Source organism: Lissotriton helveticus, chromosome 5_1 (assembly GCF_964261635.1).
Source record: "Lissotriton helveticus chromosome 5_1, aLisHel1.1, whole genome shotgun sequence".
Lineage (NCBI taxonomy): Eukaryota > Metazoa > Chordata > Amphibia > Caudata > Salamandridae > Lissotriton > Lissotriton helveticus.
The window spans coordinates 1,366,097,215-1,366,169,303 of NC_136065.1; the positions used below are offsets into that span (position 1 = coordinate 1,366,097,215).

Here is a 72,089-nt window from a genome sequence, read left to right on the forward strand (position 1 = left end):
CATCAGATAGAGAACACAATCTCGTCTTGGAAAGGGTTTTATCTGCTTTTAAGGATGTTGGAATTACCCTCAGGAAAGAAAAATGTAGATTCCAAGTAAATCAATTAGACTACCTTGGTCACTGTATCACCAAGGATGGTATCCAACCCAAAGAGTCACTCATTTCTGCCATTAGAGACACTGTTCCTCCTAAGGATAAAGATACTCTCAAGTCATTTCTTAGACTCTGCGAGTATTATTCTCGTTTCATCCAAGGTTATTCTTTGATTGTTCAGCCTTTGAGGGAGTTGTTGCGCCAGGGGAAGGCTTTCATTTGGTCTGATGAGGTTCAGAGAGCTTTCTCTGAAATCAAAGTATTGATTACTTCTGCACCCATTCTGTCTCCTTTTACTCCAGGGCAACCTTGTTGTGTGTCTGTTGATGCCAGTCAATTGGGCATAGGTGCAGTCTTATCTCAGCATTTTGATAACAAAGAACATACCATTGCATATGCTTCACGGTCTTTGCTCTCCTCAGAAAAGAATTACAGTACTATAGAGAAGGAGGCTTTAGGTTGCACTTGGGCAGTGGAGAAATGTAAGACTTTTCTTTGGGGGACTCATTTTTTGATTTTTACTGATCACAATCCTCTCATTTTTATGTTAAACGGTAATGGTACTGGAAAGGCTTCAGCTAGGCTTGTTAGGATTCTCAATAAGTTACATGAGTATAATTTTGACATCAAGTACTTACCTGGTGGTAAAAATGCTAGGGCAGATTGCCTGTCAAGGATGCCTATTGAAGGGGCATCATCCTCTGTAGAAGATGAAGTGGAGTGTGTGGTAGCGCTTATTGATGATATTTCACATGAGGATTCCCCATTATCTAAAGACTCATGGATTTCTGAACTTGCTGAAGATACTCTTCTGCAAAGTGTTATGTCTTATGTCAGATCTGGTTGGCCTCATGAGAGAAATATCTCTTCAAATGTTAAACCCTTTGCTCGTGTCTCTAATGAAGTATCTATTGTCTCTGGGTTTTTATTTCGCCATGATTCATTGGTTCCTCCATCTAAGCTGAGATTTTTGTTGTTCAAAAAGAGCCATGAGGGACATATGGGTGTGTCTGCGACCATTAGAAATTTAAAACAATTTTATTGGTGGCCAGGTCTTGATTCTCAAGTCAAAATGTGGATCTCTGATTGTAGCACTTGTCTCATTTCGGACAAACATTGGAGAACTTTTGAGCCTAACATTCATATGGTCCCACTACCTGATTCAACTTGGGAAAAGGTTGCTTTGGATTTTGCAGGGCCATTTGAACTTCTTCCTGCCAATATGAGACATCTGCTAGTTTTAATTTATTACTTTTCAAAATGGGTGTATTTTCGTTTTGTTTCAGTTCCAGATACCACTGCTGTTCTCAAATTTTTAAGGAACATTTTTGATGTTGAAGGCCCACCTAAACTTATAGTCACAGACAATGGCACTCAGTTCAAATCTCATCAAATGTTGAACTTTGTTCAAAATTTACAAATCAAGCATCTTACTGTTGCGCTTTATTCTCCTTCGTCAAATGGTCTTGTTGAACGTATTAATAGATTTTTAAAAGAAGGAGTTCAAACTGCTTTATCTGCTGGTTTTCAAGTGGAGGATTTCTTGAGGTGAAAACTTTGGGCTTATCATAATACTCCTCACAGCACTACAGGAGTCTCCCACTTCAAAATGCTACGCAACAGAGTAGCTATTTCTAACCTTTGTCCCCGTTGGGTAAATGAGATGACTAGTAACAATATTCCTATGGGAAGTGATTTAGTTAAAATTAAAGAGCTTGTCAAGTCTAAACATGATTCTGGTTCTTTGTATCATCATGATACTAGAAATACTAAGGATATTTTGTTTTCTGTTGGAGATTGGGTTTTGGTCAAAAAACCTATCAGGGTCAAAAAAAGGTGAATCTAAATTCACCTTGCCTGTCAAGGTCATTCAAGTGTCTAAAAATGCGGTTTTGTTAAAGGGGAAGGGGTGGTGGAATAGGAGATGTTTGGTTAAAGTTACTAATGATAAAGCATCCAAGATCATTTCTACTAAAAGCAAAAGTGTTCGTGATTATGATTTGGATAGCTCAAAAACTCTGGTATGGATTTCTGTGTTGATAAACCTTCTTTACCTAATGTTGACAGGAATTATGATAATGTTATTCCTTCTGCTGTTGTTCAAGGTTCATCTACATGTTTTAACTCTCCAATTCAGAGTTCTCCTACAGGTTGTAATTCTCCATTGGCTGCGCAATCCTCATCTGATATTTGCCTTTTACCCATTGTCTCCCATAGGTGACATCGCAATGTTTCTGTTCCTCAGAGATACAAGGATTATTATTTGATGTGAATATATTATTTATGTGTTGGATTTATCTTTTATTATTAATGCTTTGTTCTTTCATTTGTTAATAAAGGGGATGATGTTAAGATTGTAAGTTGCTCTTTCCCTTTAAAGATGGCTTGCAACTTACACGTCATTCCTGCATTATCTCGAGCGTGTCCTCACGCTCTGTATTTATTTGAGATGTTTATCTTTCTGCCTATCTCGTGAATGCTTCCATGTTTATTGTTATATAAATGTGCCCTCGCTGCCTTGTCTTGGTCGTTGCTTTCTTCAACTGCTTCTGGGACAGTTACGACCAAGACGCTGCAGCTGTCGGTTGTGGGCTTCTTATCTCGAACCTATTATCCTGAATAAACACTTATAACTTAAGTGCTACATTTCCTGTGTACATTCCTGTACTTCTACAATCTGACAGGCGCTCCTTTTAGATTCAAGGCGCTACACTCTGGAGCCCGCTCCAAAGATACCTCAAACGTGAGGAGAAAAGCCACCTCTTCTGGCAGCTACCCCAGACATCCTGATATCGCGCCCGGTCCTAAAGCCCTGGTACAGTACTGGCTACTTCGATTCAGCGAGTTGCTCTTTTACAAGCTCATTGATTCCAATTGCTTAGCGCTAGAAAGTGCTTTGGCAGCGCCACAGAAAAACTCTTAAAATAAATAGAGGGGGGGGCGTGGCTACGCAAGCGGCGATGGCGGTTGCAGCTTGAGAGAGCTCCCGCCGGCCCGCCATTGATCCGACGACTTATCCTGGTCCCCGAGCCCTTGACCCACAGCCAAAACGGGGCTAGGACTACCGGAGGTGCCAGTGACCGTCCAGTGTGTCCAGTAGAGATCCTGCGCTTCCAAGCGGCGCTGGGCGGCTGAGTGCGAGGTGCGGCCTGGTGGACGGCGGAGCAGCCGGGGCCTCGATTTTTGAGCTGCCGGGAGGCGGGCTGCGGTCGGGAGACGGCGGCGGCGCCCCGCCTGCCCTGGGGCGGAGAGACTGCTGACAAATCGTCCCTCCAGGGCCTGACTGAGCCTGGGGGCAGTGTGGACGCTGCGGACTGCCCGGAGCGGCGGGGGCGGCCTGGTGGCCCGGGCGCAGCCGGGACCTCGATTTTCGCGGCCTGGTGTCTGAGGCCGGCAGCGTAGAGGGGAGACGGGCGCCCTGGAGAGCCCTATCGGTGGCGATTGTGCCGAAGCGACTACACAGCATTCCGGCGGCAACTGTGAGTAGTGGGGGCCCCACCCATTCCCCCCCCCCCGGGCCCACGGACCAGAAGGGACAGCTTCGCGGTGGCGCGTGACGCATTGAGTCCACGCTCCGACTAGACGAGCAATACCGGCCACGGCGAGCCATGATCACTGGTGGCTGGTGTGGGGGCAGTGACTGAGGTCCGCACGGCGCTACGTCCATCCGTAAGCCGGCCCGAAGTGCCCTGCCTAGGATTCCCAGGGGCCAGCGGCAGCCAGGTGGCCCTACTACCTCTGCCACCATGACCAGGGGGGGTAACAACTCTGCTAAGCAAGTCACCATTGATAAATTCACCGGGCCTAGTGGGGGCCCCGGGCCGTCAGGGGGTGGCCCGCCTGGAGGAGGACCGGATAACGCGGCCCTTATGGCGGCCATAACCCAGTCACGAGACATGCTGGACGCCAAGATAGGGGCCGTTGGCGCAGATGTAACATTATTGCGCCAGGACCTGAGGAACGCAGTGGCGCGGATCACGGAGACAGAATCCAGGGTGTCAGTAGTGGAGGATGATGTGAGCAACCTTAAAAAGAGGATGGCGGCGATGGAATCAGCGCAGCGGATTACGGCGCTCCGTGTGGAGGATGCAGAAGGGCGGGCGCGCCGTAACAACCTCCGCTTCCTTGGATTTCCAGAGAGCTGTGGGACGGGTGGCATGGAACAGTTCCTTACACAGTGGCTAGAATCATGGATGCCCCCGGGGACGCTGTCTGCATGCTTCATTATTGAAAGGGCGCACCGTGCCCTGACACAGAAACCACCCGAGGGTGAGCGACCTAGGGCGGTGATCGCACGGCTGTTGAACTACCATGACAGGGTCGCCATCTTGAGGGAAGCTAGAAATAAAGAAACCATCTTATGTGAGAATCAGAAGATCTTGATCTTCCCTGACTACACCAAACTCGTCCAACAGCAGCGCCACTCCTTCATGGCAGCCAAGGCGAAGTTGAGGGGCCTTAAGCTACAGTATTCCCTGCTGTACCCGGCGCGCTTGAGAGTGATCTTCCAGTCACGGACGCTATTCTTTGATACGCCGGAAGACGTGTTCAGGTGGACCGATGAAACGGTACAGGTCAGACCGAATCCGCAACCAGGGCTCAATCCGGGCTCCCCTGAGGGCTCGCCTCGGCCACAGCGAGACCGATCGTCTAGACATAGCCGAACCAAACGCTCCAAATCACGCAAGCGAGCGGCCTCGGCCGATGGCACGCAACACACTGCTAGAACCGAGGACTCCGAACAATCTAGCACAGATCATTGAAGTCTTCGGGGCCTCGGCTCCGTGCTCTGCTACTAATGCTGCGAGTCCCAGATGGACGCACCTGGTCGCCTGAGACCTGCTACATTGATGGCTGTATCGCGGCCTTGTAACAGTACTGCTACTGTCTACTGAGAGTGGATGAGACTGTGGGGGGGGGGGGTTTCGGGGACTGCATAATGGTGGCTGCCACTCTCCCGTTGTGAGAGGGACACCGAGGGGAGGGGGTGAGTTCGCTGTTCCTTGTTGGGATGTTGGGATCCATTGGTATGAGTGGGCCTGAGCCCGCTGTTTCGGTCTCGGGACTGCTCATACCGCGACAGATACTTCATGGTTCATTGAGGTATAGGGTGGGGGGAGGCGGGGGACGGGCGGTCAGGGTTGTGGCTGCTAAGTTGGGGTTTGGGATTGTTGGGGACTGTGGGGCCGGGGGGTGGGTGATGTTCTCTGGGGTAGATAGTACAGTGCATGTGTGTGTTGCTATAATGATTCATGTGGCGCGTGGTGGGTGGCGCTGGAGCGGGGGGCTTATGTGGTGGACTCCGAAAGACTATGGCTGATTCGATTCATCGGACTCCTGAGGACTCTATGCGAGTGGTCACGTGGAATGTCAGGGGGTTGCTAGACAAAATCAAGCGTGGGGCAGTTTTGCGATGGGGTAAGAGGGCAGCGGCTGATGTGTTATTACTCCAAGAAACTCATATGATGGGCACGAAGGCACTGGGCCTGCAGAGGTTTGGCTACCAACAAGTTTTCCATGCCGGGTTTACTCGGGGATCCAGGGGAGTGGCCATATTGATTCACCGTAGGATACCATATATTCATGAGAAACAATGGATAGATCCACAGGGTCGCTACTTGTTTGTGAAAGGCAAGGTGGGCACGGAATCTATAGTGTTTGGGTGTGTGTACGCCCCCCCTCCCCTGCAATGGGCCCTGGCTGAGAGGCTGTTCTCTGTGTGGGACGATATATCCGAGTCGATGGCAGTGATTGGGGGAGATTGGAATGACGTAATGGATGTGTGCATGGATCGCCGGAGGCGCCTGGAAACGACTGAATCTCCTTCCCCTTCCCCTCCACCCACTAGACTGCATGCAATGAGTGAGGGGCTGGGCTGGGTGGATACTTGGCGACATATGCATCCTGCGACCCGTGAATATACCTACTTATCGGCGGTGCATGGATCATTCTCGCGCATAGATTGTGTGTTTTTACCTCGGGAATGCCTGAGTAGGGTGAAGAGCGCGGCCATTTTGCCGAGAGGCCTATCCGACCATTCCCCAGTCTCAGTTAACGTAGACCTCATGCGGACACGGCAGCCATTCCGGTGGAGGATGTCCTCGTGGCATCTGCTACAGCCAGCCTATACTAAACATTTGCGAGAAACCATAGCTCATTACTGGCGGGAGAACCTGATAGAGGGGGCGGACGTGGAGGTGGTATGGGAAGCGATGAAGCCTACCGTGCGTGGTGTAGATATCGCGTGGTGCTCGGAGGCCCGTAGGCGGCGCCGGGAACAAACTGCAGTGGCGGCTGAGCGGGTGGAGGCCCTAGAACAGGAATGCCGAGAGGGTGGAGATGAGATCGGGCTCAGGCTGCTTTCACAAGCACAGCAATCGTATGCGTCCCTCTTGATGGATGAAGCCAGACAGGCGTGGCTGGCCACCAGAAGTAGGGTGTATCAGTGGGGAGACAAGTCGTGCTCCATGCTCCACCGCTTGTGCCAACACAACTTTCAACCCCTTGTGCTGCCGGGCATCATGGACGGTAATGGGGAGGTCCTGACTGACCCTAGCGAGTTGGCAGCAAGCTTCGCCTCCTACTTTGAAGCCCAATACGCCTCTTGTGACCGATTGCCTGAGGGTGCCTTAGACCGGTTTTTCGCAGACTTACCGCCCGTACGGGTATCGGACGAGACCAAGGAGCTCCTCGATACACCCCTGTGGGGTGTGGGGGTGTGCGGGCCGGAATAACAGGCTGGGAGGCCGGAGATAGTGTGCTATGATTAGCAAGTGGTTTATTGATACACAGAACTGTTTAGTCCTTGGCCTCGGTGGGTAGGTCGGGCTTCCGAGTGAGGGGTTCCGGTGAGGAGAATCCAGGTAGGTCTTCTGCTGCACGGCTGGGTTCTCCTTCCTGGTGACGGGAGTTGGGGTGTCCCTCGGAGATAAGGAAAGAGACACAGGGCAGTTAGTTCCAAATGGCCACGGAACTCACGAGGATGACACCGACACCGGGAGTGTTAGGGCGGAAATAGGCCGTGAGGGAGGGCGGAAGGACGGGGAAGATGGGAATGAGAGAGACGGGGTGATGGGACAGAGTGTCGATAGTGAGGGGGGGGTTGGGTGGAAGATACTATACAGTGCAAGGGGGTGTACAATATACAGTGGGGTGCACGTGAACCTATGTACAAGAATTACACTATTTAAACTAATTACACATGGAGGGGAAACACGGAGAAATGTTAACCGTTTACTCACGTGCCCCGCCGTAACTCTCATCCGAGTTACGGCCGCTTTCCAGCCACCTCCTGAGGATGCCACCAATCCTCGCACCAAACGTCTTCCTCTTCTTCTTTCTCTCTCCTCGTCCTCTCTGCTACCGTCGTCGCTCCGGATCCGTCGCGTCTCGCCGACTCCTGCCACGAGTCCACCGCTGGGGATCTCTCCTCCTCCGGGACGCCGGCTTTTCTAGCGTCTGCGCTGATTCCAGAGGAACACCTTCCGGGGTCAGATGGGGCCACTTCCGGTCCTTCAGTGTCCGTTGTACTTCCGGGGTCAGGCCAGGCCGCTTCCGGTCCGCTGTACTCCGGTGTTGCTGTTGGCGCCTGCAGGGAAACAGACAGAGGGGTAGCCGGTTTTGGCTGTGGGTTAGTGTTATCGCCCGTATGGGCGGTCCTACAGGAGCGCTGCACCCGGGAGGTAAGGCCTGCCCCTTCACATCCCCTTTCCCTAGGATTGATTCTTGTACGGGAGGGGGAAGACGGATACCGGGAGAGGAAGTCAGCGTTACCCTGCTCTAGCCCTTTTCGATGCAGAGTTCGAAAGCAAAAGGGTTGGAGTGAGAGGAACCACCTGAGCACTCGATCATTGTTACCCCGGTTACGTGCCATCCATTCTAGAGGCGCGTGATCCGTATACAGGATGAACTCCCGTCCCTCCAGGTAATACCGGAGACTTTCTATCGCCCATTTAATGGCGAGTGCCTCTTTCTCAACCACTGAATACTTGGTTTCTCGGGGAAACAACTTCCTGCTCAGATACAGGACAGGTCTTTCAGCTCCCTCTGCATCTTTTTGGGACAGGACCGCCCCCAACCCCAGATCTGACGCGTCGGTCTGTAATATAAAGGGCTGGGTATAGTCAGGACTCATCAGTACTGGCTCTGTCGTTAAGGCCTTTTTGAGCAGATGAAAGGCCTGTATCAAAAAGGGAGTTGGCTGTTTGAGGATCTCTTCCGTTTTCGTTGTTTTTTTCAACAGGTCGGTCAGGGGGGCTGCTGTATGGGAGAAGTTGGGTATAAACCTCCTGTAATATCCCAACATACCCAGGAAAGCACGGAGGTCTTTACGGGTTTGGGGGAAAGGAATGGCTTGGATGGTCCTGACCTTACTGCCTTGTGGACGGATATGCCCCTCCCCCAGCAAGTACCCTAAATACTTCACGCTCTGGGCGGCTAGTGTTGTTTTAGAGGGGTTAATGGTGAAGCCGGAGGCACCTAGGGAGGTGACGATCGACCGTACATGAGATAGATGCTGCTCCCAGGTGTCACTGTAGATGACTATGTCATCGAGGTAAGCACCGGAGTATTGTGAGTGGGGTTGTAGGACCTGATTCATGGCCCTTTGGAAGGTCGCTGGGGCCCCATGAAGACCGAAGGGCATAACTTTAAACTGAAACAGGCCGTCCGGAGTGGAAAAGGCTGTCTTGTGTTTGTCCTCTGCTCTCAAGGGGATCTGCCAATATCCCTTGCAGAGGTCAAGGGTACTTATATATTTAGCCCTGCCGATGCGTTCGACCATCTCGTCTACACGAGGAAGAGGATATGAGTCGAAGGCTGAGATTTTGTTCACCTCCCTGAAATCAATACAAAATCTGGTGGAGCCATCGGGTTTTGGCACTAAGACGATGGGCGAATTCCAGTTGCTGCAGGAAGGTTCGATGATGCCCATTTTTAGCATTTGATTGGTTTCCTCTTTTATGACAGCTCTTCGGGCTTCTGGGACACGGTAGGGTCGCTGTCTGACTAGTTTCCCGGGTTCCGTGTGGATGGCATGTTCCACTACCGAAGTGTGCCCCGGCAGGGAAGAAAACACCTTTTGTACTGAAGACAAGGTCCGGCACAGGTCCTGTTTCTTGCACTCAGAGAGCTCGACATCAAAACAGCTCTCAAACGGGAGGGGGCCCACACCAGACAAGACGGGTTGAGGTCCCTCCCATTTCTTCAGGAGGTTAACGTGGTATATCTGGACGGACCCTCTTGCGGCGTCTGTCTGGACTTCATAGGTAACCGGAGTCACTTGTCGGGTTACAGTGAATGGACCCTGCCACTGTCCAAGCAACTTATGGTCCGAGGAGGGTAGGAGCAACAGTACTAAATCCCCGGGTATAAAAGACCGGGGTTTGGTTCCCTTATTGTATTGCTGCTTTTGAGACGTTTGGGCGGCCAGCAGGTTCTGTCTCACGATTTCTCTGATCTCCCCTAAATGGGTTTTTAAGTTGTTGACGTATTCGGGGAGAGGACGGGTCCGATCGGGCTCGGCTTCCCAGGCCTCACGGGCCATGTCCAAAAGAGTCCGGGGGGCCCGACCATACAGCAGTTCGAAGGGTGAATAACCCGTACTGCTTTGGACCTTGCACCTGATGGCAAAAAGGGCCAAAGGAAGCAACTCCTCCCACCTTTTGCTCTCAAGACCCAAAAGTTTTTTTAAGGTGGTCTTTAGCGTGGCATTATAACGTTCCACCAAGCCGTCCGTCTGTGGGTGATAGGCGGAAGTCCGTATTTGTTTGATCCCCAGACTGGAACAGACTTGACGCATCAGGGAGGAGACAAAGGGTGTACCTTGGTCGGTCAATATCTCGCGTGGAAATCCCACCCTGGAAAAGATGGAAATGAGCGCTTTGGATATGTTCTGGGTGGTAGGTTGACGGAGGGGCACCGCTTCAGGAAATCTTGTGGCGTAGTCCACCACCACTAAGGCATATCTACAGCCGCTCTTGGAGGGTAGCATGGGGCCTATAATGTCCATCCCTACTCTAGAGAAGGGGACATCGATCAGAGGGAGGGGTTGTAGGGGAGCTCTCGGTGGTCGGTACCGACTGGTTCTTTGGCACACCGGGCATTCCCGACAATAGCGTTTGATTTGAGCATAAACGCCTGGCCAGTAGAATTTCTCCAGAATCGCCTCTCCAGTCTTTTCATCGCTGAAATGTCCGCCTAATAGATGGCTGTGGGCCAGAAACAAAACCTTATCGCGAAACAGCCCTGGGATAACCAATTGTGCTGCATCCTGGGCTCCTCCTTTCCGATACAGGAGTCCGTTTCGTATGAAGAAATAAGGACCTACGTGTAATGGGTCTTCAGCAGGAAGCGCCCGACCCCAGGCATCCTGTAACACTGGATCTTCCTGTTGAGCCGCACGGAACTCCCGATCTGCTTCCCATGGATGGTCGTCGGCCTGTACGGGACAGGCCAGGGCGAACCCCCTCTTTTCTTTTTTTCTTTGGGCCTTGGTCTTCAAAGGTTTGGAACTCTCCCCAGGAGCTGGGGATTCACGTGCGAACGGAGCCTCTGCCCACCATTTTTTTAAGGAGACTGTGGTGTCTTGAAGGAGATGGGGAAGACCGCTGTAATCGCTCCCAAGAATCGCCTGTTCCGGTAGATTGGGCACCAAACCAACCGTCAGTAGACTTCCTTTATCGGTAGGGTGTTGCACTCGTACTTGTGCTGTTGGGTAGCATTTCGTGTCTCCGTGGACACATTTGATGGCTACTGTCCCGGTCACGGGTCCCACTGCGTGAGGTAGTTCTTGGGGACGCAGAACGCTATGGCGACACCCGGTATCTGCAAGCGCCATCATGCTGTGTCCCTCGATCCGTACTGGGCAACGGAATGGCGGAGGGGTTGTTTCGGTCGTAAGACACACATAGTTCCGGGTAAACCCGATCTCCATGGGTTCCTCCTTCTGAGGGCATATGCGGGCTATGTGTCCGAACCCGCCACAATGATAACATTGGGGACCTGGCTGGGGGGGTCTTGGCAGCACCGGATAAGGCATCAAGGGGGCTGGTTCTGGTTTTCGTACTGCTAGTGGAGGCCTTGATGGTCGGGGATGACTGCCGCGAACTATGTGGGCTGAGTGTTCTTCCTTCAGCCGCTGGGATTCCTGGGCTCGGTTGTACGCGCTGGCTATTTCGACAGCACTGTCAAGAGTTAATCGGGCATGTTGGCGGACCCACTTCTGTGTGGCGGGATGTAGCGAAGCCAGGTATTGCTCCAGGTATATCTTGGACATTATTTCTGCCTTGCTGGAGGTCTCAGGTTTTAACCATCGGTCTGCCAAGTCTTGTATGCGGTAGGACAATGCCCGGGGATTTTCTTGTGGCCCCTCCTTGGCCTGGCGGAGCCTAACCCGGTATGTTCATCGTCTATCCCCAGACGCTCCAAGATACACTTCTTGATATCCGCATAAGGGGTCTGCCCTTGTACGTTTGCTTGCTGATAGGCTGCCTGCAATTCCCCTGTCAGAAGAGGTCCGAGGTAATGACCCCAGCGGTCAGCGGGCCAGGCCGCTGCTTGAGCGAGGCGTTCAAAATTAGTGAAGAAAAAATCGGGATCTTCGCCAGCCACATATTTCTGCAAGACCACCGAGGGTAGCGAGGTCATGGGCTTTTGCTGTCCCATGACGGTCGTTAGTTTTTCGAGTGCTTGATCCTGGGCCGTGCCCTGCCCTTTCAGGACGTCGTGTAACTGCCCCCTGTCGTCTTCTGCGGTCTTGAGGAACCGTTCCATCAGCTTGCCAAGTAGTTCCTGGCCTTCTGCCAGCTGTTTAACGGCGGCCTCCATGCTTCCGGGCAATCCCACTTCTGACACCACTTGTGGGGTGTGGGGGTGTGCGGGCCGGAATAACAGGCTGGGAGGCCGGAGATAGTGTGCTATGATTAGCAAGTGGTTTATTGATACACAGAACTGTTTAGTCCTTGGCCTCGGTGGGTAGGTCGGGCTTCCGAGTGAGGGGTTCCGGTGAGGAGAATCCAGGTAGGTCTTCTGCTGCACGGCTGGGTTCTCCTTCCTGGTGACGGGAGTTGGGGTGTCCCTCGGAGATAAGGAAAGAGACACAGGGCAGTTAGTTCCAAATGGCCACGGAACTCACGAGGATGACACCGACACCGGGAGTGTTAGGGCGGAAATAGGCCGTGAGGGAGGGCGGAAGGACGGGGAAGATGGGAATGAGAGAGACGGGGTGATGGGACAGAGTGTCGATAGTGAGGGGGGGTTGGGTGGAAGATACTATACAGTGCAAGGGGGTGTACAATATACAGTGGGGTGCACGTGAACCTATGTACAAGAATTACACTATTTAAACTAATTACACATGGAGGGGAAACACGGAGAAATGTTAACCGTTTACTCACGTGCCCCGCCGTAACTCTCATCCGAGTTACGGCCGCTTTCCAGCCACCTCCTGAGGATGCCACCAATCCTCGCACCAAACGTCTTCCTCTTCTTCTTTCTCTCTCCTCGTCCTCTCTGCTACCGTCGTCGCTCCGGATCCGTCGCGTCTCGCCGACTCCTGCCACGAGTCCACCGCTGGGGATCTCTCCTCCTCCGGGACGCCGGCTTTTCTAGCGTCTGCGCTGATTCCAGAGGAACACCTTCCGGGGTCAGATGGGGCCACTTCCGGTCCTTCAGTGTCCGTTGTACTTCCGGGGTCAGGCCAGGCCGCTTCCGGTCCGCTGTACTCCGGTGTTGCTGTTGGCGCCTGCAGGGAAACAGACAGAGGGGTAGCCGGTTTTGGCTGTGGGTTAGTGTTATCGCCCGTATGGGCGGTCCTACAGGAGCGCTGCACCCGGGAGGTAAGGCCTGCCCCTTCACAACCCCTCACAGCGGAGGAGCTGGGAGACGCTCTGGGGCAGCTCAATGCGGGTAAGGCTCCTGGCCCTAATGGCTACCCGTGTGAATTTTTCAAGAAATTTCACGTACAGCTAGGGCCACACTATCGCCGAGTTCTTGAGGTGGCGAGGACGCGGGGCACGTTGCCCCCCGATTGGCGCCATGCCGAAATAGTGGTATTTCAGAAGCCTGGTAGGCCCCCGGGCAGCCATGACTCGTACAGACCTATTTCCCTCATCAACATAGAGGCCAAAATATTGGCCAAAGCCCTAGCGAACCGCCTGGCTCCGTATATTACAGACCTAGTTCACTCTGATCAGGCGGGCTTCATGCCCCACCGGGCAACGCGACACAATATTAGACGGGCACAGGCGGCGCTAGACGCTGTTGGAGCCGTGGGGGACCAAGCGGCACTGCTATTGGCCGATATCAACAAGGCTTTTGATTCGGTCAGCTGGTCGTACCTATTTACACTACTATCGTGGCTCAACCTGGGCCCGGTTTTTCGGTCCTATATCGAACTGCTCTATACGGACATTACGGCATCGGTGCGAGTCGCCGGGGCGGTGTCAGAGGAGTTCCGCGTTGGCCGGGGGACTAGGCAGGGATGCCCTCTTTCCCCCTATCTTTTTGCCTTAGCAATGGAACCCCTGGCGGCCAGAGTTCGCAGAGATGCGTTGATACGGGGCTTTGAGTGGAATACCACACTGTCGGATAAAATTGCATTATACGCGGACGATGTCCTCTTCTTCCTCACCGATTTACAGCACTCCGGCCCGCGTGTCCTGGAGGTCATGCAACTCTTCGGGGAGGTGTCGGGTCTATACCTCAACGTCCGTAAATCTACCCTATGGGTAATACAGGGGGACATGGTGACGGATCCCTGGGCTTCGGAACTGCAGGTGGCCACAGCTGGTCTGAAATACCTCGGGGTGTTCCTCTCGAACTCAGTGGACACGGCCTGGGAACGTAACCTCTTGCCCGTCTGGGAGCGGGTCCAGGCGGATATTAAAACTTGGTCCAGAATGCCTCTTTCAATTTTTGGCAGGTCGGCTATCTTTAAGATGGTTGCACTGCCGCGCCTCCTCTACCAACTACAGAACCATCCGTATCCTATCCCACCCCAATGGTTTCGGCGGGTCGACTCAGTACTGGGCCGCTTCCTTTGGGCTGGCGGTACCGCCAGGGTAGCGCTGCGCACATGCTTCCTGTCCACGTACTGTGGGGGCCTAGCCACCTCGGATATACGGTCATACTACCAGGCCGCTCATCTTCTTGTTCTAAATGAATGGTGGTATGGTGACGGTGGAGATCCGGCGTACGCCCTAGAACGTGCGTTAATGGGGGATAACTCGCTCCACGCCATCCTATACTCACCCCGGCTACGTCGGCCATTGCCGAGAGTCACTCAACTTGTATTTGGGATATGGCGGCAGGCCCTGCGCCGCATGGGTTGGTGGGGTAGACTGACCGCGGAAACGCCGCTGTGGCGTAACGGTTTGCTACCGGAACTTTCTAAGTTATCAGGCTTCGATGGCTGGGACTCAATAGGCATTTCGCAGCTCGGTCATGTGATGTCCGGGACGACTCTCAAGTCCTTTCAGGCTCTTAGTGCTGAATTTGGTATGCCCCAATCTCAATTTTATCGCTATTTACAACTTCGACATGCATTGACGCCCAGTATAACTAATCTTGACTCGCTCCCGGAGTTCAGCCCGATCGAGGCGAAGGTGTTCATGGGCGACCTTGGAGACAAAAAAGTATCGCGCATTTACCAGACCATGGTCGTACATTGCTCTTCCACTCTTCTTCGGCTGAAGGCGCACTGGGAGGCCGATGTGGGACCGCTGGATGAGGATGACTGGCGGGAGGCATTAGAATCCCCGAGGGGGGCGGCTATAGCAATGCGGTTTCGCCTCATACAGTTCAAGATTTTGCACAGGGCTTATTATACTCGAGAGCGTCTGTGGAGAGCAGGCCTGATTGAGTCCCCGGAGTGTCTGAGATGTGGGGCGGAGGTGGGTACATTGCTCCACACGGTGTGGTCGTGCTCAAAACTAGTTGGCTTTTGGAGGGGTGTATGGGGCTGTCTGTCAGAGGTGTTGGGCTGGACCCTTCCCCGTACCCACCGCCTGGGCCTACTGCACATCCTAGAGGGGGTTGGTGGCAATACCTATAAGCGTCACCTGCTCCTCCTGGGACTGATGGTAGCCAAAAGAGACATGGCCCGAGCATGGAAGGAGGTGAGGCCCCCCCCCCTGACTGCGTGGAAGGCAGGCTTAGATTTTTGTATGGGTCTGGAGAGGCCAATCTTTGAGGCGCGGGGATGCCCTCGTAAACATTTCAAGATATGGAAGCGGTGGGCGGACTACAGAAGTTTGACACTGGATCCCCCGGAGGACCCGGAGGAGGACCTATAGCCCAGTCTACTCCGGAGAAGCCCACTCCCACACTCACACTTGATGCGCAAAGAGATTTCATACATATGGCTCCCACACACATGCATGGGTTAGGGAGGGTTGAGGGAGGGTTCGGGGAGTTGGGTGGGTAAATTCTGAAACGAGGAAGATGGGGTTGGGGTTTTTGTGTACCATTGGTTCCGCTGGTTCCTTGCTTTAATGCTCAGATTTATTTTGCAAATGTAACTACAATGCCTGGTGGTATCGTCCTGATTGTGGGATGCCACTTTCATTCATATGCTCATCTTTATCAATAAAACTTGTTGTGAAAAAAAAAAAAAAATAGAGGGGACAAACGAATACAGGCAAATTGATATGAGTGAGTTCATTAATATGAACACGCGGGCAACGAAAAGTAGCACACTGAGAGGAGGCAGGGGCCACGACGGATGCAGGCGAGACATACTGCTGGAGTGACTTGCGAAGAACATGACAAACAGAAGAGGTGGGTAGCCAGAGTGCCGGAATCACCATGCTGCCGCACTGGCCACTTTCACCGGCCATGACCCACCACTCCTCAGCCTGTCTGTCTCAGTCCTTTTCATTTCTTGAATCCATGGTCTCCCACCTCTCCAGTTCATCCTTTTCCCAAAGCTTTTTTACCCTCTAATTTTTTCCTTGATGCTTCCTTACTCTGTCCCCCTCTTACCCGTACTTGAGAGATCTTCTTTCTGGCCATCTTTGGTCTCCCTCCTCCTGCCTCTCCCCTATTTGCCATCACTCTGGGTTTCCGTCTCCCTGACTCCCTCTCCCGGTCCCCTCTTTCCGTGCCTCCCTTCCTCTCACCCGCCTCCTTTGTCTTTCTTTGATCTTGCCCCTCCTCTGTCCCACTCTTCATATATCAGCTCTCCTTTCTCAGCCCTGGGAAACGGAACCTGCTTTCTAGACCTTGCCCTCTACCCTCACTTTTCCTATTCTCTCCTCCTTTCATCAACGCCCCTACCTCTGCTCTCCCCCTTCAGGACCGATCAGAGCGAGTCGTGGAACGTTTTAAGTGCTGGTGAATTGCATATGAAAGTGTCGAGAAGAGAAGAACGAATAAAGAGGCGGGTGCAGGCCAATTGCCTGTGTGATCCGATTCCCGGGGTGGGGGGCAGTCTCGAGTGGGCTCCGTTATGAGTGCGTGCAGCTCCTGGGTGCAGTCTGCTTCTGAGAGGCGCTGCTCCCGAGTAGAGTTCGGCTCCGAGTTGGAGCCTATCCTCAGTGCGCTTTAGTTTCGAGCGCAGCTCCCATGCTTCTGACTGTGTAGCTTGAGACTAGATTTAAGCGCAGTCTGGATCCGTGTGAGCGCTAGACCGGAGATCCCCCCTTATGGGTTTCCTAATCCCAGGGTCCCTCCTCAGCTTGACACAGAAGGATCCACTGCCCCTCGCGCTGGATGCTGCTCCGTAGCTTCCTCAGCACAGAATAAGATTAAATCCAACCTGGGAAGCAGCAGGCGTGGCGGGCATTGTTTCTTCAGCTAACCGTGCTACCCAATCAATCCTCTCGCACACACATGACGCCCAACACTTTAAATCAGAATCATGGAGTGTATGCTGAAAAACACCTATACAAAAATACATACCTGTAGTTAATGTTCCCAAAGATCCCAACATGTATAAATAAGTGACGTTTCTGCATGTCCAACTTTCAATGCACTGTTTTTGTGCTGGTGTTGAGTCCGTTTCTAAGGTGCATTCGATTTGCCAACTAAAGTTAAACGAGGAGCAGGGAAAGATAACGAGATCTGTCCAGGATAACACAGTTGGAATACCAGAACAAGCGCTCGCCAGGCAGCCGTGGTTTATTTTTGCACCTCGCTTTCACTTTAAAGTGAAAGCGAGATGCAAAAATAAACACGCGGCGGAACTTGTCTTTATGGGGCCATGTGTTTCAAACACACAGCCCAATAAAGATAAGAAACCTTTTGCGACACACGGAAAACAGGCGAGCCCGTCCAAGTGGGCCAGCCGAAAAAGCCTAAGGTACACATCATAAAGAGCTCTTTTCCAATGGCTGGTCACCGTTTAGCATAAACGGTGACGCCAGCCAATGGGAAAGAGGGGCGGGGCTTAAAGCCCTTTACTGAAACATTAAATCTTGACGAGCTAGCTGTGCATGTGGGCAGCAAGGCTATCCGAGACCTAAAAAACGAAGGACTGATATATGGACTAAGAGGACGTTATTGGTGGAGCAGTATGGGGACGGGGCTAAAGGGCTCATAAGAAATGTAGTTACTATTTCTGTGTATTGTTTTCATGATTGGTTGCTGTGTTTTCAGTAGTAAAAGAACGAGAAGCATACTCCTTACCTCTGTGTCCTTAAATATAGGTAGAATTTCTTTATTTTTTTTACTGGCTCTTTGGTGAAGCCCTCCGATGTCCTTGCGTCGATGTCGTGCTATTTAAAACTAAAAAATATATATTGTTAAAAAAAATAAACGTTATACATTACTTATTGAGATTTACTTTTATCTTTCAATCGAAAAACAAAGTAACACTATTTCAAGACTGCCATAGCTTCGTTATGATGCGGGTTTGAGTCTAGCGGGTCTTTCTTCTCTCTCTGCGGCAGGCTGTGCAGACAGTCGCGGGATAGTGACGTCACTTCCGGCGGCGACTGTTGGGTGGCGGAGAGAGCGCGGTGAGCCGTGGAGCGAAGCCCAGCATTTCGGGAGAAACGAAGCCATGCCCAAGTGAGAGATGGAAATCAGGGGAGGGAAGGGAGGGTAGGGCAGCCTGGCTGTTTTTAAGGGAAATCCTGGATAGTGGGCTTGTACACGTGAGTTACCTTTTTATGTGGAGTGCCGGTGGGAGGCCTTGCACAGCACCGTGGAGATTAACACGGAACCCCTGTATGGGCGAACAGCCTCAGTCTTTGTGTGGGCGATAGCGAGAATACAAATGATAGCTTTAGTTTTCCGAATGTTGTCTGAGTTTTCCTGTCTTAGTCGTTCGCTCGACAAAGGTGAATGGTCCATTGATATTATTTTAGCTTTCCTCGACTGACCTAATTTCCCCAAATAAAACAGACCACGGCCACCTGTCTAAAACATTTATTGAGAAAATCTCAAAGGTGGCGTCCCCATTCGGTCAATATCCTCACAATGCAAAATTCATAGCGAAAACCCGAATTGACTGAACAAGGATTTGGCCACCAGTGCTGTGCCCGAATGGTAACCTCTGCTGTTTGTAGTTCCTGAACGATCGGTTGTCTCTTACTTCCCTTGGGTTAGCGCACATCTAAAGGAACGCCCTTGAAGATGCGTCTCGTCTAACGACCATAAACTTAATGGTCGTTCCCGTGAACTTCTACTACAGGGCGGAAGCCCTAATTGCCTCTGCCAGATTAACACTGTGATAACTACCGGACTATTCTAATGATCTGTGCTTCCGTACGCACTATGCTTTGCTGTGTAGCTCTTGCTGGTGGGTCAAAGGTCTCTGAAGTAGTTGTGATTTGTGTTTGCCCGCAAGCTTCTGTTCTTCCTCGAGGGCTGTAGTGTAGCTTTCACCCAAGAGACAGTAACTCGCGAGCCATAAAGTTATTTTTCAAATAAGGCATTTTTTTTAACTACAAGGCTTATTGCAAACTCATTGTGTACAACGCAAAACAGCAGAAATCGGCCTGCACTCACGTTTATAGCGTTTATTTGCAGCCCGTTAAACTGAGTGTCAACTCCGTTCAACCGTGCTTTCTCTAGACATCCCCTTTCAGAAATTACAAAATAATTAAATGTCACCACGAGCCTAAATCTTTAAAACATATAGTATATGCGAATTACACTTAAAACATGCACTCGTCCACACCCAAAAGGGTTTCAGAAGCTCAATAACTTATTGGCCCTTACTATCGTGTCATAATCTCTGGTACTATCCTCGTATGCTTTCATGCTTCACACTACACACAATTTATAATTAGTTGGAAACTCTGGATAAGAAATACATCGCAGATTTGGCTTTGTACGCCTGGAAATATGAAGAAAAATCATGGCGTAAACACTCTGCCTTTTTAATCCAGTGCTAGCATGTCTGAGGCTCTTTTGTGGGAGAACGGGTATAATGACATAATCTATTTTCCATACAACTGATTCCTTGGTGAAACTCTTTTGTTTGGCCCTTGTTCCAAGAATCCTACCAGCACAGTATATTTTTTTATAGCGCACAATCACCATTGAGGTTATTCATGTGCTTGAATAGGCATGTGGTTATCACATAGTTATTCAAAGAGACAGGTCTTCAGCTTCATGTTGAATTCCCGAAGCGAGCAGGAGACTCTAATATTCCGTGGGAGGTTGTTCCATGATTTGGATGCTATGTAGGGGATCAAGGGACCTCCTGCTCCGCTTTTGTGAAGGTGGGGAAGGCTGAGTGGCTGATAGTCTGGTGAAAGTGTATGCGGCTGCTCTGGTATGCTGGCCCAGTGTTGTGCAAGGCTTTGTATGTGTGTGTGAGGAGTTTGAATTGACTGCTTGTGAATGGGGAGTCCATCGACCCCTCAGAAGTGGGGTGAGATATGGGTGTGGCATGGGAGATTGGGTATGAGTCTTGCTTCGGTGGTCTGTAGGAGCTGCTTGGAGATTTCGACATGGAGTGCTTTGTCGTAGTAGAGCCTGCATCTGATGAGTGCTTCTGCGACAGTGCGTCTGGTGTTCAGTGGCAGCCACTTGAAAATCTTAAGTAGCATACATAGGGTGTGGAAGCAGGCTGTGCTCAGTGCTTCGACTTGTGCTGTCGTGTTGAGCTTAATCACAGTTTTGTTTCTCAGTGCTCTCCGATTTCTAACGATAATGACAAACGCTTTGCTTGTTCGTGGTGTGCTAATACATCCGTTGCACTGTGTCGATCAGTGCCCTACATAATACTGAAGTACATGGGTCAGGCGAACCAGTCCCTAGGATGTGTGCACTTTTATTGAAACATTACGGGGCATATTACCAAGGGGGGCGATAGACAATTATCGCCGATTTAGCGGCCGTTTTCGGCTGCTAAGCAGCGATAATTCTATCGCGACATTAGCAAGCGGTCGCTACCTGATGTTAGCGACGGCTTATAGGCGATAGCGAGCGGTTTGGGGCCTGCTTTGCATGTCAGCGATGTTTATTGCTAATGACATGCAAAGTGGGCGTACCCAACCAGTTAGCGACTGAAAGCAGTCGCTAACGTCGCTATCACCTATTAGCAAGGCAGGCGTAGCGTTGGAAATATTCCCGCTATCGCCAAAAACCAACCCCTGCTCAGACCAGTTCTTAGCCATGTTATCCAATGGGAGGTGGATAACATGGCTAAGAACATTTTGTCGCTAATGCCTGAATATCGCTGTATTCTCAGCGATATTCACGCTATCGCCGAAAAAATTATCGCTTTGGAGATGAACCTTGCTAATAGCAAGTTATCTCAGCGATAATTTCCGGCGATGCTTAGCGATAAAAAAAATCGTTGCTACGCCTACTTAGCGATAAATATCGCTAATCGTTGGTAATATGCCCCTACGTTTCTTATAATAGTTCCACTTTCATCAACAAATAATTCCAATGTTTCTGAGAATTCAATTACTTCATTTGTTTATTAGTTCATCCATTAAATCATGGAACATTGATTCCAAATTCCATTATGGTATAGACAAAAGAACCCTTTTCATGATACCCAATGCATTTCGGGTCAAGTATCGACCATTCTTCAGGGATCTAGGAAAAAATAGAAAAAAAACAGATCAAACTCTAGTCAGTCATGCCTAAAATAGCCATATCATTGAAATACATAGGTCAAGTGCAATAGACATGCTAGAGCACATGCAGCATCAGCAGATTTATACAAATGAATCTTATGATCTCTCAAATCCCATTGCAACCACATCATTGAAATACCTAGGTCGAGTGAACGGTGCACCAGAATAATGCAAAGAAACACACGTGCTAGAGCACACGGAGCATCGGCAGATTTACATTACAAAGATTGTTACGGTGTTACAGACCACTGTGCAAAGGTTCACTGTGCCGCTAACAGCTGATCGATGTTCTTTTAAGAGTATAATGCTCTGCGCTACAGCCTGATTGTAACTGACCTCAGTTAGCCCCGTACCTCCACTAACTGCCTCCCGCTTACTTACTTCCAAGCGTAAGTGTGCATGCCGGTCAAAAACCAGGCAAAGTATCGTCAAGGCAGCACTTCCGTGTTCGTGCTTTCAAAGTTTTATATTAGCCAATCAAGTTTCAACCATTTCATGTTTAACAAGTCACGTGATGTGAGAGAGCCTCTTAAGCACTGAACTCTCTCACGTGATGTAACCCAATCAGCTTTCATCAATCCACTCTCACTCTGCACATGATCCAGTGCGTGCTCACGCTTCTATCCTATCTACATCGTTGACCTTCTGTGCTAAACTATTCTCAATACATTCATATTGCTTCTTATCTATAGCGTGTGGCAATCGCTGGCAGTTTTATTCCCACCTCAATATAACTAGATAAGATCTCCTAAGTACATTTAGTAAATAAGCATAACAATATTACAATAGCAAAGACCGATCTGTGGGAAAACACAAACTCAATATGTTGTGCAGTGTTCAAAAAAGCAAAAAATAAACAAAAAAAATCACATATCTCTTGGCTCTCTTTATAAAAAGCACACTAGTTCCACTCGGTCATTCATTCCATACAGTTGGATGGAATGCAATTTCCTGATCCAAAAGAATTCTGCTCTTAACAATTGTTTATGAGGTCCATGTCACAACATTGTTAAACAGCTTCCAAAATCGTAAAACTGATTTGTGTAATTTTATGACCAGCCTCCTGCCAATGTGTAGCTACGGTAGACTTCATATTCTTCATTCTAACATTACTTTTATGTTGTTATTCTGATCTTGATCTTTCTTTCGGTCTGTCCGACATAAATGTTGCCACACGGGCACTTGATGGCGTACACAGCATTTTTTGTATCATACGTGCTGGAGTGAAATAATGGTATTTTATTGCCTTTCGTGAGTTGTGTAAATTCATTGCCTACAATTACGTTGTTGCAATGGACACAGTTCTCGCATCTTTGCATGCCTTTTGATACATGTCTCTTAACTCTTTTGCTATTCAAAAACTCTTTAATGTTCTTTGACCTCTGGAACGCAAACGTGATTGTCATCAAATAAACTTTTTTAATCTGGTTCCAATTGAATCAATGCCCACTGTTTCTTAATGATGTTTTTGATTTTGTGAGCTTGCATGGAATATTTAAGAACACAGGCAGTTGGTGATTTCTCATTATGGACTCTAGGCCTGAGTACATTTTCTCTGTTCAGCTTTCCCACTCTTACAATTGGTTATTCAATGATGTTCCTTGGGTAACCTCGCCTCCAATATTTCATGGCCTGGTTATCGATCGTTGCTGCCACCTCTGTGGGATCAGAGGTTATACGCTTTAATCTAATAAATTGAGACAGAGGCAGATACTTTTTAAGGGATTCTTGGTGGAATCTTTTAAAATGCAAACAAGTGTTGCGATCCATTGTTTTAGTGTACACTTTGGTTTTAACTGTGTTATTGTCAATTGATACCAAGAAAGCTATTTGTTGTTTATCCATTTGATGGGTAAACTTGATACATTCATGATGTGAATTCAAGCCTGCAATATTCTTTTGCAGTACATTTTTTCCCCTTTCCAGATGATAAATATGTCATCGATATATCTTTTGAATAACACTAAATCCTATGTCCACTCTAGATTCTGAAGAATGTGTACAGATTCAAATCTAGACATGAAAATATTCGCATAAGATGGTGCCGCCGCAAATTCCATTATGAGGAATCGAGGAATACAGGGCGGTAACGTCCACTGTGCATAACCACCAATCGCCTAAGACAATGCTCGAATTTACTAAATGTATTAAGTTCAGCTTGGATTATAGTCACTCTGGTGCTGTTGGACTTAGCAAACAAACACAACAAGATGATGGGCGGAGTGCTGAAACTTCAAATACTCACCCCCAGTCAAGAGATTTGGGTTAAATCCATTGTTCTTTTACTCACTGTGCCACCCCACTTTGGACCCAGCCATATGCAAATCAGTCTTGACCCTGCTCCCCATGGGAACAGTCCAGCCTGAACTGCCAGGCCCTCCCTGGACTGGAAACCAGCATCCTGGGACCTGTTTCAGGGTATCACCCCTAATGAACTTTAATCCAGTTTCACATCAGACAAAGGACCCACATCTGGGTATACATACCCCATGCCACGTAGGGCGAACATAGCAAACACAGCAAGGAGTGCTTAAACTTTTGAAAGACATCCACCACCCCCTCCAGTTTTTATCTGGGTTAAACCCATCATTCTTTTGCTCACCATGCCACCCCAGCCATATGCAATTTAGTCTTGACCCTGCTCCTCATGGGAACAGTCCAGCTCGATCCGTCAGGTCCTCCCTGGCCAGGAAACAAGAATCCTGGGACCGGTTTCGGGGTATCACGCCTCATCAACCAGGCTAGCTTGAATCCAGTGGCACAGCAAGCAAGGGGCCCACGTCTTAGGGCGAACATAGCAAACATACCTAGATCATGGATTGAGTGCTAAAACTTTTCAAACACCCCCAGGTAAGAGATCTGGGTTGGACTTCTCCAATGCATTTGACACAGTGCTGCACTCAATCGTGAATACACAACTTGAAGTGTGGGGGTTGATAGGTTGGCTCGCAGCTGGATAAAATCTTTCCATTCCAAAATAAGCCAAACAGTTGGAGAGCAAAGCGGCTCTTCATTGATCCAATGTTATTTAATGTCTACCTGCTCCCTTTAGCTTTGATTGTTTGGCCCTATGGCCTTAGGTGTTTTAGTATGCTGATGATATACTGCTGAAGTCCTCCATTGTTAAAAAAAAAATCTGCAGTTTTCTGGTTGCCTTTTAGCTATGCTTCACTCTGATTTTTAATGGATAAAAACAAGTTGTTTGGCATTAAACTCTGACAAATACAGATTTTGATCTTTGGTAGCACCAAATCAATCTGGTTGCTTGGTTGGTGGCCTAAAGAACTTGAGAAATCTTGGTGTCAAATTTGAAAATGCATTAGCCTTCATGCTCTTGCTGCAGAGACTGCCGACACCGGTTTTTCTTTGTTACCGATTTCAAAGATTTTTGGACATCTTGCCTGTTACATCCAGATTGTATTGTGCACACTCACTTTATCTTGGTCTTTCTCATTGTTAAGTTAGGCAGGTGTACTTGGAGCTAAATGCCGCAGCCAGGCTGATTTTGAAGATACCGCTTCAGCAACATACCCTCCTCAGGTCCCCACAGTGCATCCCAGTGAATAAGTAAATTCAATTTAAAAGCTTAGTCCTTTGCTTTTCATTGTATGGTCTTGGGTATCGGATTGAAAGTGTAAAACATACTTTGCTCATCGTGGATTTAAGTAAATCAAATGTACAACTGTTAATAATTGCTAGGATCAAACGGGTGTGGAAAGCTGGGCATTTCCTTGCCCTTCTGGTCTCACAACTTTGGAATCCTCTTCCCATCATTTAATGTGGCATGGACAAGGAGATGTGCTTTAAAAAAATGTACAGCCTAGATTTAGATCTGTTTAACCAATGCTAACATACCGTTATTGTGCCGTCTCCTATTTACTGCAACACCAGGATGGCCGTTTTGGGTTGCTGTCACAAGTCACCTATTCATTTATGTCCCTTTGGGTGTCTATGAAGCCTTTGTCTGTGACCCAGTGGTTAGGGCTGATGTATCTAAGCCAGATTTTCCCCACACTGTGGGGTGTAACCCACCAGTGAGTTGCAATTACATTTTTTTCGGTGGGTCAGGAAAGCCGGAACAATAAGTAAAGGAGCATTTACATTCTGTGTTTATTTTGTCACATTTACCAGGTCTTTAAAGACTGAGCTCAAATGTAATGCTGCGTCAATTTGCTGCGCATTCTTTTATGATGGGCATCAGTGCTTACTTTTTCTCTGACTGCAAAGTGAAAGGAGGTTTTAAAGTGAATTATGTGACAGTATTGCTGGAGTGCAGCGAGTGTGAAACAAAAGGCTGCAGAATGTTGTTTTTAAGCAACACACAAAATGTAAATACCTGTAAATCAGAGTCACTGGAAATATGCGGTGCTGCCGTGTTTATCGCACAGTTATGTATTTTCCACATAAACCATCATCTGCTGCATAATATGCAGACTTTAATAAAAAATGTTGCTTCCACCTCAAACGGTTCAAAAGTTAATGAAAATGCAGCAACACATGTTGCAGCACAGTGGAACAGCTTTTGCAAAAGTTGACTGGTCACCCTTCTGTTCCATATCACTTTGTTTGGTTGTTAAACTGGTACCGAGGTGCACCATATGCCCAGGAAGTGTTAACAAGTGTGAAAATAAGTAATATCACAAAATGTGCTGTACTACACCACATAATTTGTCTTTTCTTGCCGCATGATTTACACAGCCTTGCCACATAATTTGTCCCTCCCCTGCTGCGCAAATGAGCCTACACATATTTATAAATGAAGAAAGCCTGGAAGCGCAACTGCCACGTTTCTAGGCTGTCTTCATTTATATAGATCAGTTAAAGTGCAGGAAAAAGGTGTAACAGCTGTAGTACCGAGTGCTATAGCAGGGCCAGTGAGTGTTGAGACTGGGTCAAAGACATAGCTTTAAAGAATATAATATTCTACTTTTTCCCCCACCTTCTGGTATCTGCATATATAATAACGCACACACGCCTCAAATGAATGGGAAATATACTGTTTTACATTATGAAGCCTCAGTTGGCTAATGTGATCACTACAGATATCTGTGTATGTGACTAGATTGGTGCAGTGAGGAATGGTACTGGGAGCACTGTGAATCGGCCATATATATATTTTTTTGTCTATTTAAAGGGTGCACTTTTTTAGGTCGAGCCTGGCTCAGCGCGCATGCGCTGCTCCTAGGTAAAACAACCTCTTGGAATCACTCAAGACGTTCTTGTGCATGTGTAATTTTTTGTGTTAATTTTTCCTATTGGCCTGTGCGTGCTAAGACAGCACGCAATTGGGCAAAGGCGGGTGCATGTCCCACCTTTGCCAGGAATTGAAGCCGCCTACGGCTTGCGGTTACGCTCAGTGTGCTATCTGTGCTTTCGCGTGCATTGGGCGCATGCGCACCACACCAGGCTTGTTTTTTATCTCCATGTGCCTTTCTCTGGCAAGCAACATGCTCAAGAGGCTTTGCACTGCAGTTCTGAATTTCCATGACTGGGCGAAAATAAAAAAAAAGCTCCACCCCTCGCTGCAGAATGCGGCACGCAATCTGCTTCAATGCAGAACTGGATAAGAGATCAGCCTCCCTGCAGATCCTGATGAGATCCGTCAGCTCTGAGGAACAAGACAAGAGAACTGCCTCCCTGCACATTATCTGCATTTAGCTCTTGTGTAATTACTCGCAATTTTGCCAAGTGATGGGACTGAGTTTGATGTATGCAGGGCGACAGTAAAAGACCCGGAAACATGATCATTGAAGGCTGATTCCTCGGACTTTTCTGAGCTGTCGGCTCTAAAAACCAGACCCCGAGTGCCAGGAGTGCAGTGATGTAGAATGGCGGTATGCAGGCACTCACATGAAAATAAGGCCCGCACATTGCAGGGCTATGTCTGTTTTCGGGTAGTGTACCTCAGAATTGAGGCGCACAACGTTTTTGGTGGGCAAATTGTCAAGTGTTTGCTTCATCTCTTTGAAGCGCAAACAGAAAACGGCGGTATGTGTAACAGAAATGTGTGACCGAAAGAGAAGGGTATGGTTATATAGGAGTGTATATATGTGTGTGTACAGTTCTTTTCTGTCACATGTTGCTACATTTACACATACATTGCATTTCTCCACTAAACTTCTTGCTACAACAGTTTGCAAATTCTCGAAAGGAAATTAAAAAAGTACACAAAGCTGATAAGAAAATAGTTTTATTCAGACCATACAAAAATTTACTGTGCTAGTGTGATGTAGTTTAAAAAAAAAAAAAGGGGGGGGGCCTGTTACAACACCCAAACTGGGTCTTAATGATGTGGGTGGCGCAGTGCATGCAGTGAACCGGTTCACTCGACTTCTGACCTTCCTTTCAGGGTGATTATAGCTCCTCTCTGGGTGTCTGTTTGCAGTTCCCGCAAGTGTTTTATAAAGGGGCACAGTCTCGCCCATCCTTTAATATCTGCAGAGTTTCAAACTGCTCTTATCTTCTCGCAAGATGCTTGGTCATGATGTTCTGTTATCTGTGCTATGTGTAGGGCGCAGTGTGTGAGTCTCCGGGAATGTTACATGACCTGAATAATAGAATGTTTCTCCTGTAAGGTCTGATGGGTGAACCTACAGGTGCCTGCACCTGCTGAGGTAGCTATGTTTATATACAGGTGCTGGACAATGTCATGATGACTTACACCTTCGGTCTTTCAAGCCGCATAAAACCGGTGCCATCGTAGGTCGTTCACAGTAGTGATGTGGCAAGCTCTGGCGGCCTGATATTGTGCTATGCCATTGCATGTAGTATTTATATTTTTATTTTCCCGTGAGTAATCGCGACAGCAATCTATTAATCAGTAGGTACTGTTCACGTCGTGCAGGTCCCAAAGGCAAGACCTATCGGCTATGCCAATGCTTGTTTTTAAATGGGCGCCTATATTATTACCTCTCAAAAATAATAAACATTTGTCCCTGTGAAGCTTCAAGTGGCTCCATTAATTAAAACCTATGCTGGTTCCAAAGCAGCCATTACATTAGGTGAGTAACCAGTTAAACACATTTGCGTTTCTTGTTGAGAAGACATTTTTAGGTCTCGACCTGCCAATGCGCAAGCGCATTGCAGCTCGAGGCATAGAGAGGTGGATCAGGAAAGCTGATCAAGGGGCTTTCGCAGGAGGATTACACACAGTGCCTGCGCACATGCGTGCCATTTGCTCCCCGAGCCGCCTCACATCCACGCGCTTGCCATTTGCACACCAGCCTCGTCACACACACCCTTTGTCTGAGCCTCAAGGCATCAGACTTCAAAGGCTACCGCTCCCCCGCCACCCCACCCCCCGTGCATATCGCGCACCACCATTTGTCTGTGCCTAGCCCTAGGCATCAATCTTCAAAGGCTGCAGCTCCCCCCCGTCCCCCCCGCCACAGCAATGCCAAACGCTTTTTTTGGTTTTTAGAGTTACGAGCTGTTAAGTGCTCTCACGCGCACCACTGCGGAATATGCCATGACTGCACAGACTTGCACGCAGAAGACAGCATTATACTGGCCTGGGTTCTCATCAAGTATTTTACCAGAAAAGTCCCAGCAATGGCTCCGATTTTCACCGTACTCGTCTCCTCTGTGCACATCGGACTCATTATTTCACTGTACTCGACTCCTTCAGAATACACCAACCCGTTATTTCACTCTCACACCCCCACCCCACACACAACCCCACGCACACAACCACACACACACAACCACACACACACTGTCGCCCTCACTCTATCTGTCGCCCTCACTCTATCTGTCGCCCTCACTCTATCTGTCGCCCTCACTCTATCTGTCGCCCTCACTCTATCTGTCGCCCTCACTCTATCTGTCGCCCTCACTCTATCTGTCGCCCTCACTCTATCTGTCGCCCTCACTCTATCTGTCGCCCTCACTCTATCTGTCGCCCTCACTCTATCTGTCGCCCTCACTCTATCTGTCGCCCTCACTCTATCTGTCGCCCTCACTCTATCTGTCGCCCTCACTCTATCTGTCGCCCTCACTCTATCTGTCGCCCTCACTCTATCTGTCGCCCTCACTCTATCTGTCGCCCTCACTCTATCTGTCGCCCTCACTCTATCTGTCGCCCTCACTCTATCTGTCGCCCTCTCTCTATCTGTCGCCCTCTCTCTATCTGTCGCCCTCTCTCTATCTGTCGCCCTCTCTCTATCTGTCGCCCTCTCTCTCTCTGTCGCCCTCTCTCTCTCTGTCGCCCTCTCTCTCTCTGTCGCCCTCTCTCTCTCTGTCACCCTCTCTCTCTCTGTCGCCCTCTCTGTCGCCCTCTCTCTCTCTGTCGCCCTCTCTCTCTCTGTCGCCCTCTCTCTCTCTGTCGCCCTCTCTCTCTCTCTGTCGCCCTCTCTCTCTCTCTGTCGCCCTCTCTCTCTCTCTGTCGCCCTCTCTCTCTCTCTGTCGCCCTCTCTCTCTCTCTCTGTCGCCCTCTCTCTCTCTCTGTCGCCCTCTCTCTCTCTCTGTCGCCCTCTCTCTCTCTCTGTCGCCCTCTCTCTCTCTCTGTCGCCCTCTCTCTCTCTCTGTCGCCCTCTCTCTCTCTGTCGCCCTCTCTCTCTCTGTCGCCCTCTCTCTCTCTGTCGCCCTCTCTCTCTCTGTCGCCCTCTCTCTCTCTGTCGCCCTCTCTCTCTCTGTCGCCCTCTCTCTCTCTGTCGCCCTCTCTCTCTCTGTCGCCCTCTCTCTCTCTGTCGCCCTCTCTCTCTCTGTCGCCCTCTCTCTCTCTCTATCTATCTGTCGCCCTCTCTCTCTCTCTATCTATCTGTCGCCCTCGCTCTCTCTCTCTATCTATCTGTCGCCCTCGCTCTCTCTCTCTATCTATCTGTCGCCCTCGCTCTCTCTCTCTATCTATCTGTCGCCCTCGCTCTCTCTCTCTATCTATCTGTCGCCCTCGCTCTCTCTCTCTATCTATCTGTCGCCCTCGCTCTCTCTCTCTATCTATCTGTCGCCCTCGCTCTCTCTCTCTATCTATCTGTCGCCCTCGCTCTCTCTCTCTATCTATCTGTCGCCCTCGCTCTCTCTCTCTATCTATCTGTCGCCCTCGCTCTCTATCTATCGCACCACCACAGCCCCACTCAGGGGTACCACAGCATCACTGAATGCCACAGCATCACTCGTCGCCACCACAGTATCAATCTGTGCAACCATTCAACAATAACTGGTTCAAATATTTTCTCTCAATGTTTCAAGCTTTATTACAAATGTCACAAAAATATTTCACTTCTGTTCTTGGATTTTCGTCACATAAAATTCACTGAACCCTGTGTCTGGCCCAGAGGCGATACCTACAACCTTAAGAAGCAGATCATCATTAGTGCTGTAGACCTATGCCTGTTATATTCTCCTTCCTTTATTGTGGTAGAACCCCAGGACATGCTTGCAGTATTGCTTTCGCCCTCCGAGGAATGGCCCAAGTGAGTGGAAAAATGAAGCCGATGAGACTCCTCGATTTGGGCATCTTAGCGATGGGAGGAAGACTGGCGTGAGATGGGAGCCCTTGCTGTTAACTAAGGGCAAAAAAGACCACTTGCTTTGCAAGACATTAGCGGAGCAGTTGCAGTAGCACTGGTGCCTAAGGGCCCACTGTATCACAATTATGAGTGTTGATTTAAAAAGTGAACATCCAGGCTTACTTTCCTTGCTAATATTAGGGCAGGTGACACTGTTGCTGAAAAAGTCTGAGAGCTCTTACCCTTTTCAGAAGGGGACACATGGCTTACAAGTCTCATGTTTAGTTTCGATTACAAGCTACAGAAAAGCACCCCATAATTGATCTGATAATCCCATCCCCTCCTAGCTCACCTCTCGCTCCCCTAATCCTTGCCGTAACATTTTTTTTGGGGGTGGGGGGGTGGTCCAACTTCAAAAACTTTTGCATTGGGGCAGGGGGCTCAGAGTAAAAATGTTCAAGGAAGACTGTTTTGCTTGGTGATGCACAAACTATAAATATAAAATCCAATTTTCACATATCATTTCCGTGAAGTATAGTTTTATCAGTAAAACTGTCTCTGCAAATGTAGGTATCCTTCCCAACTGAAATTTGGATTTTTTTGATACAAAATAAAGAAGTAGACCCTTATGATAAGTCTCATTTGTAAAACAGATCTAAAAAATATTGTATGAATTTGCTGGCTTTGCTACATAGTTGGGCAGATTCCCTCTTGTGGGTGGTGAGGTGTCCTGGGCTCTTTACCTTTGGCAATCCTGATGAAGGCGGTCCTTATCCATCAAAACTCCTAGATTTGAATTGAAGTGATCGTTGAGCCACAGACGTATGGAGATGAACAGATCAAATATGTGCAATAGAATTTTTTTAATATATCAATATATGCTCTATTACGACAAATTGTATAGTGTGTATGTAAGACATATATTTTGAAATTTGTATAAATGTAAGCTTTGAAGTAATGAAAAAGCCTTACAATATATGCAACAAAAGGATTAGTAGAACCGTGTTTTAACTGTCTGTATTGTTCTGAGTGAATGAAATATTATGGTATGTGTGTGACTGATGCTATGGAGGCTGTGTGATTAAGATGAGATATGAGTGAAGGAATGTGCCAAAATGGTTTTAATTTTGGAATGTAGTACACATCTCACATTGTTTTACCTTATTTTTCCTAATTGAAATGTTAAAAATGTACAAAAACATGTTTTTAGGTTTCTTATGTAGGAGCATTTGAACTAGTGTCAAACTGTGAATGATACAGAATAGTGAAATCTATACATCAATAATCATATCAGTGTTCACTATTAACCCCTTGCATGCTGATGACGGCCCCCAGCCAGCTGTCATGCACTACAGTGCTCGTGTGCTGATGACGGCTGGGGGCTGTCATGCCCGCGCTGAAATCTGCAGCACAGGAGCAGAATCGGCCCAGCATGGAAGGGGTTAATAAAGACTATTTACCATTGGTTGATCCTAGTTTGTCTCAGCAGCTATACATATATTCGTGTTTGACAAGGTATTGACTGTATAAGTAAGGTTGCAGCGTCTTTTTCTCCAAGGATAGTATTTTTGCCCCAGGTACCAAGAATCCGTATGCAGTGGGTCCTATTTGATATTATGTGCAAATTTTGTTGCCATTTTCGCATGCTGGACTGATTGAACATGAAGATTTGTTTGGGGCTGTGTTTTTAGGGAAAGTCCTGCAGCTGCCTTTAACATTGTCCTTTCTCCACAGATTTTACTGTGATTACTGCGATACCTACCTCACCCATGACTCGGTATGTACATACCATTGTTTGTTATTTATATTTCTCCAGCAAGTATGTTTTCATTGCCAATGTTGCTGGTAAGATATTTTCTTTTTAAATTATGGTTTTCCTGGTTCCTCCTTTTTAGGTTTCGACCTGGCGAAAGGAGCACGAAGTGCTACTCCCAGGCCGAAAACTTTTGTAAACAGTATGGATGTTCGGCACCGCCTCTTTGCCATTGGCTAGCTCCATAAATGGACGCTAGCCATTGGCAAACAGAGGCGTCCGTCAAATCCCGAGGCGACTGGTGGGCGTTCCGGCAATGTTTTTCTCATCCTGCCTCTTTTCTGACGTCATGTGGCTGTGGGCGTGTATTTTTTTTTTTTGTCCCGTGATGTTTTCGTCATTTTTAAAGTGCCTTTAGCCGGAGTGGTTGGCGAGAGCCGCTAAGCGCTTTTGTTAGAACTGATGGGAGAGTATGTGCCTCGAAGTCGGTCTCCCTAAAGAGGAGCAAGGACGCGCTTGGCGGAACAACTCACTGGGCGCTAGGCCGCTGATGCTGCCGGTCCGAGGCATCGCTGCTCCGTGTATCGTTGCTGAGCCCGGAGGTTGAAGGGGCTGGGGGCGGAGGAATCAATGGTTAGGCGACGGAGGGAAGTGACTCACGCTCTATGCGCGCGCATTGTTCTCAGCCACTCTGGCCGCAGTGCCTAACCTCTCCATTCTCTGTTGAGAGGGACTAAGGAAATACTTCTTCTTATTTCCCTATGGTGTCACACTATAAATGTACATAAATACCATGTTCAAAATACTTTACTGTAAGAGGCCTATTGCGCTTGTTTTATCTGATTGTTGCTAAGTTTCAAAGTTCACACTCTCACACCAAACGGCAGACAACGTCCAGAAAAATAGAAACGTGAAAAAGAAGGGTGAGCCCTTGACGCAGCGCGCACTGGAGAGGGGTAGGTAAGATAACTTAACTCTTCACGGCCAGAGCTGCTCTGCTGCTCGCATCTTTAGTCTGAAACTGACCCCCCCCACCCTGTATCACTTGAGGGAAGTGTTAACGCATGCCCGAAAGCATCAGAGCCTCGGTGCCAACGGGGCACACGTGTGTACACCACGAGGCAACTTCTTCATGAAATTGTGAAAATTAGCCATTTCAGAGTTGTGACGCTGTGCAATCCCGCATTGCAAGACATCCGAATTGCAAAGCACGCACCCCCTTTACAAAATAAAGATACGAGAAAATGGACCAGCTGTGCACAGCTGCCCAATGCCAAGGCATGTATTACTTTAAAATGTGTTAATGCAGTTGCTGAAAGCGCATCTACAAGCCAGGCGCTTTATCACCGAAGCCCGTTGCAATGCAAGACATGCAAGCTATTCTCCAGTGTTACAACTGCACATCTGGGGCGCCAGGCACTAGCTCCTAGGTGCTTTATCACTGAAGCCCGTTGCAATGCAAGACATGCAAGCTATTCTCCAGTGTTACAACTGCACATCTGGGGCGCCAGGCACTAGCTCCTAGGTGCTTTATCACCGAAGTACGTTGCAATGCAAGACGTGCAAGCTATTCTCCAGTGTTACAACTGTGCACATCTGGGGCGCCAGGCACTAGCTCCTAGGTGCTTTATCACCGAAGTCCGTTGCAATGCAAGACGTGCATGCCGTGCTCAAGTAGGAGCCCCTTTCCTGCCAAATTAAACGGTTTACATCTGTGCACATCTGGGGAGCACAATCAGTGCAGGCCTCTGGGACACAAATGCACCCTGCACTCCGAAGCTGTGCGCGCGGCCGCACGCTGCACGTCCACCCGAGAGAAAGGTGAACTTTAAAAGGGAAACGTGTGAGAAGGGTACCTGCGCCTCGCGTTGGTCTCTCTGAGAAGGCGTAGTACACAACTGAGACAAGCGCCTACCTCCCTTACCTTTTTACGTGTTGTCATATTTGTAGGCGCTTATCACGCTTGCGTTCTTGTCCCAGAAAGCATTCATAGAGGCTAGATGGTGATGTTTATTTTCGTTATTCAAAAAAATTTACTTGTCAGCGATGACGTTTGGAAATAGGAGGGAATGGGTCTGATACTCTCCGTCATGTGCTTTATACAAACGTGTTTTATAAGTAACCTTGCCTGCGGGGCTTATGTGGTTTCTATTTGGTGGTGGCCATCATAAGGTCAGTCAAAATGTCTCGGGATGCTCATATAGGTTGATCGCTACAGATCGTATAAAAACTGACTGACCGAAGGTGACCATAGCTGGTGAAGCCATCAATCTGGTCTTATAAATAAACTCGGTATCTTGAAGACATACTGGCACCACTGCCAAAATGAAAGATGCTGGCTGTGATCACATGGAAAGGGAACCCAGGGAAGTCCAATGCACAGAAAAAATTACCATCTTAAAAATGTGGTTGTAACCCGCAAGTTCCACCATGAAGAATATACATTTCTGCGATTGGCATGTTTGTGTAATAACGAAACTTGGTTTAAAAAATGTGTACTAAAATTAGTATTTACCGTTTTTTCTCAGATCTATAAACAAGCGCTCGTCAAAACAACCTCAATGTACTATTTAGTTAACAGTGGAGCATTGCAGCAGCGTGGCTACTGTAGAGAGACGGGAGTCCTATTTGTCCACTTCAGAGCCGGATGTGTAGTCTGTAATCTGAAAATTTAAATAGCAGAACAGCAAAGCAGTGTACTCATTTAGCTGCCCGCGCGCCTCGCTTCCTCTCAGAGCTGCAATTCGGGTCCGTATTTGTTTATATTAATTAAGTTAATTGGAAAGTGATGTGCTTCACATGTGGTGAATTGCGAAACATCCAGCCTGTGAATTGGAGCCTGCTGGCTCGTTTCCCAGTGATATCCGTTCATCCCGGGGTGCTGCAACCAGACTAGTCCCGGGCCAATCATTTCTTTTTCTGGTACGTCGAGCAACAAAACATCCCTGGCAAAAACAGTACACCTTCTGGAAGCATCAAGGGAGGAATTAACCAGGAAAGTAGATGTATGCAGGTTTGGAGTATGAGTGTTCAGTGGAAAGGATTTTACTTTTTCAAAAACCCAACTTCCTCTATGTATGAAGGTTTTGCTTTTAGCAGAAATGCCAGGATGATACTAAATTATAGATATTTTATATCGGCTGTGGTACTCCTTTCTTCAACCCTTAGAAGGATGAATAGCGGCGTTGGCCCTACTGGGCCACGATTCTGTGCTCCGAGTATTGCACACTGACCTCCATAGCGCGCGCTCTCAACCCACTGAGCCTCTTGCTAGAAAATCGGGTCCCATTGTCTTTTTGCTGCTACAACCCGTTCTCCAGGGATTGTGCATGAGTTTGTGAAGCGTAATGAAAAATAAACGATAATCGGTTACTTGATAGGCTCAAACTAATGTTTTATTCAAAGGCAGGGTGGAAAAATGAAATTAAATCACATGAAGTGAAATTTAACGAATGTGAACTTCTGACTGCAGTTAGTGATATTACGCAAACCTTTGGCTGATCAGCGATGCAGAGATAATATTGTGCATTGTACGTCTAGGGTCTTGCGAGACATTAAGCTATTAGCATTGTAAATGACTGCCATTTATTTATTGGTTTTCAAAAACAACACATAAATGAAAAATTTGTCATTTACAATGCCAATAGCTCTAACTTTTACAAAGGCGAAACCGTTGCATTGTAAATGCTTGTTGTAAAATATTAGCAAGTTGTGATAATTAAAATAAAAGGCCATTCAATACCATGAAGCAGAATCAAATGTATTTTAGGTTCCTTAATGGGAATCTTACTTAATAATGAGAAAGCATATTGCTGTTTGTTATGATGACCTCCAATAAATTAATGAAAATATGGAAGAAATGATACTCGAAGATCATCAAACCGAAACATCTACACAATTGGACATTAGGAGGGGTCTTGTATTAGAATATGTACAAAAAAGAATTCTACAAAAATATCCTCTGCAGAATTTTGTCTACCTCTATATTAAAGTAAGAATATTGTGGGGTAATTGTAAATCTGTGCTTGACAATATATATTATTGTTATTTTTGGCATGTTAATATTGAAAACTCAATATGTAGATAGCTCACCAACACTTTTCCAAGGGCGGTGTAATCACCTTAAATCTTCTGTAAATACCACCTTCCCAGATGCTTGTATTTATTGCCTTGCCAGTAAACTACAATGCCCACAAAGTTTCATACTAATAATGTGAGAAATGGTCAATGGAAAGTTTATTTGTTTCTGTGGCACCTACCTAATGAATGGAAGGCATGCCTGGTGGACTTATCTTGATTCTGTGTACATTATCTATGATTTGCTACCTTGGAATTATCCCTGGATAAATTAGAATAACTCCTTTTGTGACTTGCATGACATTGCCATTGTATTATCCTGAATGTTAGCTAGAGGAAGATGAAAGCAATAAACCTAAGCTAGGATGCAATGGAGGAGCTCAGACGTTTCTAGAACAGCCATGTTTCAGTTGAAAGTAACTGTAGGCAGTAGTATACCATTTTAAAATTCTGATTATATAGTAATCGTAAAGTTCTAGAGCGTAAGCTAATTTGGATCAAAAAAGGGAATTGCTTCCTTTGCCTGGTCCAAACTATCAAAGGTATGTTTGCCCACAACCAGCTTACAAATCATCAGTGACAAAATCAGCAATGCACCAGAGACAGGTGCCAGAAGGGCTAGGGCACGGTTCAAAACCTCGTGGCCTTCTGGCAAAGCAATTTGCAATACATTTCCTGACATGCATACTTGAACTACACCACCCAGCTAATGCTCACATTGGGTTGTATAATCATAATAATTACCACAAAAAACCAACATAAAAGCGTCATTTGCCATGCTGCTTTACCCCAGCGTTTCTCTGACTGAAAAGTTTGCTTGCAACCTTAAGTGAAAGGCAGTCACTGAATGTTTGCCTGTCTCTTGTTCAATTGTTTTCTGGAATTTTGTAGATTGCCTCTCCATCTTCAGAAATCTAAATATTGATACTCCTATTTGTGATTCAATGGTAGATTATTTTCCTACCAGGGTTCAAATTGTCAGGGACCACTTACAAGTGCTTTAAGGACTTCCCGACAAAATGTTAAGTTCTGTGGCCTGACCATTTTACTCTCAATGTGACCTCTTCCCCCTTTTGTCCACTTGCTGCCAATTACTTCGCAATCAAACTCTTGGACCCATCTTACTATTGACATTCTTAAGCCATGTTTTTGATATCCTCATGCTATAGAAAGAAGGGTGTATTGAAGAAACCTCTAGAACTGGGTATAATCAGAGCCACTGGAATTATGCAATTTTGAGGCAGCGCTGTTTTGTCCATAATCATAGATTTGAAGTATTTGCCTCATAATTCACCACCTGTAACATAATCTGCAGAATGTAGCCAAAAAAAGTGAATTAAAGGATACTAAAAATGTTGCAACATGTTCCCTCACAGTGGGAGACCGTTCACAAAGTTGACTCGTCTTTCATTTACTTATTGCTGTATTTGGTTGTCAAACTGGTACTAACGGTGAGAAATATTTTCTCTGACAATGTTACTGTAGGAGATGTAGGTAAGTGTAATAAAACACGATTGGAGCCGAGAGAAGTTATCTTTAGGTTTATTCACGGAAGGCGGTAACAATGTATAAGGAGATCCAAGATTGTAATGCCTCACCAACTGCCAATCCACTATACATATTTTTATATATATATATATATTTGTGTGTGTGTGTGTATATATATATATATATATATATATATATATATATATATATATATATATTCCCACAGCCCTTGAACAACCACCACCCCCAACACAAGCATCGCTCGTTGAGATAGCAAGCATCTTCTGAAATAGGCTGTAGCATGACAGGGTTGTCCCACTTACAACTATTAGATATACAAACGTAAACAAGATGCACAAGCGTTACAGAAGTCACTCTCACACGTTTAACAGTTACCATGAATAAAAGTGACACGATAATACGGTCATTAAATGTGCTGCATTTTGCCAAATCATTTGCCTTTTCTAGCCACATAAATTGATCAACCCTGTTGCATCATTTGCTCCTCTCCAGTGTCATTCCAGTGCCACTGGGTTTAAGTGAGATTTCTTTTTTAACCTGCAGAGTTCTACACAGCTTTAACATGCTTACTGGGTATCTGCCAGGCGCCCAGACAATTGAGAAAAGCTTGCACGTTTCGTTATAGTCCATGTCTGTTAACATTGTATTGTGCTCAGAGACTTTCTACTTTTTTGCAGTCTGTAATATTGTAAAATGTTATGTTGCTGATACATACTGCATATGTCCACTGACTGTTCTGCGACCAATCAGGACTACAGTCATGGCTAAATATGTAATGCACATTTTGTTCACCCGTGTTTCTTCTTTCAGCCGTCGGTGAGGAAGACTCACTGCAGTGGCAGAAAACATAAGGAAAACGTGAAGGATTACTACCAGAAATGGATGGAGGAGCAAGCACAGAGCCTTATTGATAAAACAAGTAAGATCCAGTTTGCCCACTCCCTGATACACCAGAGATGGTAATGGTTGTATCCTCCACATCTAACCCCCTAAGAAGGAAAACATGCCTTTATCTTTAACTTGATGTGGACTGAACAGGTGTTTTAGGGAGCAGATTGGGGCTCCTTCATACTGCAGTCTTGAACTAATCATGGCCTTCTTGCACAGCTTAATTAATAAATAGGCCACGGGTGGTTAGAAGTGGAAGAATGACTTGGCGACTCTCTGCTTTGTACTAGCAAATCGCTGTTTTCCCCACTGGAAATAAATGCATCCATTACTGGAAGTGTACTAATTTGATTGATCCATACTAGCTAATGTGAACATTGAGACTTGTCTGATACAGGTCGATAACTTGCACAGCTTGTATCACCTGATTTTTTGGTGATTCAATATCACTGTACAAATTTTTTTTTTTTGCAGAGTTTTATATAGCGCGAACTAGAACCGAACCGAATCAGTTATCAGAGCGCTTTACATAGCACCAGTTACGTTACATTAGGACACACTTTCATTTTTAGGCACGCGAGATTAACTGATTTGCCCAGAATCACAGGGGGTTTTTGGCGTCGTTACCGAGACTCGAACCCAGATCCCGAGGTCGAGCGCCTTAGCCGTAAGGCAATTTATCTCTCTTCCTCTGGTTAGATATCTAGGTGTCTAGTTTCTCCCAACTAGTAAATCAGAATGTCATAATCCGTACATACTGATTTTAATTTGCTATTCATTACCATTGAGAGGGAGGGGAATCCTGCTCAGTCAGAGGCTTCACCTCTGTTAGACATGGCTCTTGCTCCCACACTCAAAAATGTTAATAGCATATTTTCATAATACTGTGGACCGTAGATAAAAACGTGACTGGACCTGCATTAGAAATGCACTTATGGTTTCTTGCTCATAACTTTCGCACTAATTGTCGAACCTGCATGGCAGGTGGAAGGCGCTTGGTCTGTCTAGCTCATGTTGTGCTTAGTGTATTTTCTCCAGAAGAGCTTTAATCATTCTTGTTGTTTGCATTATACAAAGGTGCTGGTTGTGCTTCAGATAAAATAAATTGTACGGTCTGAATCTTGTTGAAAGGTTGTACATTACAACTCCCTTCTAGCGTCTTCAGAATGGTGGCTATTCAGTTTCTTTTATTTCAAGATTTATGTCTTGTCATTTGGCACACGGGGCTGTGGAATCTTGACAGGGCCAAACATAGGGTAGGTGCCCCAGAGAATTACTGTGTACCTAGAATGCCCTAAAGCAAGAATCTCCTGTACAACTGTGACATCCTTTGTAAAGTGTGTGTGTGGGGGGGGGGGGGGGGGATCAAATAGTAAACCGGGTTCACGATTAAAGGAGAGTGCACATTGAGACTATCCCTAAAGACACATTGTATACCGGGACTTAACATTTTAGTGTAATACATCTGTGGTTATTTTAACCTAACTCTCCAAACAAATTCTGTTCAATTGACAGTGATATCTTACTGGAAGGCGAAGGCTCCATATCTCTTTGCGACCCAGATGGGAATCTGCAGTGTAGGGAGGCCCTCAACTGTGCTTTCTGCATCAAGATTCTGGCTTTTTAAATGTAATCTTACCACTGCAGAAAGCAATTTACCTCTGACCTTTTTTTTAATGCTAAATTTTTAAGAACCTTTCCATCATCACATGTCCGAAACTGGGGAACTGGAGGGTGTGTTTGTTGCATTCCGTGGTACAGCGTGACAATTCTCACCAAAGCTTTGGCTTGACGTAAACATAGTGTTTCGTCTTGGAGAACTAAGACAAATGGGCATCTCAAGGTGGAAATTCATTTGCAGTTGTATGCTCCAAAGCATGGAGCCTTCATCCTAGCAATGTGCACTCTGTTGGATCTGAAACAACTTTAAAAAATTAACTGAAAACATGGCTCTTCAGAGCTGCAGACTCGCATTGTAGTTTGTTCATTTAACTCTTCTAGCCTTTTCTCTGGAACCTGTAATAGCTTTGCATAGCACCAGGATGCTCTCGTTTGAGTGAGTTTGTGCTCCATAAATACTCCTCATATATCCACTAGGTGGTCTACCTGTGAAACTTTTGCACCTCGGGATATCTCTCCCTCAAACTGCTTCTCTGCAAGGAGAGTTTAGTGTTGCCTATTCCAGTTGTCAAAATCTCTTGCTGATAAATGGAAGCATTCTAGTAGATTTAGTATATCCAAGCCTGGCCACATCATGCTATTCCACCTCTCCCTACGTTTGCAAATCATTAAGCTGTCCTTTTGCTAGCAGACCTCTCATTCGAACTAGAAGTGTATTGTTTATCCTGGAGAGAGTTTACTGTTGCTTAACTTTAATTTCATAGTCGAACAATGAAGTAAAACCACATAGTTGACCTGAAGGAAGTTTATATTTTAATAATAATCTTGTATATTGATTTCTACTGCAAATAACTATGCCGTAGAACTGCACTAAGCAGTTATCGGCATTTCACAACATCACATTGTCCCCATAATACTGTACATATGAGTGGGCTTACAGGATTTAGAACTTGCGTCCTACACGATGTTAAGTGTAGTGAATGCTTTTTCTGCGATACCACCCCTTACTTGACTGGCCACCGGTAAGTTTTTTTGCTGTTTTAAGAGCTACAGGACTATTTCAGAAGAATGATTCCGCAAAAAAAACACCTGAAGCCCAATAAGACGACACACACCTTTTTTCCTTCACAGTTTGCTCTCCAGTTATGGAAGCAGCTCTGTTAAAGTGTATTCATGCAGAGCCTGGGCCCCATCTGTGGAATTTCATAAATGTCCAATTTGTATTGCTTTGCATGGTGGTTTGCATTTTATTTTTATTTAACTTGTAAGGCGCACAGCTACCCGCAGTGGGTTTCCCGGCACCAAGGGACAGATTAAAAGGAAGAAAAGAGAACAACCATAGATCATTGCCAAAAGAGCCATGTCTTGAGTCCTTTGCGGAAGCAAAGATAGGTGGTTTCGGTTTTCAGTGCAGTGGGCAAAGTATTCCAAAACTTAGGGCCTAAGTGGGAGAATGAGCAGCCGCCCATTTTCACCAGTCTAAATCTAGGAATTACAAAATCACCTTTACAGGAAGATCTGAGAGAACGAGTGGGGTGATAAGCTTGGATGAGTTCTTGTAGGTAAGTGGGAGCCGTGCCTTGTTTGATCTTGAATATATAGCTGAGAGCCTTACACTTAATTCTGCTGGCGATCCTGAGCCAGTGGAGGTCACGAAGTGACTGGGAAATGGGGACTCTCCGCTGAACATGGCATAAGTCGTGCAGCCGCATTCTGCACAACCTGAAGCTTTCTAAGAGTTACTTGATCAGCTCCTAAATAAAGAACGTTACCGTAATCCAGGCGTGAAACAACTAAGGCCTGGACGACCGTCCTCTGTGTGGAAACGGGCAACATCCAAATAATTTTGTGGAGCCATCTTAAAATAGTAAAGCAAGTAAGGCCACTTTTACTACTTACTGCCTCATAGGGAGATTCTCATCAATGAGAAATCCAAGGTTGCGAACCTGGGCAACAGGTTGGGGGAAAGAAGCCATTTCCTTAGGCGAATGTTGAGGGCCCCATGAGACCTTAATCTGTCCCTGTTTAAGAGCTGAAATGCTGTCCTCTCCCACAGTAGAAAGAGAAAAAATAATTTGAGTATCATCAGCGTACGAAAATAAAGTAAGACCGGCTTTCTCCACAATAGTGGCCAGGGGTCTAACGTAGATATTAAAAAGTAGAGGACTCAGGATAGATCCCTGAGGCACTCCGTACACTGAAGAACACATTTTGGAAGAGGCTTTCGCAGAAAAGGCCTGGAAGGTACGGCCATTTAGGAAGGAGGCAAGCCAAGCCAAGGCAGGACCCTCAGAGACCGAAGAGATGCGAGAAGGATGGAATGAGACACAGTATCAAAAGCCGCACTCAGATTGAGTAATATGAGTGCAGATGTCTCTCCGCGATCAATACAGTGACGCAGTCTCTTGGTGACTCCAAGAAGCGTCGTTTCAGTGGAGTGATTGACCCTGAAACCTGATTGAGAAGGATGTAAGAAGCCCAAACTTTCCACAAAATGAGTAAGCTGGTTATTAATATGTCTTTCCAAAATCTTGGAGAGAATAGGTAGCTGAGAGATATGCCTATAATTTGATATTTTAGAGGGGTCAGCTCCAACCTTTTTTAAGAGTGGAATGATCATTGCATTTTTCCACTCGGGTGGAACAAGAGCATCTCTCAATGAAGAGTTAAGAAGCTCCTTCAACACAATAAGGGAGTCAGGGCCAAGTTGCCTCCATTTTAATCAGCAGAGGGTCGCAAGGGGAGCCTGATTTAATACTTGCCAGACAAAGAGAAAAAGTTGTCATCAAACGGTAGCCAGCCAACAAGTTTGACTGCAGAATCAGGCCCGCTTCTATAAATGGTCAGGGAGCAGAACAGATTCCACCGGGAGGGGGGGACCCAAAGAATCATAGATAAGCTCAACCTTTGCTATGAAAAACTCTGCAATAGAGTCTCATTGCGCCTCATCTAGAATCGGTGGAGTAGGGACAGTGTCAGAGCATGTCAACTTCTTTACCACCGAGAAGAGCGAACAGCAACAGTAAGCCAGTTCGAAACAGCAGAATCGAGCAAAGGCAATGGCAAACTGGTGTCCGGCAAGTTCTTGGATAGAAGAGCATTAAAAACCTCAATGTTAAGTTTGCCCCAACGTCTAAAACTCTCGTGCGTGTTTGCACAGACTTTGTTCTCAGCCCCCGGGAGCGTCAGATTGAACCGCAAAGTGGTCAGACCAATCCGGGGGGAGAGCAAAAGGACTACAATTAAACGGGAGATTGGAGAGAATAGGATCCAGCAGATGCCCTGGCGCATGTGTAGGTCCCGAATTGCATAAGAAAATATTGAGGGCTTTTAAGTCGGACAGAAAAGTTTGACTAATGTTACATTGAGAATTATCTAAATGCAAATTAAGGTCCCCAAGAATAGTAAAATTAGCCGCTTTTAGCAGGAGGGGGAATGGAATCGGAAAAAGAGGCGACCCATGTGCCAGGATTTCCTGGGGGGGGGGGGGTATATCAAGAGGCCGGACAGGGTCAGCAGCGGATTAACCCCTTCGAGGCGGATGACGAGCTCAGCTCGTCATGAGTTACGCCTCTCGTACACTCATGAACCGCGGGTTTTTTAAAAACCCAGCGCGCAGCGGGAAAACCGCTAGCGCGCTTGCGGTTAACAGCAAGTTTAAACAGAGCAGCTTTATATCCCTGGAGGGGCAGAGTTTCAAGTTTGCAGCTATGAATAGCCTTAAATTACTGCGATGCCGCCTCCTTTCCCAATATCTCTGTCCTTTCTAACCATGACATAATCAGGGGGAAGGGCCACAGCAACATCAGGCCCTGGACTGGCATGCAGCCAGGTTTCAGTAAGAAACTGAGCATCCGGTTTCTCCGAGTTAAGAAAATCGAAGATATTATTTTTATGTTTAGAGAGGGGCCTGCAATTAATGCTCCAAAAACGGAAATAGCAGAAAGCAGGAGTCGGAGTTTTTAGACTTGTTCTAGTCAGGTGGCTTGCTACCCCCATCAACTTACTGCTAAACATCCTTCCTAGCGAGAATCCCCAGCAAGGGCATTTAAAGCCATGCATGGGAGAAACACATATCTTACATTGAGAGGATGGCTTGTGTCTGAGAAGCTTTAAATCGGTAGAAGTATAACTAAAACCTAAAACCATTGATGTTACTTGTTTCTTTAGTTTATTTCTCTTGATTTTTCACTTCAATGAAATCTAAATTAGTGCTTTTCTGGCAATGGATTCTTGACTTGTCATTTGGAACCAGTTGTTCCTCTGTAGCACTAGACTATCTTTATATTTGATATAAGCAAAACAATGGCCCTGGACTATCGATTCGATTGACTTAATCAACAAAACGTTTATAAATTAGGAATGCGATTCAATCTGCATTTGTGAAATCAAGCTACATGGGAGAAAAGATTGTTGAAATGAGCAATGAACACCATAACCACATTTCGAATTTGTATTTATCAAAAAACAAACGAACACAATTATTTACAATGTCAAAAATTCTACTAATACACGGCGCAAAGACTAGAAGAGTTCTAGTCAAGAATAAGAAAAAGGGGTGCTCAAGTGAAGAGAAGGAAACACAGAGGCAATTATAAAGTACAATTCAAATATTTACAAAAAACAACAAACAAGCGTTGTTATTTCCGCTAGTTGAACAAGCCTGTCCAAACTATTCAGGGGGACAACCGGGGGGCAATATGGGGTACAGGCACATAAATAAAAAGTGTCGACGTTTCGACCCTAATGCTCTAGGGATTTTTACTTCCTCGGCTGCGGGTCTTCATCAGGACGTAGGGAAAAGGGGGGAAAAGAACTGGCCGTGATCACACTTGCTGTCTGGATCAGCCACCTAGGGTATGAGAGTGGGGTAGGTTTTAAAAGGTGTTCATTTTAATTGGGTTTAATCTCATATGGGTTAATGGGTACATTACCAATGCAGCTAGTCAGGTGCGACTCCCTCCAAGCTGGCTGGGATTCACCTGTCAGGTAAATACAAAGGTGGGACATAAGTAAGAGCCCTTCTCCCGAGGGCTACAAACTGTTGTCTACATAGTCCACCTCTAATGGTACATACACTCACCTAGTTATTGTTCCAATGATCCTATATCGAATTTGGCTTGTAATGTAAAAGTAGGACCTGTGGGGGACGAACGGAGTAGTATTAATCTCAACAATGGCGGCCCACAATGTACTTAAGGCCTTCAGGTAATGGCAAAGTACACTTACCGATATCATGTGGATCAGAAATGTCCTACCGGCGCCTCCAGGGCACTCCGGTAATGTGAAAAAATATATTTGGCCGCCGCTTGTGTTGATAATTACAGACACATGGCGCAGAATTGAAAATGCCACTTATTTGTTCCCAGGGGGCAGATATCGGCGTTACCTAATAGGGAAAACAAAGGCAGAGAAGTTCGGTTAGATACTTCTTCTGTCCGCGTGGATTGAATTGAATATTGTCTAATAAATAAAAGGTAAGGGTCGGCCCTACGGATATGTCGTACCTTCGTTTCGTGAGTCGGTGGTTCAATAACTGCGGGCAAAAGTCACCGTCAGAGTTCCCAGAAAGAGAAGAAACGTCAGGCCACGGATCTTACTTCTGTGTTCTGCATGCGGTCACATGGGGTACATCTCCGCCAATAGGACCCGACCGTGTCAGCATGCGGTCACATGGGGTGCCTCTCCGCCAATTAGACCAGGTCGTGTCCGAATCTCGACACAAAAAAAGGACTGAGATGGATAGTATGATAAAACAGGGGGTACTCGGTTTCATCGATAAGGAAACAGGACTACTCAGACTATTGTACCAGAATGATGGGTACATACCTCTGATTGGGTTACTAGCAATTTTAAACAGCGTATGGGGATACAATTTATCACAATTAATGTTTGCAAATTATCAATTGACATATCTAGAAATATGTTGATCTACATTTGTTTTTCAGTAGTACCACGACTATCCCAGTTGTTTGGTATGTTTTTTGGACATTTAACACAAAAATATTCACAAATTGAATGACATTGTGATACAGTACAAAAACGGACATATATGACAAGGAAATTCATTTTCTATATAATTGAAACCATTACAATTGAGTTACTGTTCAGTACAATGGTATCTATAGGTCAGATGATCAAGATATATAGTCAGGTCGGTTATCAACCATTTCTGATGGATACCATTTGTCTCAGGACCTCTTCCCGGTCATTGAGGCCACGGTTCACTGTATCAAATAGGTGCATCCACCGACATTCTCGAGTGCTTAAAAGTTTTGCATAATTGCCACCACGGGGATTTTTTATAACTTTCTCTATTATCCACCATGTGAAACTTTCAGGTTGGTGGTTAAATTGCAAAAAGTGATCCACTAGTGGTGCACCTGGTACCTTGCAGCGTATTTTGCTGCAATGCTGTAATATGCGTGTTTTTGTTTTCTGGGTGGTTTGTCCAATATACATGAAGCCACATGGGCACAATATGGCGTAGATAACGCCCATCGTGTTACAATTGGTATGTTGTTGGAAAGTGTGGGTGTAGTTGTTATAGGTACACATTTTCCTTTCAGATACCATTTTGCATGCCTTGCAACTTCCGCATTTGAAATGACCAGACACAAGAGGGATGTTCCATAATGATGTTTGGTTGTCGGTCTTATTTTGTGTCAGCATAGAATGTACCACAAAATCTTTGACACTTCTGCCTTTCCGAAAGGCGTGCATCGGTGGTTCAATTATGCCTATCTCTTCCGCTACTAGGTGCCAGTGTGTGTTGATGGATTGTTTGATCTCTGAGCTACGTGTATTAAAGGTGGTAACACAAATGAGTCTGTTGTCCGTTTTGTCTGATCTTGGTTTGGGTTGCAACGGAGACTCTCTGTTGTTGAACCATGCTCGTTTACGAGCTTTTTTGGTCATACTTCTGGGGTAACCTCGTTCGATTAACCTTTTCATTAGGACGTCAGATTCCCTGAAATAGTCAGATTTTTTGTGCAGTTACGCCTCAACCTCAGGAACTGCCCGAATGGTAGGTTATCCCTGAGGTTGCGGGGTGGTGGCTGGAATATCTAAGGAGTGTGTTCTTTTCAGTGGGTTTTCTGAAAAGTGTGGTGTATAGAACACCATCCTCCTCCTTTATGGTTAGGTCAAGGAAATTGATAGAGTTGTTACTGTTCTCGATGGTAAATTGTATGTTTTTGTCCCTTTCGTTTAGCCAAGTGTGGAAGAGCATTAGCTCATCCACCGTGCCTCGCCAGATAAGGAGCACGTCGTCTATGTATCGACGCCATTCTACAGTCTTAGTTCTGTAGGGATTATTATCATTTAGAATCCATGTGTGTTCAAAGGCGTCCATAAAGATAATTGCTAGATTGGGAGCAAAGCTTGCCCCCATCGCTACTCCACTTGTTTGTTCATAAAATTTACCCTCAAAGACAAAGTAATTTCTTCTCATTGCTATTTCCAAGATTGACAAAATGAAATTAGTTGGTACCCTATGTGGACGTGTTCTACTTTCCAATGCCATTTCGATCGTGGTCATCGCAGCTAGTTGTGGAATGCTTGTGTACAAGGACGAAATGTCCATGGTCACAAGTAATTCTCGAGCTGGATCAAAAGGCTTACCATCTATGAGTTGGATTACTTGCATAGTATCTCGTAGGTAGCAGGTGGTTGATTCGGCAATAGGCTTTAAAAAGATGTCTATAAATTTGCATAGTGGTTCCAAAACTGACCCACACCCTGAAATGATTGGCCTCCCTGGTGGTACAACTGGGTTCTTGTGTATTTTGGGTACTGTGTATATCGTCGGGACTCTGGGGTATGCATTATTTAGGTATTCATATTCTGATTTGGTAATTATCCCATCCTGCAGGGCTTTGTCAGTTACTCCTCTAATCAGTATGGCTATTTCATTAGTGGGGTCTTTCGGAAGTTTCCTATAGTTACCCTCTTTGGATAGTTGAGAAAGAATCTCTGCCTTATAGGTGTCTCTTCCCTGGATTACTATAGCCCCACCCTTGTCCGCGGGCTTGATCACTATTTCATGGTTGTTATTTAGGCTGGTTAGTGCCCGCCGTTCAGTCTTAGAGATGTTATATTTGACATATTTCTTGTCCTTAAGTAAATTCGTGACGTCCCCCAACACCATTTGTTCATATGCCAAGATCCTTGGTGGCATCATGTGTGTTGGCGGGGTAAAAGTAGATGGGGGTCTCAGTCCAGTGCTACTTGTTATGTTAGTGTGGGGGTATTTTGTTGAAATGGTATTTCAAACGGACCTTCCGGAAGAATTGGAAGAGTTCCAATTTCAAATTGAAGCTGTTGGGTAGGTTGGTAGGGACAAATGACAGCCCTTTTTCCAACACTTGTTGTTCCTCATGTGTGAGATTGTAGTTCGATAGATTAACTAAAGGCGTGTTTTGTGTGGGTATTGTGTTCCTATCTACCATCTGTAATGTTGTGAGCGAGTTCGTATGTCGCCATGGGATTCCTGTCCAAAATGTACTTGCTTCCCTCTCCCTCGGTTCCAAGTTTGTTGTCCCCTGTTCTGTTTCCATGGTGCTCGACCACGACCCCCGGGGCGTCCCCAGGGGCGTCCCCGCCCTCGTTGGTCTGTCCATGTGTCCTGTTCTAAAAAAGGCTGGTCCCCTTCTTGTCCCGCAGTACTAGTAGATGGTTGGTCTGTCTCGGAACCACTGCTGACTGAGGAATTAGAAAAAGTGTTATATCTGCGGTATCCCCCTCTACCTCTGGTTGTATATGTGCCTCTTGTTTCTTGGTTGTAGTATCCCTCGGTTAAATAAGGATAAACCTTCTTTTTGTCAAATACCTTTATGTCATTAGCTAGTTTATCCAACTTGAAGGTTTGTGTATATGTATCAAATTCTTTTAGAGTTTTATCTAATTTATCCAAGGTTTCCTTAGCGTTTTTTAGGGCCGTGTCTTCAGTAATCTCCCTCCTTAGGTCAGCTATTTCTTTAATCAACCTTGTAACCTCTTCCAATGCGGTTTCAACCCCAAGCACCATCCAGTGCCTGGAGCAATTGTTTGATATAAAGCTGAATTTCCCTTTGAATACCGGATTGTCCACAAATATTGCAGGTTCGTTCCGGACCTGGAGACCCACTGGAATTACGTTGGCCTGAAGGTATTGAGCCAATGTATGTCCGTGGAGTCTGGTTCTTACAAGTTTTTTTTCCAGTCGTTCCAACTTATTAATTTTGTCACTTAGTGTTGGGTCTATTAAAACTGACTGGCCTACCTAGGAAGCTGCCCCCTCCCTGTTCGCCAATCAGATTTTTAATATAATCTTCGCTGTATGTTAGGGTTTCATTGTCAACCATGTCTTTAAGTTGACTATGAATTTCTTCACTTTCAAAAGAATATTAATACATGAAATATACAACAACATATATGATACAAAACAATTGACACGTCACAAATTACAACCCTCGCAGGAGTCCCTGCACAAGAGACCATTAAATCAATGGGGTATCACCCACAAAATCCAAGGACCTGGGTATAAATGATATAAGCAAAACAATGGCCCTGGACTATCGATTCGATTGACTTAATCAACAAAACGTTTATAAATTAGGAATGCGATTCAATCTGCATTTGTGAAATCAAGCTACATGGGAGAAAAGATTGTTGAAATGAGCAATGAACACCATAACCACATTTCGAATTTGTATTTATCAAAAAACAAACTAACACAATTATTTACAATGTCAAAAATTCTACTAATACACGGCGCAAAGACTAGAAGAGTTCTAGTCGAATAAGAAAAAGGGGTGCTCAAGTGAAGAGAAGGAAACACAGAGGCAATTATAAAGTACAATTCAAATATTTACAAAAAACAACAAACAAGCGGTGTTATTTCCGCTAGTTGAACAAGCCTGTCCAAACTATTCAGGGGGACAACCGGGGGGCAATATGGGGTACAGGCACATAAATAAAAAGTGTCGACGTTTCGACCCTAATGCTCTAGGGATTTTTACTTCCTCGGCTGCGGGTCTTCATCAGGACGTAGGGAAAAGGGGGGGAAAGGACTGGCCGTGATCACACTTGCTGTCTGGATCAGCCACCTAGGGTATGAGAGTGGGGTAGGTTTTAAAAGGTGTTCATTTTAATTGGGTTTAATCTCATATGGGTTAATGGGTACATTACCAATGCAGCTAGTCAGGTGCGACTCCCTCCAAGCTGGCTGGGATTCACCTGTCAGGTAAATACAAAGGGGGGACATAAGTAAGCGCCCTTCTCCCGAGGGCTACAAACTGTTGTCTACATAGTCCACCTCTAATGGTACATACACTCACCTAGTTATTGTTCCAATGATCCTATATCGAATTTGGCTTGTAATGTAAAAGTAGGACCTGTGGGGGACGTTCGTCATTAGGGTCGAAACGTCAACACTTTTTATTTATGTGCCTGTACCCCATATTGCCCCCCGGTTGTCCCCCTGAATAGTTTGGACCGGCTTGTTCAACTAGCGGAAATAACACCGCTTGTTTGTTGTTTTTTGTAAATATTTGAATTGTACTTTATAATTGCCTCTGTGTTTCCTTCTCTTCACTTGAGCACCCCTTTTTCTTATTCTTGACTAGAACTCTTCTAGTCTTTGCGCCGTGTATTAGTAGCATTTTTGACATTGTAAATAATTGTGTTCGTTTGTTTTTTGATAAATACAAATTCGAAATGTGGTTATGGTGTTCATTGCTCATTTCAACAATCTTTTCTCCCATGTAGCTTGATTTCACAAATGCAGATTGAATCGCATTCCTAATTTATAAACGTTTTGTTGATCGAATCGATAGTCCAGGGCCATTGTTTTGCTTATATCATTTATACCCAGGTCCTTGGATTTTGTGGGTGATACCCCATTGATTTAATTATCTTTATATTTGGGTTTTAGGGAGAGAAGTGGGGAGTCCAGTATTCGAGGTACCCGTAGTTGCTATTCTCCTGATTTTGTTTTAAGCATTACATACCAATTTAAAAGGACTTCAATGCACACATTGCAATATTCCCTGCTTTAAAACCGGAACATTCGACTTTCCTACCCCTACATGTTTCTGTATACAGTGATGTGTTAGAGGGTAAAATACTGTATTATTGTGTTGGACTTTGATTGGTCCTCATGTTTGTATTGGAACAAATATTGGCAGGCAAATAGTTCTCACCTTGGGGACAGAGGATGCAGATGGGAGAAGGCAACCCGAAGGGGGAAGGTGGGGTGGGATGAGAGGCAACGGACGAGAGATCAGCGTGGAGTGGTTTTGGGAGTAAGCATCAGGGGAGTACACACGGGTAAGCACAACACGAAGAAATGGCGTGGGGTAGCACTCAGGCTACAGAGCACAGGGTGAGGGAACTGCACACCGGAAATTGCTGGAAAACACATACACTCCCATGGATCGCTCTTCAAAAGACAAAAGTAGTGCTTGAAAAGCAAGCAGAGGAAGCAGATGCAAGCAAATTAAGCGAGGTTACAAGCTATGCTCCATTGTAGGGTCAAACACAGGGTTTACCAGCTGGGATACGAATAAGAAGTAGGGAAATGAGTGACCGAATAGCCAACCAATTGTAAGCAATGGGCAGGTTCAAGTCTCCTGTATGTTTTTGGTAAGCCCACAATGTCTCAACAGACAGTGCACATGCTGCCCTGGCTTGTAGGCTCTACCTTAAAAGTGATATGATTTGTATTTCTTAAAAGTAGGAATCAAAAGCATGCTTTGACAGAGTTAACTACATGGACAGGGAGTTGGGAGGACAGCTAGTTGGAAGGAGGTAGAAGAGATCATGACTGACTGGTGTGCTCAGGAATGCATTTGTCATTGTGGTTCAGTTAACAAAAAAGTCACAGTTTTTGTTGAGTAAAAGATGCTACCAAGTAGTTCTGTAGTTGGGATGTGTATTAGCGATAACTCAGGTGATCAAGCTTGTACTGGCTTCAGTTCAGGATTCTGTTTGCTTTTCTGTGCACTGTTACCTTATTTGCTTTGTTTTCTCGATCTTCAGCCGCTGCCTTCCAACAAGGAAAGATCCCACCTACTCCCTTCGCCGCTCCTCCGCCAGCAGGAAGTATTATACCACCACCACCAAATCTTCGAGAGTTTCCAGGTTTGGTTATGTTCATCTTGCCATATTACTTACTCCACCACTAATATGTTTTAATGAGACTTGTAAATGTGAATTCATGCAGATTTTTCTGATGTGATTGTAGTTCTATTTTGGGCCTGAGGTTCAGGGCAAATGTCTGCCAAAAATTGTAGAAGTAATTGAAATTCATACTTCAGTGTACTTGCCAACTGATTGTAGATTCTCTCTGAATCTGTGGCACTCAGTCTTACTCTCCAGTGCAGCCTTTTGGCATTGCACTTCTCTCTTGGATAGTAAAAATGTCTGACACTTGGCTCTGTAGTCCTAAGCAAATTGGAATGCACTAGTTCTTCTCTTACCAAGACTTTTTTTCAGCAATACAAGCCTAGCTGTTTGAATTCTTATATTTATACTGCTATTTTGTTTTGCCAGGTGGGCCTCCACGGCCTGGGATGATGCCAGCACCCCCGATGGCAGGTCCTCCAATGATGCCAATGATGGGGCCGCCTCCGCATGGGATGATGCAGGTCGGACCTGGTAAGTCATGATCACATTTTATCAAATAGTTCTACAAGGAATTAAACAATGTTTAAAAAAATAATCTTATTTAATCTTTTGAAAAGGGAAAGCTGCTTCAAAATGAGGGTGCTTTGTTTTCAGATTAGCCTTTAGCTGTACATGGTTCATGAAATATAGAATTATAAATGGGTAACAGTTTTTAATGGTGATATTTTTCACCAAAAGGTTCTGTCAAATAGGCAACAAAAGGAAATCCTTAGTTTTCTGTTTTCACTTGAAACCCGAGGTGAAAAACATCTTCCATAATTCCCTTTTTACCCATGTTTAACTTTATGTATAGCCCCCAAAATCATCTTTCCCTGCCTCAGACTTCTACGCAGGGCAGAGAAGTAAGGGAGGCGCCATACATAATCTGGCTTCTGCTCACTGTCCAGATGTGAAGGTGTGCTTTCCTTGATCAATCCCCACCTCCTTTCCCCCTTCCTGGAGATGAGTTTCTGCTTTCAGGGAAAGCAGACCACCAGTACTGCACGGACAGGCTCTCAGAGAGGCCTGGCAACACGGCCTGGAAAGCCATTATATTTACAACAAGGGGTGGTGATGGACAGAGTCTCTGAATTAAGCAGAATACTCTCACCCAGTCAAGAGATCAGGGCTAGATCCAACACCGTTTTTTAGCTCATTGCACCACCCCAGTTTCAGAACCTGGCTGTATGCAAATTAGTCTGTCCCTGGCCCAGTGCATCATGGGAACAGGGCAGACCAGACTACAAAAGCCAATTCTTACACTGGGAAGGAAACAAGCTTCCGGGGACCGGTTTCTGGCATTTCAGCCGTCTTCGGCCCGGCTTGCTTGAATCCTGATGGTGCAATGAGCAAGGGACTCACATCTGAGTATACCCTTCCACGCTTACGGTGGACAAAAATACGGTGATGGATCAAGCCCTGATCTGTTGACTGGGTAGGAGTGTTCTGATTAACTCAGATACTCTGTCCATCACCACCCCATTTTTGTAAATTATTTTGGCCACCATGAGTGTGGAAGGGTATGCTCAGACATGAGTCCCTTGCTCATTGCACCATCAGGATTCAAGCAAGCCGGGCCGAAGACGGCTGTAATGCCAGAAACCGGTCCCCGGAAGCTTGTTTCCTTTCCAGTGAAGAATTGGCTTGGTAGTTTGGTCTGCCCTGTTCCCATGATGCACTGGGCCAGGGACAGACTAATTTGCATATAGCCAGGTTCTGAACTGGGATGGTGCAGTGAGCTAAAAAACGGTGATGGATCAAGCCCTGATCTGTTGACTGGGTAGGAGTGTTCTGAATAACTCAGATACTCTGTCCATCACCACCCCCTTTTTGGAAAGCCATTATGGCATAGCGACAGGGGGTAACCGCTTTTGTTGTAAACTGTTAGGTCATAGCAGTGAAAATACCATATTTTGAATCTGGTGGAAACAATACAGGCTTCCTATGGAAGCCATGCATAACACATTGCATTATAGATGGCTAGAAGTGAATTACAGGGATGTTTTTCACCGAAGGGTTCAGAGTGACCTGAAATAGACCACAAAAGCAATGCTTGAGCTGTCTATATGTATGTCCCTTCAAACATCTGCCCCTGCTTTTGCTGCTATGTGGTGGCAGTAGGGGAAACCATACATAACAAAACCTCTGTTATGTATCTCTGTCCCAAAAGTAAAAAAAAACCTTGACCAGCCCTTTCCACATTCAGTGCCTCCCTCCCCCCTCCTGCAGATGTGCTTTCAGTTAATGCAGGCAAGCAGAGCTACACTGACATACTCTTAGGAAGGCCGTTGACCTAGCCGTGGGTAACTGGTTTTGTTATCAACTGTTGCTATGTATAAGCACTCCTCCCCTTTTTGTGGAAAGATCCTAGATATATACGCTGGAGTCTCAGCATACCCGCTGAGAGAGTTCACAGTGCCAAGGGAGCCACTCGCAATGGAGGTATTGTATGGCACCCCTTGCCAAAGCACTCCCTCTCCACTTTTTGGGGAAGGATCCAGTGAAGTAGGCCTTGGAGTCTCAGAGACCCCTCTGAGAGAGTCCACTGCACTTAGGGAGCCTCTCGCAACAGAGATGGGGAAATGATACCCCTCCCCCCTGGTGCACAGCTTACTGGACTTTGGGTGCAGCTTTGACTCGCCTCCCGGTTTGTGTCCCCGTCACCCTCCCCCTCCTCTTGCCTTGCCGTGTCTCTAATCCTCCCCTCCTCTTACATTCCTCCACTCTGTCTACTTCCCCTGCTCCTACCCCCCCCATTCCCCGGAATATCTCCCCTTGCCAGCTTTTCCCCCTACCTATATGTTACTTTTTGTTTGTCTCAACCTTACTTGTAACTAAAGTTGCCATGCTCCAATAACTGTGTAACCTTTGTAAAGCTGTAACCTGCAATTTATTGTCTGATACCCATGTAAAGCGCTCTGATACCTCCGGGTCTAGCCAGTGCTATATAAAACCTTTTAAATAAAATAGCAGTGGGTTATTAGATTTAGAAACTAAAATAAACACTAGAGGCTCACGACAGGAGCCATACATAACGGCATCAACCACCTTTCATTTTACCATCATCCTTCTATTTTTAGGATTGTCTGAACTAAAGAGTCTTTCCTAAATATTTCAATGAACCTTTAGAACTCTGCAGAGAATTAGTTCACGGTCTAATACTTCAGACCATGAACAGCTACCCTCTCTCAATTGACAACTGACACAAAGCTCCCTAATTATTCATATCTTTGTGACTGACACAGAATGACAGCACCTCTTGTGATCCTGGTACTTTTGATAATTAATCACTTGATATAACTTACTTTATTCAACCGCTGTGAACTGTTGCTGGGTAAGGAGCAGCCCAGCTATTAACATCGTGAAATTTAAGCCAGGGCAAATATAGTTTGTCCATATATTACCAGTTATTTTAACCTGTCTTTTAGTGTGATTCGGCTTGCTGTGAATGTTTTCTTTTGTATCACCTCCTGTTACAATCACTTAGATGAGCGCTTGACTCCATTGTCTATAAGGAGTCTTTCTGGAGTTACGTGACATGTTGATTATAATCCACATTTTCTCTAAAGCTCGTCTGCCTTTAAAATAATCAGGGTTGCAACACACTCCCAGTTCTGGTGCTCTCAGGTGACTACTGGACACCAGAATATTTCTTATTCTGCACATTGCATGTAAGTCATACTAATTTTGTGTTCTCTTTCTCACTTCGGGACCAGGAATGCGGCCGCCAATGGGAGGGCACATGCAGATGATACCAGGCCCTCATATGATGCGTCCTCCTTCACGGCCTATGATGCTTCAAGCCAGACCGGGAATGGCCAGACCCGACAGATAAAGTCACAGACAAAGTTCCATCTCATTTCGGTTTTCGTTTGCTGTCATCGCTGCAAGATAACTTCTTGACAGGAGAGTTTGTCACAGTTAAGAACTTCTCGGAGAGCTGTGGAACTGATGTATGATGGCAAGTTTTGCCCCTCATCTGTACAACCGCTCTTGCGTCTTGAAGTGAATTGCCACAGAGTGAAGTTGGTGGAAGCCACCTACATCTTGCCACCTCTTCCTACATCTTGCTCCAACAGTTTTTTTAACAGGTGTTTAATTTACATTGTCCTAATGTTTTAGTATTTTTTTTTATTCAAGTTGATGCATTTTCCAATTTTTTTGCAACGATGAAAGGCATTTGTTTTGAACTATGGCCTTGATTAGATATGTTTTTTAAAAATAAAAACACCTTTAATAATGTTGTTGCTCTGGTGGGGTTGGAAACAATTTTTTTGTATTGACTGTGCATTCTCTTCCATGTTGTATTCTATATAAGACATCAATTAGAAGCTGGAGTACACTGATATATGAAGACAAAAGTATTCCAGTGTACGATGTTGGGGTGTCATGAATTAAAATCTTTATTAATCATGAGATTGAGATTGTCACCTCAAGTATCCATACCAGGGAGCTGTGCTCAGCTTCAAGTTCAAGAGATTCTATTTGTGTTTTCACTCCTTAAGGTAATTAGAATCACACAATGTCCTTCTCGTCTGCAGAGAAAAGGATGCCCTTGTCTTACTTGTCCTGTATATGGAGTGCTTTTACAGACTGCATGGTCTCTGGTGAAATCTTGTGATTTTAAGATTGTTTCTTTTAATGATAAATTCGTCTTGGGCTATGTCCCACACAGTCAAATGAATGCTTATCATACTGGTGTATTTACCAAAACTACCTGCATTTTGAAAAAGCTTCGAAATTACCCCAGAGTCTGGTCAAAACCTCTCAAAAGCATGCACATTCTTTTTAGAGTACACATCTTTCCATATTTCAGCACCTACATCCTGAGACTGCACATTTAAAAAGGAATTACATTTTCCCGAGGGAATAACTACCTCCACCACAGAATTAATGTTCAAGAGGGAAAATTTGAGGTATATAAATTATTTGAGAGGGTACGTTAAAGGATCATTAGTTGCTGTCTGTAGAGCCTGGCACATCAGAAATTTTTCGTTGCTCCTAAATATGTTTATGCCCAGAGGTCTCGGTGCATGTCCTTTTTAGGTCTCGTCTAGGCATGGGCTATCTATTCGAGACATGCTGTATCAAGGATATGGGCTTGAAAAAACCCATCTTTTTTATTCGTTCCTCTTGCGGTCCTTTAGAAATGATGGCTTTTTATTGGTGAATACACTTAGTAGTCCCTCTTGGAATTCTGACAGACTGGTCCTTTAGCATATGTTATTGCTGTTCAGGTTATTTATGCTTGGATAGAACTCTTTTAGTTGGCCTGCCTCTATGCGCCTGAACTGTTTTGTTTGTTTGTGCAGTAAAACTTTGGTCGCTTGATTTGCTTGCCTCACCCCCTCCCACATCACTACTTAGTCTCTGATCTCGTGCGCCCCCCCTCATCCCTCTCACATCACCGCTCACAGGCCCCCACTACCCCTCTGAGGCTACTGCTGTTTTGCTTGTTCTGTTAATTTACGCAGTCTATCCATACCACGACACTGCTTGTGGGCCCTAAGATCGCTGCTTTGACTTTTTATCCTATTTTAAATTAGTCGTTTTTATTTATATAGCATACTTTGATTTCATGTTATTTAAAATGAGTCTGCTTTTATTTCTATAGTGCACCTATCCATGCCTCAACGTTGAGCCGACACCAGACCTTAACACTGATCCCCAGCTTCCCACTCGGCAGCTCTAAACACTGAGCCATATCCTTCCCCTAGCCATGTTGCAGGGTGCAGTGCCATATATGGCCAAATGAGGTCCCATGGGACACCCTAGTGTCAGCCTATGGTACTGCACTCTCACAACTGCTTGTTTTTTATGGCCGTCCAGCGAACATGCTATTTTGACTATCCTGCTGGATGAAATGCCTATGGCACCTGAATCCCTATCTGACTATCTTCAGCACGGGCTGCAACTGAACTACATTACTCAGAGTGCCTCTCATATGCCCCCACACTCCCCCAACGAACTTCCCATTCTTTTGGCTAAAGTATGATTGCAACATCACTGGCATTTGATTTTATGTACTTCTAAAGCGCTCAAGTTGACATGAGCCAGAGAATGAGAGCTCCCTTTTAAGAGGTCCAATTTAAGGAGTACTTAAATTACGGCCAATTCTCCAATTTGTTACCTATCACAGGGATAGAAAACAAAAAAGGCACTAATGTCTCAAATGAGCTCAATGGTTTGAGGACACGGTTCTCATGGTGCATGCTGCCTGCGCCGGACACTTTGGATTCCCTAAAAGGAGTAAGTCAAGATATCCACAACATGAGTAAACTTTTCATTATGGTTTCTCCAAAAATGCTGCAAGCGCTGTAAAGACATTTTTGTGAACACTTATACACAATTTGACATGAAGCTCGTAATTGACAACTAATGAGCCTGCCTCCTCTCTTGCCAACTACACAGTGATTTGCAGCACTGTTCATTATTTTTAGTATTACTAAACTGAGCATCTCTAGTACCGAGACAGTCGCCTGTAATTACAGTTACAATGTTCTAATCACTTTGAGGGAGGAGGAGGGGGGCACACAGCTTCCTTAACCCCTTCGACGCTCATGACGAGCTGGGCTCGTCATGGCGTAGCCTCCTCGCACGCTCATGACGAGCCCAGCTCGTCACGTAAAGTGCGCTTTTTAAAAACCCAGCGTACGGGCGGAATTCCGCCCGCACGCATGCGGTTAAAATGCAGAGGGTGCAGTAAATGCAAAAAGTCAGTTGATGGACAGAATGCAGAACAATGTCATTCATTCACCCCAGAACAGAGATCTGGTCCTAAATCCATCATTTTTTGCTCCCCATGCCATTCCAGTTTGAACCCAGCCATATGCAAATCAGTCTTGAAACTGCGCCTATTGAGAGTAGTCCAAACTGCCAGGCTAGGTCCTCCCTGGACTGGAAACAAGCATCATATGACCGGTTTCATCCCATATGAGCCAGGATAGTTTGACTCCAGTGGCATTGAGAGCATGGGACCCACGTCTGGGCATACCCGTCCCACTCGGGGTGACAAATGCAAAAAGAACAATTGATGGACAGAATGCAAAACAGTGTCATACATTCACCCCAATACAGAGATCTGGGCCTAAATCCATCGTTTTTTGCTCCCCATGCGATTCCAGTTTGAAACCAGTCCTAGGATGCTTGTTTCCAGTCCAGGGAGGGCCTGGCCTGGCAGTTCGGGCTGGACTGTTCCCATTGCGCACAGGGTCAAAACTGATTTGCATATGGCTGGATTCAAACTGGAATGGAAAGGTGAGCAAAAAAACGATGGATTTAGGCTCAGATCTCTGTACTGGGTTGAATGTATGACATTGTTCTGCATTCTGTCCATCAATTGTTCTTTTTGCAGAGGCCGCAGTAAAGACATCCTTTGAAAATATTTTTAGTCTGGCATGAAGCTTTATAGTTGGAAGCAAACCAGCTTGTTTTTCCTTTCTCTATAATTATGATGGGACTTGGAATCGGAAGCACTCTGAATAAAAGCATTTATAATTGCCAATATTTCCACATTGAAAATTTCGTCAAGCGAGAATTTCTGGTCATCACAATTCAACCTGTGAATTTAAAGAAAACATGGTGTTTTAAAGCCTTACCAAATACAGCAGTATTTAAATAAGCATTCTTCAGCTCTAGGGCAGCCTTTCCTGCACTATATATTACTGCACAAGCTTTCTATGTTCGTTTTTGCAAAAGGCACAGGCAGCAGCTGTAGGATACACATGAGGCATGGTCTGTGTTCATTACAAACCCAGCACAAGAAGAAGCAGCCATGGGCTGTTTCAGATCACATTCAGGATAACATATTTGAAAGCCAATGCACACGATCAAAGTCCTTTCTTAGGCTGTCGCTCTAATTTTGCATCATCCCACCAGATGCTGCCCTTGCAGTGTAGGAAGACCCAAGTACAGCAAACATTTGCGATGCAATAGGTCTCGCATTAGTGACAGTTTGAGCTATTGGTATTGCAAATCAATGTTAGAATTTTGGAAGAGAGATGCTAACTAAACAGCAATGGTACATTTTTAAAACACAAGTTAACAAAAATTTCACTTCAAATGGAAACGTATGCTCAGATGTAATCTTTCTCTTTATAATTATATTACGGGTGCAGTACCATATGTGGCTAGTAGAGGTCCCTTTACGACTCCACGGGGGCACCTAGTAACAGCCTGTTGCACTACACCCATTCCTTGCTTTGTGAAATTTCTTTTATTTATGCTACTGCTGGGATATTTTAAATAAATCTAGCAAACATAATGTTCAACGCCAGTAGCTCAAGCTTTCACTAATACGAAGACCTATTGCATTGCAAATACTCGTGTTTCAGAAAGACCTCTTATGGCCCATACCAAACACTTACAGTAGGCTTTGTGCCAGGCCAATGATTATCATTGGTTGCTTCTTTTGTCACACATTTGCTCGCTTCTTATTTGACTGCCTTTCTTCCTCTTCGATTTAGTCTTTGCCCTTCCCTAGGAATACAGTTTATTTACCATCTTTTTGAGTGGCTAACGTTTGTCCTTCCACAGCTGATATCTGAAAACTATTTTTTTTTCCTTAAGCATTCCAAGAGAGCGCATGTGGTTTTTCCCATCTCCCTTTATTGTATGCTGGTTTCATTTTACATTTTCCCCCTATTTTCCACTGTTCCATTTTAACACCACTCCCCCCCCTGTGTTGCGTGAATGTTCAGTTTTAGGCAGTGGAAGAGAACTTGGTGGGTTGAGCACAATTTGCATAGAGCTATGTCTAACCTAAAAGATGAACATCCTCTGTGAATTGACTGCTTTCAATCTTCCGGTGGTTGATAACACGTGCACTAAGTCAGGGAGTAGAATAACCCTTATTAAAGCGTTGTTTATTTCTGATGGGTTTTTCATTATGCATACTTGGAAGTGAACGTTTTTGCCTGTTCCTTTAACTGGAACTTTCTTAACGAATACTTGAGCTGTATTTCCTGCCCTTTTGAATATTTTAGAACGATTGATGTTTTCTAAACTGCAAAGCAAAGAGGTTTGCTCAGTAAAGTATTGACAGCTTACTCTTTTTTTTTTTTTTTGTAAACTGTTTTTTATTGTTAGAAATGCAAGTACCGTACATATCAGGGACACATGAATAACAGCATGACATTACAATGTTACATAGAACTTAAAAAAGATTGCATTAACATAAATAGGGCTACCACAGGTTGAGCCCTCTCAGGGCCGTCCTCTGTATTGATCATTATTACAAAGTGGTGAATTGCAAGAAAATACAAATCAAAAGCCAAATAGGATGGGGTAAAGGGGGTGCTCTCTTCCTCTCCAGGCCTTATCACACAATACCAGGTGTATCCGGTCCATTTCCCATCTCTAATCCGTAATGTTTCAGCCAGGGGGTCCAGATCCTACGGAATTTTGGGGGCCAACCTCAGGCCTTATGTCACCCTTTCTGCCACCATATAGAAGTCCATGTGTGTCTTCCATTCGGTGAGTGTGGGTGGATCCAGGGCTCCCCAGTAACGGGCTATGTCCCTCTTGGCCACTATCAGCCCTAAATTGCATAGCAGGAGTTTGCTGCGTGGTAGATCTACCTCAGTCGGGATGCCCAACAGGACATAGCTGGGCTCCATAATTAATTGCGCTTCCATTAATCTATTCAGTTCACCCAATATCTGATTCCAATATATTTGGATGTGGCTACAGTCCCAGAGCATATGAATATAATTACCTTGTGTTTTACTGTGCAACCAGTAGGATGTTTCTGCTCTAACCATGGCATGCCGGCGTGCTCTATCAAAATATACTCTGTGGAGGATCTTTAAATTGTATGGGGCATCGTCTCAGTTTAATGGCTCCCTTGGGTGCATTAGGGCCGCCTCCCAGTCAGTCTTCCAATGGTCCAGTGGCGTTTTCCCATTTTGCCCCAAGGGGTCCAAGCTTATCAGAAATGTTATTCATTAATGTTTTGTAAGTCCATGAAATGGCTTTATCAGAGAGTTATTCTTGTGATAATCTGCCTTTTAAGGGTGCAAACTCTGTGATGTCTATCCCTGCCGCCCTCCATGCGTGGAGTAGCCGAATATATGAATAGTTTTGGGTATCCCGTAGATATGTGCTTTTTAGTGTGTCGAAGGAAGCTAGGTTGCCCCCCCTCTGATATCTCCCAGTTTGGAAATCCTCATCGGGTCCCACTGTCGAAACCCCTGGAGCCTATTAATTTCAGGCAATCTGGATCCCTCCCAAAGGGTGGTCTCTTTTGTGAGCTTATCACACTTCATTTGCCTCTCAGCTCCAGGCCTCTATCGTTAGTTGAGTGGCCGGCAATAGTCGCGGTATTCCTTGCCCCTGTATAAATAATGATGATATGTATGCTGTCTGAATTGTAGGCATTCCTAGGCGTATGTGGGATGATCACCCCTTGCATGCCCCTACTCATTCACCACCACTAGGTGGGCTGCTCTATAATAGAACTTTGTCAGGTAGTGCAAGTCCTCCATTATATTGGTTTTGCTGGAGTGTGTGTAGTGCCACGTTCGGGTGGGCCCCGTCCCAGAGATGCGTGCGTAGGTCAGTGTTTATTGCTGTGAATATGGCCTCTGGTATTGCTGTGAATATGGCCTCTGGTATCCAACAGCGTGTATTCTTTAATATATAGAGTATCTTTGGAAGCGTAATCATTTTGTATGGGGCCTCTCGAACCATTTTGGTTCATGGGCGCCACCTTCATCTCCCAAAGTCATAAAAGTCTGAGATGACCCGTCTACTGTTTTGGTTTAGGTTTACAGTATCATTGGTGGCGACGTATAGACCTAGATAGCGGAATTTTTTCTGGGCTACTCAAAAAGAACCTAGGAGTACCTGCGAGTACAGGGGCCCACCCACTGCATACAAACTAGATTTATCCTAGTTGATATTATATGCTGCATGTCCGCCATATTCTTCAAAGAGACGTAACACCTCTGGAAGTGCCCTTTCTGGGTTAGTAACATACATTAGGATGTCATCAGCATTGTGATATGTGCTTGTCTCTATCATCTTTGAAGCCTGTTATTCCTGGGTGTTCCCTGGTTGCGGAAGCCCGCGGTTCTAGTACTAATGCAAACAGCAGGGGGGGACAGGGGGTAGCCCTGTCAAGTACCTCTCTGCATCAGGAAAATAGTCAAAGTTGCCCCATTGACTCAGACTTTGTCCACTGGGTCAGTATATAAAAGTTCCACCAAGGCTATGAAGACTGGGCTGAACCCAAAGTTTGATAAGGTCTGCCGTAGGAATGGCCAGTGAACTTTATCAAAGGCCTTCTCGGCATCCAGGGAGAGGAACACGTGTGGGTGAGATCTGGTTTTCACCGTATCCAGCCAGTTGGCTAGCCGGTGAAGGTTGAGTTGGGTGGCACGTTTTGGCATGAAGCCAGACTGGTTCCAGTGTATGAGAGGCGCTCTCACTGCCAAGCGGCGTGTAGCCAGTATGGTGGCCAAGATTTTGGTTTCCACGTTAAGTAACTATATAGGCTGGTAAGACCCACAGTTTGTTTGTGGTTTTCCTGGTTTATGTATGACTACAACTGTGGCTTTTCCCAGATTTGGCGGGAGTGCTCCCTCTTTTTGGGATGCCTAAAACATAATAAAAAGGTGTGGGGCCAGCAGGCTTGCATTTAGTTTGAAGAATTCTGAGAGCAGGCCGTTAAGGCCCGGAGTCTTCCTGGATTTTTGTCTGCCTAGAGCCTCTGTCACGTCCTCGAGGGTCAGCTCTTGTTCTAAAGTGTCCCGGTCTTCCTGTGAGAGAGTGGGGACTTCTATGGTTTGTAAGTAAGAGTCAATTTGCACGGTATCTGCCAGTGGTCTGGCCCTATACAGCTCAGGCGTCCGCTATGTGTGGGGACGCCTGACTCCACCTCACCTGTGAACAGCACCCTCCGCCTGACCTCCTGGTCCAACGACGACGACGAGACACACAAGGTCATGGGGGCGCAACTGCAAGCACAAACCGCAATGGTGAGCGGACAGCCTTGGCTGGTCACTCACAGGAGGTGAATCTCAGATATTTCACCCTTAACTAGGACCCGAGCTGGTGTGGTCTGGTAACTAGCGCTCCGCTAAATCAACATGTCCACTTCCAGAACCTTGGTGAGGAAGGGCCAACCGACTCTGTTGAACGCCTTTTCAGCATCAAGCAACAGTATTAGAATTGGGGTCCCCAATAATTAGTCTTTTCTATTAAGTAGAGTACTCAAACCCTGACTGGTTAGGGTTGTTTAAATATGGTAAGTGGGGTAGAATCCGGTTCGCAAGGATCTTTATAAACATTTTAACATCGGAGGTTAACAGGGCTAACTATGGTCCTATAAGCCCCAAAGTCCTCTGCTGGTGTCTTGGGCTTTGAGATCAGCATGATGTTCTCTGCATCCATCAAGGGAAAGACCATCCATGAGGTTAAGAAAGAATGGACCTAAGCGAATAAATGTGGGAATCATATCTTTTGTAACTTGTAACTGATGTAAAGTTTAACTATGTTGGAACATTATGTAAAGCGCTCTGATACCTTCGGGTCTAGCCAGCGCTATATAAAACTCTTTAAATAAATAAACTCCATCCACTCAGGATCTCTGTCCGACCCGTGCCCACGCCACGTATTCAACAAAGCAGACGCAGCCATCGCACCCCAAAAACGGAAGGTCATCAACATCTCCTTCGAAACAGCGACATTCCCGGAAAGCTGAAAGCACGCCGAAATCAACGCCCTCCTCAAGAAGCCCAAGGACCTCAAGAACTTCCGGCCCTGCTCCCGTTCCCAGCAAAGGTCATCGAGAAAATCGTCAACAGGCAATTGGGCCGCCAACTGGAAGACAACAACATCTTGGACCCGTCCCAGTCCGGATTCAGACGAACCACAGCACCGAGGCAGCCCTCATCGCCGCCACGGACGACATCAGGTGCCAACTAGACAACGGCGAAACATCAGCCCTCCTGGACCTGTCTGCCGCCTTCGACACGGTCTGCCAACGCACTATAAAGACACGCCTCCTAGAAGCCGGAATCCAAGAGAAGGCCCTTGACTGGACCACGTCCTTCCTCTCCGGCCGAACCCAGAGTGTCCGCCTCTCACCCATCCGATCCGAAGCCAACAACCTCATCTGTAGTGTCCCCCAGGGCTCATCCCTCAGCCAGACGCTGTTCAACATCTACATGGCCCCCTTGCACAAGTGGCCCACCAGCACGACCTCAACATCATCTCCTACGCTGACGACACCCAGCTCATCCTCTCCCTCACCAAGGACCCACACACCGCCAAACCAACCTCCACAAGGGAATGAAGGCCGTCACCGACTGGATGAGGAGCAACCGTCTGAAGCTGAACTCGGACAAGACGGAGGTACTCATCCTCGGACCCACCCCCTCAGCCTGGGGCGACTCCTGGTGGCCGACCACACTGCAACAACACCCACCGACCATGCACGCAACCTAGGATTCATCCTCGACTCCTCCCTCTCCATGGCTAAGCAGGTCAACGCCGTCTCCTCCTCATGCTACAACACCCTCTGCATGCTCCGCAGGATCTACAAGTGGACCCCGACTGAAACCAGAACAGTGGCACAGGCCCTTGTCAGCAGCAGACTGGACTACGGCAATGCACTCTACGCAGGAATCCCAGCCAACACCTACGACGACTACAACGCATCCAAAACGCCTCCGCCCAACTGATAGTCAACATCGCCTGCCGCAGCCACATCACCCCCCCACCAGAGAGACCTAAACTGGCTCCCCGTCGACCAGAAGATCACCTTCAAGCTCCTCACCCACGCACACAAAGCACTCCACAACGCCGGACCAACCTACCTTAACAGCAGACTTCTACACCACCACCCGCCAGCTCCACTCCGCCAGTCGCGCCCTCGCCGCTGTCCCCCGCAATCAACGAACGACCTCTGTCGGCAGATCCTTCTCCTACCTCGCCGCCAAGACCAGGAACACCCTCCCTACCCACATACGGCAGACCCAAGACCTACTCTCCTTCAGAAGACTCCTCAAGACCAGGCAGTAGCAGCCCCCTCAGCGCCTTGAGACCCTCACGGGTAAGTAGAGCACTCTACAAGTACTCTGATTGATTGATTGATTGATTGATCCTAATCATGTATGAAGCTACCCATCTTTTCTCCCTCTCCTTCCTACTAAGCTAGGCCAGTAGCTTTCCCGCCCTATCACCAGTCTCATATAGGTGATGCTGTGTGGCCAGAAGTTGAGTTTTCATTTCCTGGTTCATCGGTGTCCTATTTTTTATTTATTTTTGCAGAGTTTTATATAGCGCGAACTAGACCTGAACCGAATCAAGTATCGGAGCGCTTAACATAGCACCAGTTACGTTACAGGAGGACGGACACACATTTATTTTAGGCACGGGGAGATTAAGTGATTTGCTCAGAATCACAGGAGGTTTTGGCGTCGTTACCTAGCCGTTAGGCCAACTCCTCGTGTTATCTCTGGCCGGCGCAACGTATGTTGATCGACGTCTGGGTCCACCTGTTTCTCCAGTTCTATTAGCTTATATTCCAGGGTCTCAATTTCCCAAGTCTCTTCCCTTCTCTTATGGGCTATTCTTTTCTGAGCTTGTCCCGTAGTACTGCTTTGTATGCTTCCCTTAGGATTACTGCGGAGGACACGGAGCCCTCGTTAGTTTGGAAGTAGGCTTCCGATTCAGATCTAATCTCTAGTTATTTCCTTATCATGCAAGACCCAGGCCTGTTGCCTTCATTCCTGCCTATTCCCCATTTTTTTACACCCACTGTTAACCAAAGACGTGAGTGATCCGAGAGGCCCCTCGCCAGGGACTCCACCTTTTTTATTATCCTAACCTCCCCCACCGGGGCGAAGAGATAGTCAAGTCTAGAAAAAACCATGTGAGCTTCCGAGAAATATGAATATGCGCGGTCCTTGGGATGGTGCCTGCGCCAAAGATCGGTGAGGCCGAATGTGTTCTGGAATTGCCCAAATGGAGTGGGAGAGTGTCCCTTGAACTACCTGTGTGCGCGATCTCTCTACGGGTCTGTGCCATTGATGTCTCCACCTACGATGTGTGTAGAGGGGCCTGATTCTAGCTGTATCCATGTGATTTTGTCCAGTGTTTGCTGTTGTAGTCTGGGGGGGGTGGCATAGACATTGATCAGTAGAAGTTCTCTACACCCCCATGTAAGTTTCACCGAAATCGAACGTATCGTTAGGGTCCGCCCATGTTTGGAAGTACGGAAGGGTGGTGATTTCCTGGTCAGGATGGCGATCCCAAGGAAAAGCCTGCATGTGCAAGTGTAGTATATGGGCCTCTCCCTAGGAAGGTACATTGTGTGCCCCTTAAATGCATTTCTTGCAGGAGTACGATATCTGGTTTAAGTCTTTTGGTGTGTTTGGTAACCAGCCCCCTTTTAATTTTGTTGCCTAGTCCATTGACATTCCATGTCATAACTCAGTAGGGTCCCTCACTCATTGCCTGAGTTTGTTTGGTGTCAGTATTTCATATGTCTTGTCACGCCTCTGAGCGCTTCTTTCCTTGTCCCTGCTCTTGGTAAGTTTATGACTAAATGTATCCAACAAATTAACGAACCCAAAACGTACTCCTTAAAATTTCTCTTGCGACTCCCCCCACCCCACACTCTCCCTCTATCCACGCTACTCCCCAACTGGTCAACCTGACAATTGTAGACCCGATTGAGCTTCCCTCCCCCTCCTCCCAATAACCCCTTTTTATTAACTAAATACTATAGAGTCCATGTAAATCGCGTTTCCTTGTGGGCTTGGCGTGTATTGTCTATATAGGCTGTGCAAGTGTCTTAATATCTCTCGGTGGCTGTCCAGCCCCAACATATCGACCTTCTTTGCAACTTTTGGAAGTTTGCTGTTGCGGATACTCAGTGGCGGCTGCCCCCGGGCCCGGATACTTCAGCCGGTGTACGTCTTGCAGGAGAGGTGTTGCGGTTGACGAACCAACTGTTGCTGTCCCTCTTTTACCGGCTTGGTTTTCTCATTGGAATCAAACATCTGCGTCTTCCTGTGTATGGGTCGTTTGGCCCGGAGAGGTGTTCCTGCGTATTTCCTGAGTGGCTCCGTTGATCTTCGCAGTCTTTTCTCCATTGGCCTCGCAACGCTCCTGAGTTTCCTGGCAAGCCTCCCTGGGAAGTCTCTGCCGGTCCCTGTCTACGTCTTATAGGGGGATGTTCCTCCAGCCAGGACCAAGCCTCCTCTGGTGTTTGGAAAAAGTGGGTTGTACCCTGAAACATAACCTTGCGTTTTGCCGGGAACAGCAGCATATATTGTATCTTAAGGGTTCTCAGATAGGCCTTAACCGAGTCAAAGGTCCGCCTCTGTTTTTGCACATCACAGGATTAGTCTGGAAATACCATCATTCTGGTGGTGGCGTATTTGATTTCTCCTTTATGCTATAACTCGGAGTATGTGGTCTCGATCCTCGAAGTGGGGGGGGGGCCTGGGGGGTGGCTGAAAACCTGGCATTTTATGAGCTCTTTCAATTATGAAGCAGGTGGGGAACTGTGTGCCTGGGAGGGAGTACTTGAGCCTCGTCATCAGGAAAGGTCCTGGGTCTCTCCCCTCCGCTCCTTCTGGAAAACCGACGAAGCAGAGTTTATTCCTACGGGCCCTGTTTTCTGCATCGTCCACTCGCCAGGCCACCTCTTTTAGTGAGGCAGTCAGTCCTGTTACCTTTTTCTGCATACCATGGGAGATATCCTCCACTTCTGAAATATGTTGCTCGGTGTGGGTTACTCGTTCTCAGACCTTACATATGTCTTGGCGCAACAGGTTCACCTCTACACGCGCCTCTGCCATCTCCTCCTCCAGTACCTCTCTTGAGGCGTGGATGGCCTGTAGTATAGCTGCATTGTCCGTCAAGGTGGAGGCCCCACTCTCTACTTCCTGTGGTGGGGGCATTACTTTGGTATGCCTGTCGAGTTTCCCTGCCTCGTAGATTTGCGCTCCTTATCTCTAGCCATTGTAGAACTTGATCACCGGGCATCCGCGTCGGGTCTTATTTTTAAGTCTCTTCCGGAAGGATCTCCTTCAGACAACCGGCGAGTGTCAACAGCCCTGGTTGTCCCGCAGCTTTGCAGGGGGAGGGATTTCTGCTGGGTCTTCGTCGCCCATTTAGTTTAATTTCTCACCCCACCAGCGCCCAGATCCCCTCCCTTGTGAGCGACAGGCACCCAACACCACCAACAGTTGTTGGGATGGCCACTCACTCCTGCAAGAGTCGGGGGTCCACCAGCATCATCTGGGTGCTGTTGCTTATTGGACCCTTTTCGACCGGTATAGCTGCGCTGGCCAGTCTGTGGCGTCCAGGGGGTGCTGCTATCAGGGGGGTCTTATCCCGACATCGGTACCCCGCCGGGCTGTGTCTTCATATTCAGGCTACTTCTCTACTACCACCCTTGTCCGCACGCTGCACACCCATTCTGGCAGGAAAGTACTTACTCCCATGTGAGGCCCCTCTCCTATGTCTATTATCAGTATATATTCCTCCCTGGTCGGGGACCACAGTCCCTTCTCTCGGGTAACAATATGGTACAACTTCTGTTGCATCCAAGGGTTTCCCAACGTCTGCTAGCCCTCGTCCGTCATTTGTCCAGTTGAGCCCCTCCATGTCTGCAGTTCCGAAGTATCCCAGCATCGGGGCCTAGGAGCTGGACAGGGCTTTCTCAGTATTTGCGGCCACGATCTCTGTCCGCCTCTTTTATCTTTACCGCTAGTATCAACCCTCCCACTGTCCACAATCTCGCTCACCGGCTCCTCGGGATCTGGAGATGTATTTCCTTTCGGCGGGGTATTCAAGAGCTCAGGAAAGCCGGTCCGATCCAGGCGGCGCCTCAACTCACCGCATTGTCTTCCTAGGTGCGGATCTCCTACTGCTGCCGGAGGTCTCCTCCTGTCTGGCCGCATCACTGCACCTTCTCCGGGTTCTCTCTCGCTGGCATTCATCACTCTTCCTCTCCAGCCGGCGGCTCTCTCCCAGAGTCTTTGGGGTGGAGACAGGACCCCGTGGGCATGCACCGCGCGCCGGATGTCAAAAGTTGACCATGTGGGAGGCGAGCTCAGATTGGGCGGAGACATTTTGGATCGCCGCTCAATATTCTTTCCACAGTCTAGTCTCGCCCGAGATCACTGCTTCGGTCAGAGCGGGAACGGGTCCAGATGGGACAGAGCGACCCCATGGGTACTGAATGTCTTTGGAAGGTCAGGATTTATTGCAGGATTCGCTTTGGTCTGCAGAGCTGGCGATCGATGCAGCTAGCCGTGTTGCTGGTCACGCCCCTCTGCAGTTTACTCTTGAACTTGTTTTGTAATGGGTTCACTTGTCACCCAGTAGACCTGTAAACTCTAAGGTGTGAGTGCCAAACTTGTTTCAAGGAAGAGTGGAGAGAGAATCTTTGAGAGTTCCTGAATGCTGTTGGGGCAGGATATGAATCTAATCTATAAACATAGTTAACTAATTATATACAACACATTAGCAATGGTAACATTTGTGATGCCGATTTTAAATGCAGCAGGAGTACTAATAACTTTGGTAACGAATACCAAAATGTGCTACAAATAGCATTTGCAAGCCAGTAGTAATACTATTATGAATACAGTAAAATGCAATACCATTAGTATTTGTGATACCAAATAGAAAATTGCAATAGCATTAGTTATATGTAAAGCAATAGTCATACGAGTATGAAATTATACCAAATCACAATTGTGAGAGTAATAATTATAATACAGTATTGGCAATAGTTGTCACAATACGGTATTTGTGGTATCGATACTAAACACAAGCAATAGTAACAGTTATAGTAGCGTATTATCGTAATGGGTCACTTCTAATAGTGCTAATTTTGATGGTTGTGTTGGGCATAATATGGTACTTGGTATTCAATGGGCAAACTGGTCAAAGAATGTAAAATCGTTGCTTATGTTAGGGTGACCAACCGTCCGTAAATTTCATGGACAGTCCGTTATTTTACTGTTTTGTCCGTGAAGGAAGTTTCCACGGACGGCATTTGTCCGTAATTTTAGCCTTGGGGCCAAAGGACAAAGTTCAGCAGTTGTGATGGCTCAGCTCGGGTAGAAGGGAGGGGGTCTCCTGTGCAATGATTCAGAGGGAGGGGCAGCTAGGGTGCCGGGCTGCTTCATAGAAATGGAAATGTGGGGCCGGGTTAATCTGGGGATATAGAAGCTGCTTGAATGAGAAATAAATAGGTGTTAATTGACCCTAAGCTACCTGAGGTTAAATATTTCTTTCTCCATGGTATTGTTAAGGTGCCGAGCTGTGAAGTGTGTGCTTCGCAACCACTGAGGTCACAAACCACTGTTACATTACATTGCGACTCACAAAGAGAATGCAAATAGCTCTTTCATGCCGCTCATGTTTACAATTCAGAAACTCTATGTCCACTCTTAAAACAGGTCCTTTGCATTGTAAAAAGGTGTTTAACTAATGAAGTGGGATTCAAAGACTTTGCAGCTAAAAAAAACCTTTATGACATGCGG

The 72,089-nt window shown here is 46.4% G+C and overlaps 1 protein-coding gene across 2 annotated transcripts; it reads left to right on the forward strand.

Moving 5' to 3' along the window:
- The first annotated feature begins 17,970 nt into the window (after positions 1 to 17,970).
- On the forward strand, positions 17,971 to 56,819 carry SNRPC (small nuclear ribonucleoprotein polypeptide C). Of its 2 annotated transcripts, none has more exons than XM_078644267.1 (6): positions 17,971 to 18,103; positions 32,316 to 32,358; positions 38,731 to 38,839; positions 52,450 to 52,551; positions 52,963 to 53,066; positions 56,285 to 56,819. In XM_078644267.1, exons 1-6 carry the CDS (start codon positions 18,096 to 18,098, stop codon positions 56,408 to 56,410), a joined length of 492 nt encoding a protein of 163 aa, XP_078500393.1. In that variant the 5' UTR covers positions 17,971 to 18,095; the 3' UTR covers positions 56,411 to 56,819. The 2 variants fall into 2 exon arrangements, with proteins under 2 accessions (XP_078500393.1, XP_078500394.1); XM_078644268.1 differs by having other exon boundaries at positions 17,978 to 18,103; positions 52,963 to 53,067; positions 56,292 to 56,819.
- The last annotated feature ends 15,270 nt before the right edge of the window (positions 56,820 to 72,089 follow it).

Bases quoted from the DNA above. Each gene is read 5' to 3' on its own strand.
- SNRPC (XM_078644267.1), top strand. The intron at 52,552-52,962 runs GTTTGGTTATGT...TTGTTTTGCCAG, and splicing joins AAATCTTCGAGAGTTTCCAG to GTGGGCCTCCACGGCCTGGG. The intron at 53,067-56,284 runs GGTAAGTCATGA...TTTCTCACTTCG, and splicing joins GGATGATGCAGGTCGGACCT to GGACCAGGAATGCGGCCGCC.